The sequence below is a fragment of the Capsicum annuum genome, chromosome 12 (assembly GCF_002878395.1).
Source record: "Capsicum annuum cultivar UCD-10X-F1 chromosome 12, UCD10Xv1.1, whole genome shotgun sequence".
NCBI classification, from domain to species: Eukaryota; Viridiplantae; Streptophyta; class Magnoliopsida; order Solanales; family Solanaceae; genus Capsicum; species Capsicum annuum.
The window spans coordinates 216,859,146-216,931,234 of record NC_061122.1 but is presented as its reverse complement, the minus strand read 5'-3'; the positions used below and the strand labels follow the sequence as shown (position 1 = coordinate 216,931,234).

The 72,089-nt window shown below is 38.1% G+C and overlaps 3 protein-coding genes and 2 pseudogenes across 5 annotated transcripts; 3 read left to right on the top strand and 2 right to left on the bottom strand.

Moving 5' to 3' along the window:
• Positions 1 to 11,577: 11,577 nt before the first annotated feature.
• Positions 11,578 to 17,419, bottom strand: LOC124889746 (annotated as a pseudogene).
• Positions 17,420 to 46,442: 29,023 nt separating this feature from the next.
• On the top strand, positions 46,443 to 48,141 carry LOC107849820 (nuatigenin 3-beta-glucosyltransferase). Its single transcript, XM_016694373.2, has one exon. The coding sequence runs from the start codon at positions 46,454 to 46,456 to the stop codon at positions 48,041 to 48,043; it is 1,590 nt and encodes a 529-aa protein (XP_016549859.2). The 5' UTR covers positions 46,443 to 46,453; the 3' UTR covers positions 48,044 to 48,141.
• Positions 48,142 to 49,454: 1,313 nt separating this feature from the next.
• On the top strand, positions 49,455 to 51,873 carry LOC107850975 (nuatigenin 3-beta-glucosyltransferase). The gene has a single exon (XM_016695840.2). It carries the CDS (start codon positions 50,327 to 50,329, stop codon positions 51,782 to 51,784), a length of 1,458 nt encoding a protein of 485 aa, XP_016551326.2. The 5' UTR covers positions 49,455 to 50,326; the 3' UTR covers positions 51,785 to 51,873.
• Positions 51,874 to 52,276: 403 nt separating this feature from the next.
• Positions 52,277 to 66,586, bottom strand: LOC107850977 (SUMO-conjugating enzyme SCE1). 3 transcript variants are annotated; one of them, XM_016695841.2, is made up of 6 exons: positions 66,403 to 66,586; positions 64,503 to 64,583; positions 55,177 to 55,329; positions 54,959 to 55,072; positions 52,811 to 54,576; positions 52,277 to 52,710 (listed from the first exon to the last, which is right to left on the bottom strand). In XM_016695841.2, exons 1-5 carry the CDS (start codon positions 66,469 to 66,471, stop codon positions 54,514 to 54,516), a joined length of 480 nt encoding a protein of 159 aa, XP_016551327.2. In that variant the 5' UTR covers positions 66,472 to 66,586; the 3' UTR covers positions 52,277 to 52,710; positions 52,811 to 54,513. The 3 variants fall into 3 exon arrangements, with proteins under 3 accessions (XP_016551327.2, XP_016551328.2, XP_016551329.2); XM_016695842.2 differs by having other exon boundaries at positions 52,277 to 52,908; positions 54,230 to 54,576; XM_016695843.2 differs by lacking the exons at positions 52,277 to 52,710; positions 66,403 to 66,586 and adding an exon at positions 66,077 to 66,118 and having other exon boundaries at positions 54,385 to 54,576.
• Positions 52,487 to 53,927, top strand: LOC107850976 (annotated as a pseudogene).
• Positions 66,587 to 72,089: the final 5,503 nt, after the last annotated feature.

Genomic DNA, 72,089 nt, shown 5'->3' with positions numbered 1-72,089 from the left:
ATAATCTGAAAAACTCCCGAAAGCAGTCCCGACGACTTAGGTCACGACTCATGAGATCTGCCACGAGTTGTGACTTGAGTCGTGGTTAGGAACCCAAATTTGGCCTATACTGCCCAGATCACAACTCCCTCCTAACGACCCGTATGTCTGATCATGAGTCGTTATCAGGGTTGTGGTCACTGGCAGCTTTGACGGTGCTTCAGTAATTTAATCATAACTTTTTATCTCGATATTGGATTAAGGCAAAATTAATGACGTTAAAAAAATAATTTAATCATCTATTTGATGGTATGTCTCACTAAAAAAAAAGGTCAATTTGCGGGAGTTAATTTTATAGTGCGGGGGTTTAAAACCCCCATAAATTTCAATTTCGACGGTTCTCAAAACCCCCCACAAGACGAGCCGTCACAATCAATTTACGACAGTTCTTTTCTGACCGCCATAATTAATTTGCGGCGATTATTTTGTGGCGGTCGACCCCTGTTACTCTAAATTTAATTCTTTTTCTAATAAATTTTTATTTAAAAATTACGTGGGTTTAAAATCTCCGCAACTTTTTTTTCTTTTTTAAATTTTATGGGGCTCATCAATTTTCTATAACTAATTATAGATTCTAATTTTAGCTCAAATTTAATTGTTCCTTTAGGCATAACCTATAATCCAATATTTGTTCAATTCATATATCATTAACACAATTTGACTAATTAAACATTGTAATTGACAAGCATATCAAAAATACATTAAACTTCAAAATTAAATTTTCAACATTAACATCTTCAAACTCCAAATTTTCAACATTAACTAGCATCTTCAAACTCCAAAATCAAATTTAAACACAAAACTTTCAATATTGTAAGATTCACTCCAACCACACAATTACATCATCATAATTAAATATTCAAGATAATTTGCAACAAAATCAACGACTGTCATTAGGATCACTATAGGATAAATAGTTACTTGGTCACACTTTTTGCGAGAAAGAAAATTGAACTAGACTTGGAGTAGAATGCCTATTTTGGGTATCACCAAGAGAACTCAGAAGGTGAACTCAGTTGTTATCTTCGGGCTTTGTTGGTCAAATGTAAATATACCGCTACAGAAACAACACTGCAAAGAAGCATAAAATTCATATTCAGTTATTGTAACGCCCCGAATCTGGTACCCAAAATGCTACACGATGCTCATAACCCCGAAGGACCACAAGCTAACCCATGACTAATATCTGTACCTGAACACTGCATAATATACTGTATAAATGCAAAAGTAAAGGCTGTAAGGCCATAAGGTTCAAAACTGATAAAATAATCTCTGAATGATATGGTATCCCAATACCAAAACAAAACCTAAAATAAACTGTCTGAATATACTGTAGTCTAAAAAGCCTTTAACTGACTGAACTGTCTGAATAAGGAGTTGATGGGACATGTCCCCAACTAACTCCAACTAATGAATTAATTAATAAGATAATAAAGTAATGGTCATGTCCTCAAAGGATGAGGACTCACTGCTAACTTTGACTACTGAGATTGGAATGCTATTGATGCTCTGGAGCTCGTGCTTCTGAACCTATGGTATAAAACACCATAGTGCAAATGCGTTAGTACGTTTGAATGTACTGGTATGCATGCGAGGTAGGCTGAATGCAAAAAAGGTTCACATGCATGAACTATACTAACTAACTGCATGACATGAACGTGAGAATACATACGTGAATACATAATAACTGTAACTGAGTTCGTGATAACATGATTACTGAGTCTGAGTACTGATAACATGAGATATTGATTTCTGTATAACTGAAATAATTGATACTGAGCGACTGTATCTGACAGTCTAGGTTCTGATGGAACTAGCTGTATAACAGGTTAAGCCACCTCATCTGCCCTCATATAACAGGCTATGATATCTCAACCTACGCTGGCTACGCAGTTATGGAATGCAAGGATTGCTTCTAAGAATCATACCCTCATATAACAGGTGAGTTCCCATTCTTGGGTTCGCTCGGTGCTAATTTCTACTCCCCTCTTGATAGACACTGAACATGATTAACTGAACTGGCTGGACTGAGTTAACTGAGTTCCGTTGACTAATGGAATATTACTGAGATTACTGAATTTCTGATGTTTCTGAGATTACTGAGTTTACTGAGTTTTCCTGTGTCATATGACTGACTAAATTTCTATGCACATGGCTCGACTAAGAGTATCTTGAAAACATGACATTGTCTCTAGGTACACAGCTAATTGTCGGGTACAAGTAACCCCATGACTCGATAGCATGAAACTGACTAAGCATGACTTTCTTGAATACATGACCAACATCGACAATCCATAATATAATAAGATGGGGATTTCATGAAGTACAAGTCCTAAAGCACCACAATGGCTACACGTATATCCATAATTCATTGACTAAGACATTTCATCAAACACTTAACATGCATGAACTTGTACATGAATGGGGATTTCTTATTATCATACTAGAATGACACTTTTCCTTCACATAGGCTTTTAATCGAACACATGGGGAGCATGCTTTGGTTATACAATCATCAACACATCTAATAATCATGGATACATCAATCAACGTGTAAATTTAAGGGTTTATCATGATTATTATGCAAATCACCACATCCTAGGGTCAATCATCGGGATATGTAATTTCAAACATGAATCAAAACCCCACAACATCATGAAAATGAATTTCAATTCAATTTAAATTATGAACATTCATACACATACAAATCTTGGATTTTGAAAAGAAATTCTTAAGCTTCATGGGTAAAAGGGACCCATGAATCAACACATGACATACATGGGTGGATGATTTCTTGAAGATTGATGGAGAAAAACTTGAATCCTTGACTTGAAATTAAATACCTAGGGTTTTTTGTTCTTGGGGATTGATCTTTGAGAGGAAACCCTAATTTGATTTTGTGAATGAATAATGAACTTATGAGCCTTGGTTTGATATAATTAGGGGTTAGAACAGGTGGAAAAAAACCCAAATACCCTTTAAAAATAACTTAAAATTCACTGAACGGGACCTACAACTACTCGTGTGACGGTCCGTCGCTGGCTCGATGGTCCATCATTTCGACCATCGTACGTAGACCAAAAAAAAGACTCACTGCCTTATAGCGATGGCTTGGGCGATGGTCCATCGCAAGTTTGACGATCCGTCAACTTGTCCATCGCACCTTATCCAGAAGGTTGACTCACTGTCTTGACTGCAACGGTCTAGGCGGTGGTCCGTCGCTAGATTGACGGTTCGTCAACCTGGTCGTCGCATTGGGTGATTCTGACAGTTCTGAAGAAAATGTCTATAACTTTTTACTCTAATATAAGATTTGGACGAAATTGGTATCGTTGAAAAGATAATTCATTTTCCCACATGATAAAAAGTAAAAATATTATAAATTCCATATGTACAAAAATGGATTCATATTTCAAAGTAAGTTTCTAACATTTTTGGGATGATTTTAATCTAGGTAAAAGTACGGGGTATTATAATATCTCCCCCTTAAGAACATTTGTCCTCAAATGAGACTAAGTTAGAGGGGATACTATAAACTGACGTACATACTGAACATGAACAATTGGAACATAATCTCATGATTGACATGACTGATAACTGAATATATCATACTGATCATGCATATCTGATGCATGTATAACTGATTTATGACTGCATGACTGAGTGTTCTAATGAACTAAGGTTCTCACAATGAGAATGCATATCTGATGCATGATTATATGACTGATCTAGTGCGTGAATGCATGACTGAATATGCAATGGTATTTAATACCAAGTTTATAATGGAATTCTGAACATGAAATATATACCAAGCTTGTCACTGAAATTTGAACATAAAACTAAAAAACTTAAGGAGAACTGTTACCTTGAGCTTGACCTGAGTTGGTGGGAAAGAGGTGAGGATACTTGGTATGCATATCTGCTTCTGCTTCCCAAGTAGCTCCCTTAACTGACTGATTTTGCCAAAGAACTTTGACTAGAGAGACTTCTTTATTCCTCAGTCTACGAGTCTGGTAGTCAAGAATTTCGATTGGAATCTCTTTATAAGAGAGGTTGTTCTGAACATCTATGCTCTGAATAGGGACTACAACTGTTGGGTCACCTATTCACTTCTTGAGCAAAGAGACATGGAAGACTGGATAAATTGAGGATAGATCTAAAGGCAATTCAAGCTCATAAGCTACCTTGCCAAAGCGATTGAGAATCTTTAAGGGACCGATATATCGGGGACTGAGCTTTCCCTTCTTGATGAATCTCCTTACCCCCTTCATAGGAGAGATCTTTAGATAGATATAGTCACCCATCTCAAATACGAGATCTTTTCTGCATACATCTACATAAGACTTTTGTCGTCTCTGAGCAGCCTAGAGTCTTTTTCTGATCAACTAGACTTTTTCTAAGGCATCAAATACTAAGTCAGGCCCTATAACTGAGGGCTCACTAACTTCGAACCAACCAATTGGAGATCTGTATCTCCTACAATAGAGAGCTTTGAATGGAGCCATTCGAATACTGGAATGATAGCTATTGTTGTATGCAAACTCAATCAAAGGTAAGTGGTCATCCCAACTACCCTTGAAATCAATTGCACACGCCCTTAGCATATCTTCTAAAGTTTGAATGGTACTTTCTGCTTAACTATTTGTCTGAGGATAAAAGGCTGTACTGAGATGAACTTGGGTACCAAGACCCTTTTGAAATCCTTTCCAGAAATGAGAGGAGAACATAGTACCTCTGTCTGAAATAATAGATAACGGAATATCGTGCAATCTGACCAACTCTCTGATGTATAGTTTGGCTTAATCTTAGGCTGAATAAGAGGTATGGACTGGAAAGAAATGAGCTGATTTGGTCATTTTGTCTACAATGACCCAAACTGAATCAAGCTGGTAATGAGTACGAGGCAAACCTGTCATGAAGTCCATGTTCACTTCTTCCCACTTCCAAGTAGGAATACTAAACTCCTGCATGAATCCACTAGGCTTCTGATGCTCTATCTTAACTTGCTGATATGTAGAGTACTTAGCCACAAACTCTGCAACATCTTTCTTCATCCCACTTCACTAATATATTTCCCACAAGTCGTGGTATATCTTTGTGGCCCCTGGATGAATAGAGTAGCGCATGCCATGCACTTCTACAAGAATTCGGTGCCTTAAGTCATCTATACCTGGAACACACAGATGACCCTGACGATGCAGAACACCATATCCCCCTTGGGAGAAAACCTCTACTTTCTGATTCTTGATTGACTCTTTCAACTTGACTAGACTGGGATCTCTATCTTGCTTTTCTTTCACCTAAAAAACTAGAGATGATTCTGAACTACTCTAAACCCATATGTCACCCTCCTCTGAATCGACTAAGCAAATGCCTAGTCTGGCAAGATGATGGATTTCCTGAGCTAACTTCTTATTACTGTCCTCAACATGAGCTATACTACCCATAGACAGTCTACTAAGAGCTTCGGCCACGTTGTTGACCTTGCCCGAATGATAAAGGACACTCATGTCATAATTTTTCAAGAGCTCTAACCACCTTCTCTGATGAAGATTGGGATCTTTCTGAGAATAACATACTGAAGTCTCTTGTGATCTGTGAACACATCCATATGAACTCTGTATAGATAATGCCTCCAAATCTTTAAGGCAAATACTACGGCAGCTAACTTAAGATCATGAGTAGGATAATTCTCTCATGGGGTTTAAGCTGTCTGGAGGCATAGGCTATGACCTTACCATGCTGCATAAGGACACAACCCAAACCTACTCTGGATGCATCACAATACACTATGAACCCATTTGGACTATCTGGAAGAGCTAAAACTGGAGCAGAGTCGAGTCTTCAACTCCTAAAAACTCTTCTCGTAAGGATCTGACCATAAAAACTTGACTTTTTTCTGAGTCAATATGGACATAGGGGATGCAATAAAAGAAAATCCTTCAACAAACCATCTATAATAGCCAGCCAAACCCAAAAAACTCCTGCTATCTGATGGAGAGACAGGTCTGGCCCAGTTCCTTACTGCTTTGGTCTTTTGAGGATCAACCCTAATACCATCACCGAAAATGATATGACCAAGGAATGCTACTGACCTTAGCCAAAATTCACACTTACTAAATTTGATGAACATCTGATGATCTCTGAGAGTCTGAAGTATGATTCTGAGTTGGTCTGTATGATCACGCTCACTTCGGGAATAAACCAGAATGTCATTTATGAAGACTATGATGAATATGTCCAAGTACTGCTTGAACACCCGGTTCATTAAGTCCATGAAAGCCTCTAGGGAATTGGTAAGACCAAAGGACATAACTACGAATTTGAAGTGACCATACCGAGTATGAAAGGCTATTTTTGGAATATCATATTCTCTGACTCTGAGCTGATGATAGCCTGATCTGAGGTCTATCTTAAAAAAATAGCTGACACCCTGAAGTTGGTCAAACAAGTCATCGATTCTGGGAAGAGAATACTTATTTTTGACCGTGATTTATTGAGCTGATGGTAATCAATGCATATTCTGAGAGAACTATCTTTCTTGTGCACTAATAAGACTGTGCACCCCACGGGGACACGCTGGGCCTGATGAACCCCTTATCTAAGAGATCCTTCAACTGCTCTTTCAATTCTATGAGTTTTGCTGGTGCTATTTGGCATGGTGGAATAAAGATAGGCTGAGTATCTGGAAGAAGATCAATGCCAAAGTTTATTTTCTTTTTGGGAGAAATTCCTGGAAGATCTTTGGGAAAGACATCTGGATATTCATTCACGACTGAGACTAATTTGAGGTTGGGAGTTTCAGAAGTAATGTCCTTAACTTGAACAAGATGATAGACACATTCTTTAGATATTATTTTCCTTGCCTGAAGGTAGGAAACAAGCTAACCTCTGAAAGCTGAAGTACTACCCCTCTACTCTAGGATAGGTTCATTCAAAAACTGGAACTAGACTATTCTGTTTTTGCAGTCGACTGTGGCATAGCACGAATGAAGCCAATCTGTGCTAAGAATGTTATCAAAATCAGCCATCTCTAATTTAACTAAGTCTGCTGAAGTGACCTTCTGGAATATCATAATCGGGCAGTTCCTGTATACCCGCCGAGTTAGATAGTTTTACCCACTGGGGTAGAGACTGAGAAGGGCTCTGCTAGAATTTTAGGACTGACTCCTAAATCAACTGCCATATAGGGAGTAACAAAATACACAGAAGCTCCTGGATCTAGCAAAGCGTAAGCATGCACATGAAAGATCTGTAACGTACCAGTAACCATATCAGGAAAATTTTCCTGATCTTGCCGAAACTGGAGAGCATAAAGTCAATTTGGGCATTGCCCACTAGTAGCATTGGAGGTGGCACCCTGCTGGTTTGGGCGACCAGACTGAACTGAGAAACGGTTCTGCTGACTCTGAGGACCTGGCTGAGGACAGTCTCTAACTCTGTGGCCTATCTTGCCACATCCAAAATAAATACCACTGCCAGCTTTACAAATACCCTGATGGTTCTTGCCATAAGTCTGACAAAGAAGATAGGTACGGGCACTACTGACACTGCCCTGAGACTTAGAGCCTGGTGCCCTATCTCTATTACCATCCCTGAACTTAGGAGCTGGATTACTAGCTGAAGAAGGAGCTGGAACTGATGACTTAGGACGAAACTGAGAATGGTTTTCTCCTTCTGATTTGGGCTGAGCAAAGTTGAAACTACCTGTCCTTGCTCTCTTATTTTGCTTCTCCCTCATCTTAATCTTTTACCTTTCTATCTGCTGATCATGGGTCATAAGCCTGGATATGTTCATGTCACTATTCAATATCGCGGACCTGCACTCATTTACCGTACTATCATTCACTCCAGAGACAAACTTACTTATCTTAACCCTGCTATCTACAACCACATGAGGAGCATATCTGGCTAATTGAGTAAACTTAAGAGAATACTCTTTCACCGTTATGTTGCTTTGCCTGAGGTTGATAAATTTTAACACTTTAGCTTCTCTCAACTCTAGGAGAAAGAATCTATCTAAGAAGGCAATAGCAAACTCTTCCCACTTAATAGGCCCTGCATCTATATTCCTCTTTGACTTTCACTATTTGTACCAAGTGTGAGCAACATCCTGCAACTGATATACAGCTAGCGCAACACTCTTACTAGAAGTAACCCTCATGATGTCCGTAACCTTTTAAACTTGATCAAGAAATTCCTGAGGGTCCTCATTTGACTTAGACCCAAAAAAAAATGAGGATTCATTCGGGTGAAGTCCTAAATTCTGGTAGCAGCTGAATTGGCCACTGGGTTGGCCGAAATGACAACTGGTTGTTCATTCTGAGCAGCGACTGACTGAGCAAGAGTTGCGAATGCAGCTCTGAACTCTACATCAGAGACATGTTCGCCCAAAGGATCTTTGGGCTGAGGGGCTGGCTGATTCCCATTTCTTCTTTTAAGAGGCATGTTCTGTAGGAAAAAGGGAGAAACGAATTAAACCAGACTGAGAGATTTATTAGAGATTTTGCACACTGGCACGACATGAATACTAAAAGATGGGAAATTGTTCCTAAAACATCTTATAGCCTCCTATACATAAATGTGGCATGCAATACACCTATGTACAAGACTCTACTAGATGCGGCTTTCAGACTTCCTAGGACACTATTAAACCTTAGGATCTGATACTAAGTTTGTAACACCCTGAATCTGGTACCCAAAATGCTACATGGTGCTCATGTCCCCAAAGGACCACAAGCTAACCCATGACTGATATATGTACCTGAACACTGCATAATATACTATATAAATGAAAAAATAAAGGTTGTAAGGCCATAAGGTTCAAAACTGATAAAATAATCTTTGAATGATATGGTATCATAATACCAAAACAAAACCTAAAATAAACTGTCTGAACATACTGTAGTCTGAAAAGCCTCTAACTGACTGAACTGTCTGAATAAGAAGTTGATGGGATATGTCCCCAACTAACTCTAACTAATAAATTAATTAATGAGATAATAAAGTAATGGCCATGTCCTTAAAGGATGAGGACTCACTGCTAACTCTGACTGCTGATATTGGAATGCTATTAATGCTTTGGAGCTCATGCTTCTGAACCTATGGTATAAAACACTATAGTGCAAATGCGTCAGTACGTTTGAATGTACTGGTATACATGCGAGGTAGGCTGAATGCAAAAAGGGTTCACATGCATGAACTATACTAACTGACTGTATGACATAAACGTGACAATACATATATGAATACATAATAACTATAACTGAGTTCATGATAACATGATTACTTAGTCTGAGTACTGATAACATGAGATACTGATTTCTGTATAACTGAAATAACTGATACTGAGTGACTGTATCTGACAGTCTAGGTTTTAATGGAACTAGTTGAGTTTCTTACTGTTCTGAGTTGACTGTATTTGACAGTCCTGAATTTTATAAAACTATCTGAGTTCTATTATTGAAACTGAATGACTGTATCTGACAGTCCTGATCTGTAACTGAAACTATGAGAAGTAGTCATCTAACTGACATGCCCCTAATACGCCATTATGGCTGAGTTGGGATCCAATCTATAACCCTAAGTGGAAGGGTGTCAATACCGTGCCATTAGTAAGGATAATCTATGAGTAACCCTTATATAACAGGTACCTCTAGTGAGAACGGTGGAAACCCTCATATAACAGGTTAAGCCACCTCATCAGCCCTCATATAATAGGCTATGATGTCTCAACCTGCGCTGGCTACGCAGTTCTGGAACGTAAGGATTGCTTCTAAGAATCACACCCTCATATAATAGGTGGGTTCCCATCCTTGGGTTTGTTCGGTGCTAATTTCTACTCCCCTCTGGATAGATACTGAATATGATTAACTGAACTGAGTTAACTGAGTTCTGTTGACTGACAGAATACTATTGAGATTACTGAATTTCTGAGGTTTCTGAGATTACTGAGTTTACTGAGTTTTCCTGAGTCACATGACTAATTAAATTTCTATGAACATGGCTCGACTCAAAGTATCTTGAAAACATGACACTGTCTCTAGGCACACAGCTAATTTTCGGGTACAAGAACCCCCAGGACTCGATAGCATGAAACTGACAAAGTATGACTTTCTTGAAGATTGATGGAGGAAAACTTGAATCCTTGACTTGAAATTAAACACCTAGGGTTTCTTGTTCTTGGGGATTGATCTTTGAGAGAAAATCCTAATTTGATGTTGTAAATGAATAATGAACTTATAAGCCTTGGTTTGATATAATTAGGGGTTAAAACGGGTGAAAAAAGACCCAAATACCCTTTAAAAATGACTTAAAATTCGTTGAATGGGACCTGTGATGGCTCGTGCAACGGTCTGTCGCTGGCTCGACGGTCTGTCGTTTTGACCGTCGTACGTGGACCAAAAAAAAGACTCACTGCCTTATAGCGACGGCTTGGGCAACGATCCGTCACAAGTTTGACAACTCATCAACCTATCCGTCGCACCTTATCCAGAAGGTTGACTCAGTGCCTTGGCTGCAACGGTCTAGGCGACGATCCGTTACTAGATCGACGATTCGTCAACCTGGCCATCGCACCTGGGCGATTCTGATAGCTCTGAGTAAAACTTCCATAACTTTATTCTCCGATACCGGATTTGGATGAAATTGGTATCGTTGTTAAGTTAATTTTAAAAAAAGTTTCTAACATTCTTGGGACGATTTTAAGGTAGAAGTATGGGGTATTACAGTTATGTATTGTCAAATTTGTGAAAGTTTCCCCAATGCCTAAACGTAGCCGGAAAATAAATCTTCACACTTACATGGAATCAATGAAGAAGGCAAAGGATAGGTGAAACCCAAATAGAAATACAGAAACAACGGCAGGTAGTAGCATTGCAACTGAAGTTGAATATTTGGTTTTATATACAACATGCATTAAAACAATTAGTAGTCCAACTGATTGGATATAGTATCGTTCCTTAATACTAAATGCCTTCATGTTGCAAGACTAGGAAAATAGGAAATGAATATATTCCTAACTATGTATTGCAACTAAGGTACTTGCTATTAGACCCTTAGTTCTTAGCTATCATAAGCTTGTCAAAGCAGCATGAATTTAATATATGTATTAATTCAGTTCTAGTTTGTTAAATTTTACTGTATCTAAAAAGATATATATATATATATATATATGTATTAATTTAGTTTCAGTTTACTAAATTTTACTCTATCTGGAAAGATGCCATATTTAAAGAATTCTCTTGCATAAAGAAAGAGCTGCAACTACATTGTTCCGCACTTATGAAGAGAGACTTAACAAACAAAAGACTAAGCCATTGGTTACCTTCTAGTTTGAGAACTCGAAAAAAGTGGTCAAATTTAGCAAAAAATATATAACTATACACAGATCAAGAATTGTCTTACCGCATAGAGGATGAACTTCACAAGAGAAGCACAACCAGAATCAGAAATATTCATAGCATCAAATTGAGTCTTTAATTTCTTATCATCACCAAAGCTACAACATGAGGTTCCATATATTGTAAGGACAGAATGTCAATGAAGTCTTTTCAGGCAGAGGAGCCCCTGCAATACATTAAGAAAATTGAAGCTAAAACAACATATAACTGCAAATATGTAATATTTAACAACACGAAAACTTACTTAAATCAATACATAAAAGAAGTGAATAACAAGGACAATAGTTCAACAAAAACCTCAAAAAAGGATGATTAAGAAATGACTTGTTCCCATGACTACTTGCAGGCTGCAACTACTATATATATCATGTTCTTTTTAAGACAAAGACACAGCTACTAGTTCTTAACTGGAACCAGATTGATTATATAAAGATAGATACATATACAGTACTATTATTTAATAGACTATATATTTTTCTTTGCTTTAAATTTCAACACATGGTTCCTGTCGCCAACTCCCTCAGTTACTGGTCAAACTTTCTGATCAAAAATATTTTTTTCCTCAATTTGGTTTCAGCCTGTCCTTTTCTCTTTTGCTGTGGGATTTTGACATTTTCTTTTGTCTATTGAGAATAGAGGCCCCAATTAGACAATCTAATCTGTTGACTTTTAAGATGGTGAAATCTTGGCATAAATACATATAGTAGTAGAACATATCTGGGGGTTAAGAAGAAAAAAAGAAGTAAATTTCAACAGTAATTTATTTGTGGCTTCCATTCGCTATGTAAATTTCAACAGTATTCCATATCCAGTTATTTCATTCTAAAGTTTAAGGTTAAGCAACTTTTCCAGAAGAAGTCGGCAAAAGGAGTACCTTGACTGTGATATTTTTATACATTGAGAGAACTGCTTCCTCATTTTGATGGTGAGTTTGCAAACACAATTTTTCCTGGAAAGTTAATTATAAGAATAATTAGAGAAAAATCATTCTTATTATAATCTACACATTTGATTTTAAAGAAACATAAATTGAAATTGAAATACAGAGAGAACATAACAAAATGGTTTAGTTAAAAAGAAAAAATGCAAAAATAGCAATAATATTTTCAGGTCCAGATGGTCCTTTCAGGTCAAACACTGTTAGGGAGGAGGGGGAGTTTAGGGGTGGGAGCAGGGTTGTGTCGAAGAAAGACGAAGCTGAGAAGAGAGATAAATTTATTTAAAAGGTAAACTAATGTTTTAAAAAGGGAGGAAACTGTCAATTCAAAGTCAGATGAGTTCACATTAAGGAATTTGATTCAAAAGCTTCATATCAATCTACTGCAAATAAGTAGTAGGAAAGTTGAACAAAGAATGGTAATCTTTTCTTGATAAATAACCAAGAATGGTAATGTTGATTAATTCATGGACTATACATGCCTTTTCTTCTGTGTCATCAAAGCACTGAGTGAGCCTAGACACAATTTCTTCCGTCTCTGGGGGAGAATACTTCAAATTAAAAATTTTCCCTGTTATTGGATCTAGCTTACGACCAACCACTCTCTCAACAAGAATCTCTTCAGGTACCTACATACATAATAAAACTTATGACAGAGTGAAAGTTATCTTATAGCGAAACATACTGGGGTTAAAGCCGATTGCAAGAGAAACAAAGAAAAGGTCAAGGAATCTGAAATATTTAAAAGTATCTTTCTAAGAGTCTAAGTTATGTAATAGCATAATTTTATGTGCGGTCTAACTAAACAAAAGGAACTTCACTAAAAAGGAATGAAAGAACATGAGGCACGTAGTAACAACAGAATATCACTTCCATAAGAATAAAGAGGTCTGGTTGGAAGCCAAATTCTTTGAGTTTTATGGCTTGATAAGAGCTCCGAGGTTATCCATCTAAAAGCCAACCCTTCTTTTGAGAATCTGGACCATTTAACCGCTCTTTGACCATCTACACTAGAAGAAGATACATATTATCAATCTATAAGATATTGGGAACTACTACAGTTTTAACCAATATAGAATACTAATTGAAGCAGGCAATGCATGAATAAACCTACCGTCACAATAATTTCATCTGGTACCAGTTTCCCTTTATCCATGAATTTCTTTGCGTGCTTCCCATTTTTAGATGCCGCGGTAATTTCTGCCCTCAGTAAATCTCCAGCAGCAATATGCACCAAACCATACTGCTCATACGACCAAAAGTGGATGGACACAATATCTCATCAGAGATGAATACATACTGAGGAACACAGGGGGTATTATGATGCAACTAAAGTCAAATGCAAGCCACCATTGTACAATTACACCCTAATTGAGGAAATCAACAACCAACACATTTATCAAACAAAAGCTAAATTAGTCAAGACCTTTTTTTATAAGGTAAATAATTTATACAACATTTGGGGGGAACCTTGTAAATATATGCCAAAAGAAGAGAACCTACACCAAAATATGGTTCTAAAAGGTCCAATGATCTATACAAATTAGGACCTCGCAAGTACACCAAAAGTAAACTAGTTACCAAACACTACACTTTAAATATACGAAATTAAGTTCCACCCCTTCAAAAGCCCTTATATTTCTCTCTTTCCAAATGACCTACGTGATTGCTAAGGGGATAATGCTTTATGCTCTCAGGATTTCCTCCCTCCTGTTATGAGTTTGACTCTGTAAAGCCTCATTCACTGTACCCAGCAAGATCCATTGCATCCTAAACAAATTTAAGGCCTTCCTCCATAACCGACTAGCCACCTTACAATGCAGAAGAAGACGATCTACACTTTCCAACTGGCCAAAGGACACATAACTATTGATGATATATTCTGACTAATTGAAAATGAGTCCCAAACTAGCTATCAATAAATAAGACTTCCAAAATATTCAAAAAACAAATTAATGATTTCTTCATCTATGTAGTAACACCCAAATTACATATAAATGCTTTTAGAACAATATTTTCTTGCTTACTTATCTGTAAGACCCCGAGAGTACACCTTGGGTGGGACATAGTGCTTACAGTCCCAAGGAACCACAAGCAAACTCATGAGGTGGTACCTGCTGTGAGCACTGAGTAAAATTGATAATAACATAACATATGCAGAATTTAACTGAGGAATGCCATAAGGTTTTAAGTCATAAATCTGACAAAATTTGTAAGGCATAACTGATATTATTGATAAAACATCTGCCAATGACAACTGAAATCTGAGAAACTGACTAACTTTCTAAAATAATCTGAAAAGCCTCTACTGACTGGCTGAGGAGCTGATGGGACAAACCCCCTAACTAACTCCGACTGAATAAAAATGACTGAAATTGATAAATTAATTTGAACTAAATAAATCATGTCCTCGAAATATGAAACTCACCACTGCTACGACTGATAGTCTGGAAAATCTATGCGCGATCTGGGAACTGAGCGTCCTAACCTATGATATGATACTTTGTAGACACGTAATTTTGTCCCGTCAATAATATTTCTTATTCCGATATCACACAATTTAACCCCATTTTTTATAATTTTTCCCAAGAAAATAAATAACCACCTCATCTTTTACTTATTATTTATTTATTTTTGTTTTGTTTTATCCAAATAACAAGTCATAACAAACTTTGTCTCATCCTAATATTCTAACAACCGACCCAATCAAAAATAGACACCTAACCTCTACCTCTCCAATTAAAAGACAATACCTTACCACCCAATACCCTCCTAACTCACCCCCACTCACGTGACTCCCCCCATCACATTTCTTGCCCACAAAGGAAAAAATGGATATACATACACCTAGAAAACAAAAAAAAAAGAAAAACGGAATAGATAGAAAAGGTAACTTCCAGGAAATTTCCATAGAAGATACCCGCACCCTTTACACCTATCCGGGGGTCCCCTTGTTTTTTTTCTTTGATTTTGGGAAAATATATAGAGAAGAGTACACGAAAAGAGAGGATTTTTTTGGCCATTTTTGGGCTTCTAGAAAGGGGAGGCCATTTTTTAGGATTCCTTTTGCTTCTTCTTCATTCATCATCACTCCCGCTTACCATCTTTCTTATGCACACACGGTTATTAGCGTTCACAACCACCGAAACTACACATACACGCACGACAACCAAAGAGAGAGGGGCCGAGGAGGCTGTAATAGTGAAGAAAATGAAAAAAATAGACTGAAAGCATCGAGTTTTGATTGGAACAGTGAAACTGGTGAAGGATTCGATCACTGTCGAGCCTCCTTCGGTGGAAAAGTCGTCGAAATTAGTTCCCGTGTACCAAGTCGATAGATTCAGTTCCAAAATATCCAAAAATTCCTTCGTTTCTATGGTTTTCTTAGATTAATCTACTCGAAAAACACTAAGGTCTCTGGAATTAGCTTCGCTTCAACCATTTTCTTCTCGATTATTTCCATTATTACCTCACCGGAGCTTGAATAGTATGGGTTCCTTAGTTTCTTTGGTAATTCCCTGATTCTCAATCTATTTTTGCCTATTTTTCAAAGATTTCGAACACGGTTTTCTAGGTTTTTGGCATTGTCAGTCTTTGACTTGAGTGATACTTTTTTTTTTTGTCGGGATTCAAGTCAGTTCGTGTTATTATTTCTCATTATTGAGTTGGTGTGGCTCGTTATTGAGGTTTGATTTGAGGTTCTTCGGTGCCATTTTTATCTTCAATATATTGAAAGCTCAAAGTTGAGGTCCAATTCTAATCTTCTCTTCTTTTACTTTATTATTTATTATGTTTGGTGTATTGGATTGAACATTTGTGTGATTGAGTGATCTTTGTTGTTGGTGAACGATTGCTCGTGTTATTTCTTCAGTTATGAATCATGTGATGAAGTGAACCTTCTTGAGAATTAAAATTGTTAATCTGGGGCGGAATTGAGGAATTGCTAAAAAGGTGAATTTGGATTGATTAAAAACTTTTGGTTTAATTTGGTTTAAGTATAAATATTGTCGAAATGTGATAGAATCATGATAGGTCGAGTCGGGTAGGCAAATAGTAGGTTCGGGTAGGCAAAGTTTAGAATTTATGGTTTTGTTGAGTGTTTGAAATTTTGTTGAACGTTTGAAATTTGGTTGAATGGTTTGATTTTCTTGCGTTGAAAAATTATACTCATTTGGTCGGGGAATGCCCCGAGGAATTTGTATTGATTTATTCGGAGAATGCCCTGAAGTACCATGTACTTGAAGACGATGCACGATCAAGGCCCGAAACGTCGGGTGGAGAAAGCAATGGAGTGTAGTATAGAATTAGCATAGAATAGAGTAGGTTTATATTTTCACATTTTTCTATTTTGGGATTGTAATAATCAGACTGGACATGATAATTTTGGATTTGTTTGTTTGTTTGTTTGATTGATTATTTTGTGTGATTTTGTGTGGTTTATATATGCATAATGTCAAATGAGCCGATACACTCCACTAAGAGACCGCGATCAAACCACAGGACCGAGGGGTGCTTAACACCTTTCCCTCGGTCAACAAAATTCCTCAGTCGAAATCTCTGTTCGCGAATTAATTTTACAGAGTCAAAAATCATTTTGAAAATGGTTTTCCAAAGGTGACTTGGCACACTGGATTATGCCAAGTAGCGACTCTGAGTTTAGAATAAAAATGAATCCTTTTCAAAACAAATCATTTTCTTTTGTCACTTAATAATAAAACCCTTTCAAAACTTAAAATGATTTTTTTTTGGAGTTAAAAGGGGCGTGACAGCTCTGGCGACTCTGCTGGGGACTTTTCAGAGTTCGAGCTTATTTTTGGAGTTGCATCGGCTTAGTTTGACATTATGAGTGTATAAACGTTGTTTGTGTTTATTTTATCATTATTGAGTGCTTACGTGTTACGTGTTTTCTCTTGTGTTACCGCTTTATATATCTGGCATCATATGCGTAACCCAAGTCAATTTTACCTGCAACATGTCTTGGAGTGCACGTCATGCACAGAAACTCTAGTTGAGTCGCCCTTATTTTAGGAGGAGGAGCCATCGGACGTATGGAGTGGATGAAAAGCAAAGCAGCCACTATCGATCATATGCTCCCCCGAACAACCTTGTTAGTAAACTTCTACGTAGGTCAGCTTTTAGGTCATGTTTATCTGCATCATATTGAGAACTAGCGGGACCCACTTTGTCCTTTGTATGAGACTCACCTCTAAAACATCCCTAAGTGCTAAATGTTGTATCTTTGAGGGTAACATGGTCATTTGACGGATCGATTTAGAAAAATCCTGTGTTACAAGTAAAGTGTGTAGACAAGAAAGTGTTAAAAAAGAGAAAAGGAATAGTGAGTCGAAAAGAAGAAAAAAGAGAGTTTCATAAGTTTTTAGAGTTCTTTATGGCTTTTGATTTTTTCCTTTCACAATTCAAAAATTCAAAAAGATTTTTTACCTTTCGCACTTATTTTCTCAAAAAAACATCAAATTTTTTTTCCTTTTGTTCCTTTATCATGCATTCATAATTCAAAAATTTCAAAAAGATTTTTTTCTAGATAGGAGATTTTTATAAGTGGAAAATTCAAAATAAAGATGATAGAAGTTTTGTATATTTCATATCAAAAATATAAAAAAGATTTTTCTTTTATGGTTGTTGGTGTCGTTTTTGTATGAAGTGTCAAATTAAAAATCCATTTTTTTTTATTTTCATCGAGTACTCGTGTCTCTCAAGCTAAGGTTTTATTTGTTCTATAATCCTTAATTGACCAATCTGGACGAACTGCGCATACCTGATTCCTGCCCCTTGAGGCGGGATACGTAGGCAACCCTCGGTGGGTCCGGTAATCTTTATTTTTGGCCTTTGTCTTAGTCTTAGCCTAGGTTTTTCTCCCCGTAATCTAGTGTTGTTAGTTTTCTTAGCCAAGTAGGCTGATTTTATTCAGTGGTACTGTTCGGCGATTTGGAGTCATAAAGTGGCATGTCCCTTCGATATGTCCGCGTCAAAGTTTCAAGGGTTGGGAATTTTTGCTCTTATCAAATTTTTTAAGGTAACGTCTTATGTGTTGTTACAGGATGGATCTGTCCACAAAGTCTAGAGTCCTTATGGTTGTCAAGGTACCCAGAAAGTTGATCAAGTGGTGGGGCACATTCAATTACTCTGAAAAATATGAAGTGAGGAAAGTCTTAGGCAATCTGGTAGCACTTCTTGATCTCATGTCCCGTCCAGATCTAATAGAGGCTGTATTGACTTTTTCGGATCCAAACAATTTGGTGTTTAGGTTCGGAAGTTGTGAATTGACTCCTACTCTGGCCGAAATATCTCGTTTGTTTAGATTGCCTTATATGGGTCAACGGATGATTTTAGCCCGAAATCATAGGGGCAAGACATTTTTTTGACTTTGTGGGTTGAAAGATAACAAGAATTTAGGGTGTCTCAAACAATCAAGGGTTTCCTTCGATTATTTGTTTGCTAGATTTGGGTCCTCGGAAAGTTTTGAACTGCTTTTGGGATGAATTTTGTACTACCAAAGAGAAGTGGGAACAACGTCATCTCGAAGTTTTCTGTTTGGATCTACTAGGTATCTTAGTGTTCCCGTTAGATGAGAGGCGTATCAATACCCGTTTACAATCAGTGGTGATGGCTTTAGTCAACAAAAAGGAGCAAGTTACCATTTTACTAATGATCTTAACTGAAATATATAAGGTTTTGACTGAGGTGAAAAGAGGGATTTGATTTTTGGAGGGGAGTAACTTAATATTACAGTTGTGGATGATGGAGCATTTGCATGCGCCTTCTTTAGTTAGAGCAGATGTGGTTGAACGTTTTCTGGATGATCGAGTGTACGCCGTGAAGGAGAGAATGTGTTTTGATAAATTTTATTTACCTGTGGGAGTCAATGCTTGGGTCAAATTTCTCGAAGCAAGAACACATGATAATATCCTTTGGACCTATCGATGGCTTAATCCTAAGGTAATTTTTTCTGGATGTCGCATGCAAACTCTTCTAGTTCTGATAGGGCTTAAATGCACTAGGCCTTACAGTCCGAGTAGGGTAATACATCAGTTGGGTAGGGAGCAAGATATCCCACCAATATTGGACCTTCAAAAGAATATAGAGTACTTTAAGGATATAGCCAAAGGGGAAATACGGTACGAGCAATTTTGGCTTTATGCAACAAAAATGGGTGTAGATTCTTTCAAAATAGGTCTGGACAATCTGGGGTACACTCAAAGATATGGAGTCTGGGTTCAATCCATACCTCGGGGTTTCAGTAGGCCATTGCCAATGCAGCTTAGAGGGAGAGTGCAGGAAGAATGCATAGTTAATGACCATCAGAATGAAGATGCGGGGGCCAAAGTGGAAGAATTGAGAGTCCAATTATCAAGTTTACTCGCAACTGTGGAAGGTTATTAGAATAGTCTTTATAGCTGTACTCCCCAGGAGGCAGGTACATAGGCTAGAGGCTTTCTCCCTAATATCAAAGTATCATTGCAAAGTATGTTGCACGATTTGAGCGAGAAAGAGGGAACTTCACAGGCAGGTCCATCTCAGCCAGGTTCATCCCACAGAACACCAATTTGAAGGAGCAACCCTCATATTTTATTTAGTTTGAGTCCTTTATTTTTCTGTCATTGTGTGGTTGTGTCTTTGTTCAGTCGGTGTCATGTTTGTTTTAAACGTTAAGGGTCTTTACTAGGAGTATTACGCATGTTATCTTATGGGTCTAGAATGATGTTTAGTCTTTGTTGATCAGTTTTAAGTTGTCTTAAATTCGAAGTTTGTTTTAGTTTTCTCTTTTATGAAATGCCAATATTGCAAAATTGTTTCCTTTTGTGTGTTCTTCGTAAAAAAAAATCAAAAAACCAAATCAAAATCAAGAATAAAAAATCTTCAACTTTGTGGTATTTATGCATGCATTCCCCGAACTACGCAAGATCTAATTCATGTACATCATGATACGTCGGCAACCTATTTTTGGGTTCGATCTAATCATTTTGTTGCATTGTTTTTCATTATTGTTCCTTTTTTAAAGAAAATCAAAAGCCATAAAGAATTATAAAATGAAGGTAGATAGCGAGGAAAGAAAAGAAACAAAGGATGATGAGACAAGAAAGGGAAAGAACAGAGACTGATACAAAAAAGAGAGAAATTAGGATGAAAAAAAAGAGGTGTGGTTAGAGGAAAGAAGCGAATGAGCGTAGATAAAAATCGGGATGATGTTAAAATGACCTCGCTACCCTCAAAGGCTGGTAGAAATGAGCATGAATCTAGGACAATTTTACCAATGTGATTCCCTTGCTTGTTGTGTGACCTAATCCTAACGGGTGTTGTCTTTGATTAGCATGTTCTTTCAGATGACAATGGTTGGTTTACAGCACTCTGGCTAGTCACCCGTACTTCACTAGATCAAAAGCAAAGCTCGCCATGGCTAGTAGGGAGATTGAAAATTCGCTCATTGACCCAGATTAGGATCCCCAGGAGAAAAGTTCAGAACACAATGATGAGGTTCTAAGACTCAGGCAACAATTAATAGATCTGCACCAAGCAAGGGCTAGTGGCATGCCTTCTCCTCCGCTCCCTGAAGATCTTGGGAATATCTCTAACTGCCCACTATTTTTTCAGGCTCAATTCTCTGCTCCCATGAAGTCATCGAAACACGCGCCAGGATTTACTCCGCAATAATATTATCCTGGTACTTCTAGTGTTGCCTTGGAAATTCCCCAACCAAGGCCCGCTGCTCAGCCGGCGCCACCGGCATCACCTGTTTTCGTGGCTCCGCTACCACCTGAAGCTCCCACCTGTGTTGTGCGTCCAACAATGGTGCTTCCTCGGTCTGCTAGTGATCCAATATTGAAGGTTTCAGATAATCAGTATTACGCCCCGGAGCCTACTTTGAGGATTAATGAACCATATGGGTACACTCAGTCACCTGCATTTCCATTTGATACGGAGAATCCCGTCGCAAAAGAAGAACAGGAAGTCGTAGAGGGAAATTGAAAAGTTTGGAATAGGCCACAAGGAATTTGCAGGGAATCGGAGGTTGTAAGAGTGTTTCGTATAAATATCTTTGCATGTTCATAGACGTTAACCTTCCCCTCAGCTTTAAATTGACCAAATTTGAGAAGTATGCTGGGCATGGTGATCTTGTGGCGCACTTGAGACGTTATTGTAACCAGTTGAGGGCTGCAGGGGGAAGGGAAGAGTTGCTCATGGTTTTGTTTGGCGAGAGTCTTTCCGATCTGGCTTTAGAATGGTTTGTCGATCAAGATATCGACAAGTGGAACAGCTGGGATGACTTAGATTCTGAGTTTGTGCAATATTTTTAGTATAACGTCGACCTAATTCCTGACAAAAAATCTTTGGTCAACATGAAGAAGAAAAGCACAAAAGGCTTTAGGGAATACGTGATAAGCTGGCGTGAACAGGCCGCCAGGGTAAGGCCTCCAATGAAGGAGAGTAAATTGGTAGAGGTCTTCATTCAGGCACATGATGAGTCCTATTTTCAACATTTACTTCCAGTAATGGGAAAGGCTTTTATTTAAGTCCTCAAAATGGGAGAGATGATAGAGGAATAAATTAATACCGGCCGAATAGTGAGTTTTGCCGCGTTGAAAACCACCACATAAGTGATTCAAGGTGGATCTGGCGCGTTCGGAGGTAAAAAAAAGAGGACATGGCGACCATTGTTGCTGGACCCCATTCCTATCCCAAAAGACCGCCTTGCCCCTATCCTCAATCCTAAGCCCAAGCCTATGTCCAAGCTCCATATGTTCCTCCCCACCATTACTACCCTCTGCAAACCCACTATATGCCATTCCACCCCTTCCTTACCCAGTATATAGCGCACAACCATATGCCCAAACCCCTTCTTACCCGCAATGGCGTGCGTAAGCTCCACTAAATCATCCATCAGCTCCACCAAATTACCAATACCCCTCCAGACCCAATTTCCAACCCAGGCCTGAGTACAAGAAAGATAAGGTGGTCAAAAATTATTTCACGCATCTCGGGGAGACATATGCTAGCTTGTTTGATAGGTTGAGAAAGATGAAAGTCTTAAGCCCGATTCAAGGAAGGCTTTCAAATCCACCTTCCAGGAATCTCGATTAATATTTAAGATGTGCATATTGTTCTGACATACCAGGCCACGATATCGAGAAATACTGGTATTTAAAGAGAGTCATCCAAGATTTAATTGATGCAAATCAGATTTTGGTCCAGGCCCCAGAGGTTCTAAACATTAACCAGAATCCGTTGCCAACCCCTGTTGAAACTAATATGTTTGAACTAATATATAATGAGAAAGAGTCATCAAGGTGTTATAAGCCTCTTATCAGAATACAGACCAATGAGGATAAATCAGTGAATGTGGCAGACTCATTAAAAGCAATATCATTGAGCCAGGAAGAAATGGGAGAAGATAAAGTCCAAGAGAGCGAAAAGAAACCCGTGATCACAGTATAAGGCACCAGAAAAAATATCGGTTTAAGTCAGGACAAACCTAAGTTGACGGTGGTAGAAGCTCTGAATAAGTCTATCTTGACAGTGAAAGGGGCATTTGCAGTGCTTATTATCATCAAACCAGTGATCCAACATCCGATAGTTAATATAAAAAAGGTTCCCTGGAACTATAAGAGGACTGTGATGACTTATCAGGGAAATAAAGTAGTGGAAGATGTAGATGAGGTAGGGGGTTTGACTCGGTCAAGACGATGCTTCGTACCAGAAGGTTTAAGGAAGCCCAAGCCAATTGTGATTGGGCCTTAATCTATCAAAAAACCTGTCACCGAAGAAGAAGTCGAAGAATTTTTGAAAAAGATGAAGTTGCCAGAGTATTCAATAATAGATCAGTTGAAGAAAACCCTTGCTCAAATTTTCCTCTTATCTTTGTTGTGCATTCCAAGGAACATTGTGATATTATATTGAAGGTATTAAATGAATCATATGTTCATAGGGAGATTACAGTAAATCAGCTTGAGAAAATAGTTGGAAAAATCTTTGATGTCAATCGGATCAGCTTCTCTGACGATGAATTGCCTATTGAAGGTACGGGGCATAACCGGGGTCTTTACATTACAGTGAAGTATGAAGATTTCTACGTCACTCATGTCATGATTGACGGAGGTTCAGGTGCAAATATTTGCCTTATTTCCATTTTGTAAAAGTTGAATATCAGTGTTGGGAGGATTAGGCCCAACAATGTATGTGTCAGGGCTTTTGATGGAGCAAAATCTAACTCCATTGGTGAAATATAACTAATATTGATTATAGGGATGGTTGAATTAACCATAGAGTTTCAAGTACTGAATATCGACTCCTCTTACAATCTGTTGTTGGGAAGATCATGGATCCACAAGGCCAAGATAGTTGCATCTACACTGCACCAGATGATTAAGTTTGAGCATGACAGGCAAGAAGTGGTTATTCATGGTGAAGGGGATTTGTTTCCCTACGAAGATTCTCCCTTGTCTCTCGTTGAAGCAAATAATGTAGAGGAGACATTTATCTATCAGACTTTGATATAGTGTCGGTGTATCGTATCTTTGAAGGTCAGGTTATTCCAGGGCCACAATTATCTGCCGGTTCTGTCATGATGATAAATAAAATATTAAAATATGGATTCGAGCCAGGAAGGGGTTTGGGAGTATCTCTGCACGGTATATTTCGCCCCGTATGTCCGAATGAGAACATAGGAACTTTTGGTCTGGGATTTGAACCTACGACTGAAGATCTGAAGAAGGCCAAGGAAAAGAAATAGGAAACATGGCCACTCCCTCGCCCAATGCCACTACTCAGTGAATCATTTGTCCAGTGCGGTGTTACAAAGCCTGTACAGTTTGAAGTTGAATTGGTTGATGACTTCCAAAACCTGTTGATTAAAGTTGACATGGTTGAAGTAGGAGAAGGTACCAGTAAGGCAGATATGTAGTTCATAGGCCCAGCTGTCCGTCTCAACAATTGGGAAGTCACTCCTCTTCCCGTCAGGAGGGAGTTTTGGTAGTTCGTTTTGTTTTCCTTTCTATTTTTTGAGTTATTTCAGGGTTGTAACTCAAAATTTAGCTTGTTTATATTCTGTTGTTCTTTGTGTTTAAACCCTCCTATCTTTCTCTTTTAATGCAATGTCTTCCTTTCTTTTGTGTCTAATACATTTTGTTTTTGTCTTTTTCTTTATACAGTTCTCTTTATGCTGATTCTAATGACATGACATATATGCAGAATTTTTAGCCTGATCTTAAAATCCAAAATAATCAAGATATAATGAATCAAGAGGGGAAATATGATGAAGAAGATGCACTAGAAGAAATAAGCAAAGAGTTGGAACAGTTTGAAGACAAACCGAATCCTAATTTGAATAAAACTTAGCCAATTAATCTAGGGAATTAAGAAGATGTTCGGGAAACTAAAATCAGTGTACATGCTTTGCCACAACTAAAAGATGAAATAATTCAAGCATTAATTGATTATAAGGATGTTTTTTCATGGTCTTATGATGATATGGCTGGTTTAAGCACTAAATTAGTGGCTCATAAATTGCCAACTGATCCTGCCTTCCCCCATGTGAAATAGAAGTTGAGGAAGTTTAAAACTGACGTAAACATCAAAATCAAAGAGGAAGTCATGAAACAACTTGAAGCCAAAGTCATTCGAGTGGCTTGTTATCCTACGTGGTTATCCAATGTTGTTCCTGTCCCAAAGAAAGATGGCAAAATTTGAGTATGTGTTGATTACTGTGATTTGAACAGAGCAAGTCCGAAAGATAATTTTTCATTTCCTAACATCCATATTTTTCTGGATAATTATGCTAAACATGAGCTTGCCTATTTGTTGATTGTGATGCCGGATACCACCAGATTATTATAGATGATAAAGATCTGGAAAAGATGTCTTTTATCACACCATGGGGGACTTATTACTATCGAGTGATGCCGTTTGGTTCGAAGAATGATGGGCAACATACATGAGAGCCATGACCGCTATGTTTCATGATATGATGCATAAGGAGATTGAAGTCTATGTAGATAATATGATTATTAAGTCAAGGAGTTAGGCGGACCATGTTAAAGATTTAAGAAAGTTCTTTGAAAGGCTTCGCAGGTATAATCTCAAGCTTAACCTGGCAAAATATGTATTTGGAGTTCCATCTGGAAAGCTGTTGGGGTTTGTAGTTAGCCGTCGGGGAATTGAATTGAATTGCTTAAAAATCAAAGCCATTCAGGATTTGTCCCCGCCCAAGAATAGGACGGAGGTGATGAGTTTGCTGGGTAAACTGAACTACATCAGCATATTTATTGCTCAACTCACAACCACGTGTGAGCCCATATTCAAATTGCTGAAAAAAGTTCTGCGGTTGAGTGAACTGAAGAATGCCAGGAAGTGTTTGATAAAATCAAAAGATATCTTTCAAATCCACCGGTGTTGGTGCCACCCGAGCCTCGCAGGCCTTTGATTTTGTACTTATCGGTTATGAAGAATTCATTCAAGTGTGTATTGGGGCAACATGATGTAACAGGCAAAAAGGAGCAGGCTATTTATTATCTTAGCAAGAAGTTCACTGCATATGAGGCCAGGTACACTCTTCTTAAAAGGACGTATTGCGCCCTAACTTGGGTAGCACAGAAGTTGAATCATTATCTTTCGTCCTACACTACTTATCTCATCTCTCGCATGGATTCTTTAAAGTATATCTTTCAGAAGACTGTGCCGATATGTAGATTGGCAAAGTGGCAAATATTGCTTACCGAGTTTGACATTGTATATGTGATTCAAACAGCCATGAAAGCCCAAGCCTTGGCAGATCATCTTGCTGAGAATCCCATTGATGAAGATTATGTGCCACTAAAGACATATTTTCCTGATGAAGAGGTATTCTGTGTTGAGAAAGTCATTATAGAGGCTGATCCAGGTTCGAAGCTGTTCTTTGATGGAGCTGTTAATCTGAAAAAAGTCAGAATAGGTGCAGTTCTTATCTCTAAATTGGGGCAACATTTCCCGATAATAGCACAACTTTGATTTTATTGTACCAATAACATGGTGGAATATGAAACGTGCATTCTTAGTTTGAGGTTAGCAGTTGATATGGGAGTCCAGGAGTTATTAGTGTTGGGGGATTCAGATTTCCTCGTCCATCAGATTCAAGGTGATTGGGAGACGCAATACTTGAAGCTCATACCATATTGACAATGCTTGCAAGAGCTATGTCAATGGATTGTGTCAGTAAAATTTAGGCATATTCCAAGAATTCACAATGAGATTGCTGATGCTTTAGCCACCCTGTCTTCAATGCTCCAACATCTTAATAAAGCCTACATCGATCCAGTGTATATACATAGTCGTGATCAATATGCTTACTGTAATGCAGTTGAAGAAGAGCTCGATGGTGAACCTTGGTTGTTTGATATTAAGCAATACATTCAATCAGAAGAATACCCAACACATGCCACCATCGATCAAAAAAGAACTATTAGGCGTTTGACTAGCGGATTTTTCTTAAGTGGGGGAATCTTATACAAGAGAACCCCAGATTTGGGACTTTGAGGTATGTAGATACAAAAGAAGCCTCGACAATCATGGTTGAAATACATGATGGAGTATGCGGGCCTTATATGAATGGTTATGTCTTGTCAAAAAAGATTCTTCGAGCAGGTTATTATTGGCTTATTATGGAGAGAAATTCTATTTGATTTGTTCAAAAATTTCATCAATGTCAGGTACACAGTGATCTGATACATTCTCCTCCTGCTGAATTGCACGTGATGTCTGCTTTATGGCCTTTCGTAGCCTGGGGAATGGACGTGATTGGACCGATTGAGCTAAAAGCATCAAATGGGCATAGATTCATTCTGGTGACCATTGATTACTTCACAAAGTGGGTAGAAACAGTAACTTTCAAGTCGGTAACAAAGAAAGTGGTGGTAGATTTTGTTCATGCCAACATCATTTGTAAGTTTGGAATTCCAAAGATGATCATTACAGACAATGCTGCTAATCTTAATAGTCATTTGATGCAAGAAGTGTGTCAACAGTTTAAGATTGTACATTGAAATTCCACTCCATATCGTCCGAAGGCAAATGGCGCTGTGGAAGCCGCCAATAAGAATATCAAGAAGATACTGCAGAAAATGGTACAAGGGTCTAGACAATGGCATGAGAAGTTGCCGTTCTCATTGCTAGGTTATCGTATTACTGTTCGCACTTCAACAGGGGAAACTCCATATTTATTGATGTATGGGACAGAAGTAGTCATTCCTACAGAAGTTGAAATTCCCTCTCTTCGAGTCATTATGGAAGTAGATATTGATGATGACGAGTGGGTCAAAACTCGATTAGAACAATTGAGTTTGATTGAGGAAAAAAGGTTAACGTCGGTATGTCATTACCAATTGTATCAGAAGAGAATGGCTCGAGCGTATAATAAAAAGGTACGACCCAGGCATTTTGAAGTTGGTCAGTTGGTATTAAAGTGTATCCTTCCTCACCAGGTTGAAGCGAAAGGTAAGTTCTCCCTAAATTGGCAAGGTCCCTTTATTGTGAAGAAAGTGTTGCCCAATGGATCCTTATATTTGACAGATATTAAAGGCAAAATGGCAGAAATGGCTATCAATGTTGGTGTGGTTAAAAGATATTATGTATGATATTTTATCCTTTGTTGGTTCTGTTGTATGTTTAGTACTTGCATTTTTAAGATTGACATAATGAAGGCATTTCATTCTGCTATCCAAACATTGTGTCATCCTTTGTTTACCCCATTTGAGCTTAGTTCTATTTTCTTTCATATCCCTCTTTTGGAATCAAAATGGAGTAAAAGATAAAATGTTGAGAAAAAAGACTAAAAGAAAAAGCATGAAAAAATAAAAGAAAAAATAAAGAGAAAATTAGACCAAAACAAACGACAAGCTGATGGAACTACGTACGACCTGGTTCTCCTTTCTCGGGAGTGAGATACGTAGGCTACCCTACTTAGAGCTCGGTCCAACCAAATAAAGATTTTAGAGTCACCCAGTTAACAAAACTGGGGCATGAGTTAATTCTTGTAGTTTGAGTTAATTCCAAAAGTTATAAGTCCTACCCCACACCAAGTGTCGTTTGGCCTCATGCCATCCTTTCTTTCTAACCCTATCCAAAAGCCAAGTGACAACCAAAGAAAGACCTTCAGATCAATCTTTAAGAATGTTAAGGCTAAGCATGCAATGGATGTGATGACACATTTTGGGGAACTACTTGTCTTCGTCAGTATAAGGAATCAGGAAAGAAATAAAATGAGAGAGTCTTATTGATGAAAACCCTCGCGGGCACCATAATGTGATGGTGAGTCGAGAGAAATAAAAATGAGAGTCTTACTAGTGAAAATCCTCACGGGCACCATAAGGCGATGAAGAGTTGAGAGAAATAAAAATACGAGAGTCTTATTGGTGAAAACCTTATGGGCACCATGAGGCAATGACGAGTTCGAGAGAAAAGTGAAAAGGAAAGAAAGTTGTTGGCGAAAGTCTTTTAAGATGTCGTCAATTGAATGAGATATATGAGTCCAATAGATTTGAAGAATCGGCTCAGCGGCAAAGGCACGAACTCAACAACAAATGGGAAGTTAGGATAGGAAATCAGGCAGCTTAATCCAAAATGCATGTCATAGTCATTGGAGTTAGTTGTCGTTATTCAGATAAGTTTTCTATTTTTTTAATAAGGGACATTGCCCTTTTATTTCGTTTACATGTTCATATTTTTGTCTTTTTATGTCATTTATCAAAACAAAAGTTACCGTCATTTGTATACACTTTCAGTCAAGCCTGTGTTAAAACAAGTGAGAAAGAATTGCAAAACTTGCTACCAGTCTTTCTAATTGTATGAGGAAAAGACAAGGACCAACACATGAAAGAAATATGATCGTAATTCAACACAAAGCAAAGGAAGTCTATCAATCGACATGCTACTGGATTCATGAGAGTATTCAGATTTGAAAAGGGTGCATCTCAGAGGCATGGTAAAATGGAAATTCATTGTTTGAGTCAGAACTCATTTTCCTCAATCTGGATCTGGGTCAATGACACGACAAGACATGAGCAAATGTCAACAATCTGAAACAAAGATGAAAGAAACAAGTGTTGCAGCAGATGTATGGAAAGCCAAAGTGCTGCAAACCACCACTAAGTTTTTAACTGACAAAATTATCTTTGATGAAACAGGGGAAAATTTCTTTTCAGCAAGTTTAGCTACCGTTGTGAAGGCATATCTGGGATTTTTACATTCTATTCAGGATCCTCCTGAATAATAGGACTTTACTTTATGTTCAGGACCCTCTGAAAAATGGGATTTTACTTTCTGTTCAAGACCCTTCTACAAAATGGGATTTTACTTTTTGTTCAGGACCCTCCTGGAAAATGGGATTTTACTTTCCGTTCAGGATCCTCCTTAAAAATGGGATTTTACTTTCAGTTCAGGACCCTCCTAGAAAATGGGATTTTACTTTCCGTTCAGGACCCTCCTGGAAAATGGGATTTTACTTTCTGTTCAGGACCCTCCTGAAAAATGGGATTTTACTTTCTGTTCAGGACCCTCGGGATCTTACTTTCTGTTCAGGACCCTCTTGAAAATTGGGACTTTACTTTCTGTTCAAGTCCCTCCTGTAAAATGGGAATTTACTTTATGTTCAGGACCGTCCTGCAAAATAAGACCACACTGTCAAAAATGAAATCCTTCTTTATCATGATCTTTGTTTGGGATAATTTTTGTTCTAGTTTTTTGATTTAGTTTCAGGAGCCCGCCTGAAGAACAGGGTGTTGAAATTGAAAGTCAGGAGCCTGCCTGAAGAATAAGGTGAAGAAGTTGAAAGTCAAACAAAAAGTTGAAGAAGTTGAAAGTCAAACAACAAGTTGAAGAAGTTGAAAGACAAGCAACAAGGCGAAGAAGATGAGAGTCAAGCAATAAGTTGAAGAAATTGCAAATCGGGAGCCCACCAGAAGATTAGGGTGATGAAACTTAAGTCAAGAGTCCAAAAGAAGTTGCATAGATAGGATTTTGTAATTTTATTTATTTTTAACTTGTAATTTTCACTTCTAACGCAATAACAGAGCCGCAGACCGGAATCTCGACGGGACCTCACTTGAATCTCCAACTCGGTATAGTCCATCTTCTCCCAGTCTTTTGAGATATCTATCACTTGATTCCCTCATAAATTGGGTAGATAGGATGTCCGTCAAGACTCGTTTGTCTTTCTTTCTTTTGTTTCTTTCTTCGAATAATGATCGGAACAAAATTCTGTCTCGTTGTCTACTTCTTTGTATGAAAACACTGGGTGTTTACATTCAAAGGGGGCATGATGTAGACACATAATTTTGTCCCTTCAATAATATTTCTTATTTCGATATCACACAATTTAACCCCATTTTTTATAATTTTTCCCAAGAAAATAAATAACCACCTCATCTTTTACTTATTTATGTATTTATTTTTGTTTTGTTTTATCCAAATAACAAGTCATAACAAACTTTGTCTCATCCTAATATTCCAACAACCCATCCAATCAAAAATAAACACCTAACCTCTACCCCTCCAATTAAAAGACAATACCTCACCACCCAATACCCTCCTAACTCACCCCTACTCACGTGACTCCCCCCCTCATCACATTTCTTGCCCATAAAGGAAAAAATAGATATACATACACCTAGAAAACAAAAAAAAAAGAAAAAAAGGAATAGATAGAAAAGGAAACTTCCAGGAAATTTCCATAGAAGATACCCACACCCTTTACACCTACCCGGGGGTCCCCTTGTTTTTTTTTTTTCGATTTTGGGAAAATATATAGAGAAGAGTACACAAAAAGAGGAGGATTTTTTTGGCCATTTTTGGGCTGCTGGAAAGGGGAGGCCATTTTTTAGGATTCCTTTTTGCTTCTTCTTCATTCATCATCACTCCCACTTACCATCTTCCTCATGCACACACGATTATCGGCGTTCACAACTATCGGAACTACACACACACATGACATCCAAAGAGCTGTGATAGTGATGAAAATGAAAAAAATGGACTGAAACCATCGAGTTTTGATTGGAACAGTGAAACCGGTGAGGAATCCGGCCACTGTCGAGCCTCCTCCGGTGGAAAAGTCATCGAAATCAGTTCCCGTGTACCAAGTTGATAGATTCAGTTCAAAAATCTCCAAAAATCCCTTTGTTTCTTTGGTTTTCTTTGATTAATATACCCGAAAAACACTAAGGTCTCCGGAATCAGCTTCACTTCAACCATTTTCTTCTCGGTTATTTCCATTATTACCTCACCGGAGCTCGAATAGTATGGGTTCCTTAGTTTCTTTGGTGATTCCCTGATTCCCGATCTGTTTTTGCCTATTTTTCAAAGATCTCGAACATGGTTTTCTGAGTTTTTAGCATTGTCAGTCTTCGACTTGAGTGATACTTCTTTTTTCTCGGGATTCAAGTCAGTTTGTGTTATTATTTCTCATTATTGAGTTGGTGTGGCTCATTATTGAGGTTCGATTCGAGGTTCTTCGGTGCCGTTTTTTTATCTTCAATATATTGAAAGCTCAAAGTTGAGGTCCAATTCTAATCTTCTCTTCTTTTGCTTCATTATTTAATGTGTTTGGTGCATCGGATTGAACATTTGTGTGATTGAGCGATCTTTGTTGTTGGTGAACGATTGCTCGTGTTATTCCTTCAGTTATGAATCATGTGATGAAGTGAACCTTCTTGAGAATTAAAATTGTTGATCTGGGGCGGAATTGAGGAATTGCTAAAAGGGTGAATTTAGATTGATTTAAAACTTTTGGTTTAATTTGGTTTAAGTATAAATATGGTCCAAATGTGATAGGATCATGATAGGTCTAGTTGGGTAGGCAAATAGTAGGTTCGGGTGGGCAAAGTTTAGAATTTATGATTTTGTTGAGTGTTTGAAATTTGGTTGAATGGTTTGATTTTCTCGCGTTGGAAAATTGTACTCATTTGATCGGGGAATGCGCCGAGGGATTTATATTGATTTATCAGAGGAATGCCCCGAAGTACCATGTTCTTGAAGACGATGCACGATCAAGGCCCGGAACATCGGGTGGAGAAAGCAATGGAGTGTAGTATAGAATTAGCATAGAATAAAGTAGGTTTATATTTTTGCATTTTTCAATTTCGGGATTGTAATAATCGAACTGGACATTATAATTTTGGATTTGTTTTGTTTGTTTGTTTGATTGATTGTTTTGTGTGATTTTGTGTGGTTTATATATTCATAATGTCAAATTAGCCGATACGCTCCACCAAGCGACCGTGGTCAAACCACGGGACCGAGAGGTGCTTAACTCCTTCCCCTCGGTCAATAGAATTCCTTAGTCGGAATCTCTGTTCGCGGATTAGTTTTACAGAGTCAAAAATTATTTTGAAAAGTGTTTTCCAAAGGTGACTTGGCACACCGGATTATGCCAAGTGGCAGCTCTGAGTTTAGAATAAAAAGTAATCCTTTTCGAAACAAATCAATTTCTTTTGTCACTTAATAATAAAACTCTTTCAAAACTTAAAACGATTTTTTTTGGAGTTAAAAAGGGTGTGACATACATCATAGCGCATGAAAAAGGTATTCGATTAGTACATTAAATGTACCGGTATTCTCAATGAGGTAGGCTGATATGCATGATTTTATGAACATGAATAATAATTGTCTGAATATATATATAACATAAAGTACTGAATAAAGCGCATGAAATCTGTAGATACTGAGGACACATGCAATCTGTAAGTACTGAGGATGCATGACTAAGCATATAACATATTTTGAATAAAATTTGTAAATACTGAAATACTGAAATTTGATAACTGAATCACTCATATCTGTATGCTATGGTCAAGCATCTGAAACTGAATTATTGAACTGATTACTGGACTAAGACTGTGGCAGGTATCATCTAACCTACATGCCCCAATCTAAACTAATAGGGGTCGAACTTGTAACCCCAATTGGAAGGGTATTAGTACTGTGCCATGGGTACTAATGCTGGCTGTGTGGATCCACTTTACTGATGTACTGTCCTGAAGGGCTAAGGGTGTCAAGCTTAAACTGACGGGTGACCCCTTCGAGGTAGTTAAGCCTAATCTGAAGGGAGATTCCTCATATCCTACGCTGACTACGTAGTTCTTGAATACAGAGACTGCTACTAACGACTCTGCCTATATGATGGGGAAATCACCATCCCTATACTTGCTAGGTGCTAAATCCTACTCCCAACTGAACTGACTCGGAATGCTGAACTGTTCTAAGTTTAACTGATTCTGATGACTGACTGAACTGATAATACTCATAACATATCCTGAAACTATTCTGATAACATTGAGACTAGGTAAATAGCTAAGTTTTTGGGTATTCATAACCCCAGGACTCAATAGTAATAATAGTGAAATATACTTAAGCTTGGAGGACATAACATGAAAGCTTTTATCAAATATTCATTCTTGTAGGCATTTCTTCAAACACTTGATATTCATAGTTTAAACTAATCATGGGAATAGTATGAAACTTGGAGTAATGGCATGATTTCGACGTCAATAACACATAATCATGATTTAAATCAGTGAATAACGACATTAGAATATGTGGGGTCTGATAAACAACAACAATTTCATGTAAACATGATATAGAATTTCAATTCATGGGAGTTCATGGTTAAAATCACAATTTAAAATCATAATAACTTGTAAAGATCACAACTTTAGATTTAAAAGAGGATACTTGGACTCCATGGGTAGAAGGAATCTATGGATGGACACTTAACATACCTGGGTTGATGAATTCGTGAGAGTTGATGGTGAATTTATTAAGATTTAATCTTGAATTTTGAAGGCTAGGGTTTATTATTTCGAGAGAGAGTGATTTCAATTTTGGAAAAATTGTTAAAAGTGATGTAAAAGTGGTATTTAGGGACTTAAATCCCGTGTTTGGACTAAATAAGATGAAGGAAAAAGACTTAAAAGCCCTTGGAAAATTTAAAACTCGAAACTGGAATCCCAATTTTTACACCCAGCGCGACGCGGTACAATTGCATCGGGCCACTGGAAAAAGGACAATCCCCATTTTGTCAAACGACGTGATGCGGTGCTATCGCGTTACACAACTGGAAAGGACAATTCTGAACTGGCATTTTGGCGTGACACGGTTCTTATCATGATGGCACACTGGAAAAGGATGAACGCCATTTTTGGGGTCACCGCTACGCGATACTGCTCGTATTGAGCCACTGCTTTCACTAAAAGTGTCATAACTTCTTACTCGAGTATCAAATTTGGGCGAAATTGGTATCATTGAAAAGCTAATTCAATTTTCCACAACTTGGTTAGTATTGAGATGAAAATTTCTAAGTATAACAGAAGATATGCTCATTTGAAGTTGACAAGGCAACATTCTTATCAAAATTTTAATTGATAAGGGTTATTTCGATTCGTCTAATAGCTGGGAGTTATTTGAGACCCTAATATACATCAAACTAACTCATAAAATTACCAAGAGACTATAAGATACTTTACATGAGCTTGGAACACGAATCTATCATTGGTTTGAATTTTTAAGGTATTACAATATCTCCCCCTTGGGAACATTCGTCGTCGAATGAGACTGGTTAAGCTGATAATATTGAGGAACTAAGATTACATACTGAATATACATGATGAAAACATGAGTTCGTGACTAAGTCTGAAATATGATTCATGACTGAACTGGTTCTGTGAATGCATGACTGACATGAGAATGATATGCAGCTAAAACTGAGCATGGAAAAGAGAAATTCTATGAAGGTTGTTACCTTAAGCTGAGTATGAGTTTGCGGAGAAAAGATGAGGGTACTTGGTTCGCATATCTGCTTCTGCTTCCCAAGTGGTTCCCCCAACGGACTAATTCCGCCAAAGAACTTTGACTAGCGGAACTTCTTTGTTCCTTAGTCTACGAATTTTTCGATCAAGAATTTTGACTGGAATTTCCTCGTAGGAAAGACTGTTCTGAACATCTACGCTTTCTACGGGAACAACTATAGCTTGGTCACCAATACATTTCTTCAACAAGGAGATATAGAATATTGGGTGCACTGATGCCAAATCTGCAGGCAACTCAACCTCATAAGCCATCTTTCTGAAGCGGCTCAAAATTCTGAAAGGGCCAACATACCAGGGACTAAGATTCCCCTTCTTACCAAACCTCTTCACTCCCTTCAAGGGCGATATCTTCAGATATACGAAATCACCAATCTCAAACCCAAGATATTTTCTCCTCACATCTGCATGTGATTTCTGTCGGCTCTGGGCTGCCTTAAGCTTCTCCTTGATCATCTAAACTTTATTCAAAGCATCAAACACCAAGTCAGGCCCTACTAGTGCAGTTTCTCCTATTTCAAACCAACCAATTAGAGACCTACATCTTCTTCCATATAGAGCCTCAAACGGAGCCATTTAAATACTGGAATGATAGTTGTTATTATACGTGAACTCAATCAAAGGCATGTGATCATCCCAACTGCCTTTAAAGTCAATTACATAAACTCTCAATATATCCTCAAGGGTATGAATGGTCTTTTCTGCTTGACCATCTGTCTATGGGTGGAAGGCTGTATTGAGGTGAACTTGGGTACCAAGACCCTTTAAAAGGCTTTCCAAAAGTGAGAGGTAAACTGAGTACCTCTATCTGAGATGATAGATAACAGAACATCGTGCAACCTAACCAACTCTCTAAGATAGAGCTTGGAATATTCCTCATCAGAATAAGAAGTATGGACTGGCAATAAATAAGCTGATTTGGTCATTCTATCCACAATGACCCAAATTGAATCATGATGCTGCGAGTACGAGGCAAACCTGTCACAAAGACTATGTTCACCTCTTCCCACTTCCAAGTGGGAATGCTGAACTCCTGCATAGTGCCACTAGGTTTTTGATGTTTGATCTTAACCTGCTGACATGTAGAGCACTTAGCTACAAATTCTTCGATATTTCTCTTCATCCCACTCTACCAATAGATTTCCTGCAGATCATGGTACATCTTCATGGCCCCTGGATGGATCGAATAAGCGCACCATGCATTTCTGCAAGAATTTATTGTCTCAACTCATCATCACACGACACACACAGTCTACCCTGGCAACGTAACACACATCTTTTCCTTGGGAGAAAACCTTTACTTTTTGATCTCTGACTGACTCCTTCAGCTTCACTAGACTGGGATTCCTATCTTATTTTTCTTTCACTTCAGCAACCAAAGAAGAATCCAAACTATTCTGAACCCACACTACCCTCAACTGAATTAACCAAACGAACACCTAATCTGGCAAGCTGATGAACTTTCTGCACTAACTTCTTCTTATCGCCCTCGACATGAGGAACACTACCTATAAATAATCTACTTAGGGCATCTGTCGCAACATTGGCCTTGCTCGGGTGGTACAAAACACTCATGTCATAATCTTTCAACAATTCTAGCCATCTCCTCTGACGCAGATTCAAATCCTTTTGCAAAAACACATACTGCAAGCTTTTGTGATTTATGAACACATCAACATGCACTTTATACAGATAGTGTCTCCAAATCTTTAAGACAAACACAACAGCTGCTAACTTAAGATCGTGGGTAGGGTAATTCTTTTCATGGAGCTTAAGCTGTCTAGAGGCACAAGCCACAACTTTACCCCTATGCATCAAAGCACATCCCAACCCAAATATAGAAGCATCACAGTGCACAACAAACTCATCTAAACTATCTGGCAATGTCAAAACTGGGGTTGTAGTGAGTCGAGTCTTCAACTCCTGAAAATTCTTCTCATAAAAATTTGACCACCAAAACTTAACTTTCTTCTGATTCAATCTGGATATGGGGAACCAATAGATGAAAATCTCTCAACAAACCATCGATAATAATCATCCAAACCCAAGAAACTCCTGATATCTGACGGAGAGATTGGTCTGGGCCAGTTTCTCATTGTCTTGGTCTTTTGAGAATTAACTCTAATGCCATCACTGGAAATAATATGGCCAAGGAAAGCTACTGATCTTAGACAAAATACTCACTTACTGAATTTAGCGAACAACTAATGGGCTCTAAGAGTCTGCAATACTATTCTAAGGTGATCTGTATGATCATTTTCATTATGCGAATAGACAAGAATGTCATCAATAAAGACTATGACGAACATGTTCAAGTACTGCTTGAACACTCAATTTATCAAGTCCATAAAGGCTGTTGGGGCATTCGTGAGACCGAAGGACATGACTAGAAACTCGAAGTGACCATACCGAGTTTTGAAAGCTGTTTTCAAAATGTTACATTCCCTGACTCTGAGCTGATGATAGCCGAATTTGAGGTCTATCTTTATAAAATAACTGGCACCCTGAAGTTGGTCGAACAAGTCATCAATTCTGGGAAGTGGATATTTATTTTCTATTGTGACTTTGTTCAACTGATGGTAGTCGATACACATTCTAAGAGAACCGTCTTTTTTACACACGAATAAGATTGGTGTGCCTTATGGGGAAATGCTGGGCTGGATGAATCCCTTATCTAAGAGATCTTCTAACTGTTCTTTTAATTCTTTGAGTTTGACTGGAGCCATTCTGTATGAAAGAATAGAGATAGGCTGAGTATCTAGAAGAAGGTCTATTCCGAAGTCAATTTCCCTCTCGGGAGGATATCTGAAAAGATCTTCAGGGAACACGTCTGGAAATTCCCTCACTATTGAAACTGGCTCAAGATTAAAAGTCTTAGATTAGAGTCTTTGACTCAGACAAGATAATAAAAACACCCCTTGGATATCATCTTTCTCGCTCTAAGGTACGAAATAAGCTGACCCCTAAGAACTGTAGTACTACCCCTCCATTCAAGGACTGGTTCAAATTGGAAACTAAATATAAACTATTCTATTTCTATAATCAACTGAAGTATAGCATGAATGGAGCCAATCCATGTCGAGAATGACGTCAAAATCCGTCATCTCTAACTCTACAAGATATTCTAAATCAATTGGCTGTGATAATATTATCGGACAGTTCCTGTATACCTACCTGGATACAATAGAGACACCTACTAGGGTATACACTGAAAAAGGCTCTGCTAGGATTTCAGGATCGATTTCGAAGTTGACGGTTATAGAAGGGGTTACAAAAAAAAGAGAAGCTTCAGAGTCTAATAAATCATAAACATGTAAATGAAAGACCTGTAACGTACCAGTAAATACGTTAAGAGAATTTTCCTGATCCTGTCGGGACTGAAGGGGATGCAATTTATTTGGACGCTGACCACTGATAGCACTGGAAGCAATACCCTACTGAGTCGGGTGGCCGACTGGAATTGATGACTGATGGGACTGGCCCTGTTGGCGTAAATCCCTACTTTTTTAGCAACTGACCGACACTTCCGAATCTGATGGCCTGACTTGCCACACCCAAAGCATACATCACTGCTAGCTCTACACTCATCTTAATGGTTTCTACCATATTTTTGGCAAAGAGGATTTGAACGAGCATTGTTAACACTATCCTACGATTTAGAGCCTGACACCCAATCCTCATTGTTATTTTTGAACTTGGGTACTGGGAAACTAGCTGAAGATGGAGCTGGGACTGAAGATTTTTGATGAAATTGAGGATGGTTACCACCTTCTGACCTTGGCTGATTGAAACTAAAGCTACCTATTCCATCCCTCTTATTCTCTCTCTCTCCTTAGTCTTCTGCTCCTCAATCTGTTGAGCATGGACCATCAACATAGACAAGCCTATCTTCTTAATTAGCATTGCGGTCCTACACTCCTTGACCATACCGTTAGATACACCAGACACATACTTGCTCATCTTAGACCTGCTATCAACTACTACATGGGGAGCATACCTAGCTAACTGAGTAAAATTGAGGGAATACTACTTCACACTCATGCTGCCCTACCTCCAGTTAATAAACTCTAGCACCTTGGCTTTCCTCAGCTCTAACAAGAAGAATTTATCTAAGAAAGCTGTAGCAAACTCTTCCCATTCTATAGGCCCTGCATCTGCGCGTCTATCTACCTTTCACTACTTAAATCATGTATGAGCCACATCTTGCAACTGATAGGTAGCTAACTCAGCACTCTCACTAGCAGTTACCCCCATAATATCTGTTACCTTCTTCACCATGTCTAAGAACTCCAGCGGATCCTCTTTAGATTTAGATCCCAAAAATAAAGGAGGATTCATTCGGGTGAAGTCCCGAATCTTAGCTGTGGCAATATTGGCCACTGGGTTGGCTGGAATAATGGTTGACTGAGAATTCTGAGCCACTATAGAATGGGCTAAACTAGTGAATGCAACTCTGAACTCTGCGTTAGAAACATACTCATTCATGGGATCTTCTTAAACGGGCGGAGGTGCTGGTTGGTTTACGTGTTTTCTTCTATTTGTCTTTTTGGGAGACATGTTTGGTAAATTGAAGGAAGAATAGATTAGATAGAGAGTTCAACTTGAGCTCATGCTCAGTCGCACGACATGAACATTGAAAGAAGGAAAGCTTTTCCTAAACGCCTTGTAGCCTCTTGCCCATAAGTGTGGCATGCTTCACACCCATGCACAAGACTCTACTTAATGCGACTTTCATACTTCCTAGGACACTTTAAAACCTTAGGCTCTGATACCAAGTTTTTAACACCCTGAGAGTACACCCTGGGTGCCGCATGGTACTTACAGTCCCAAGGAATCATAAGATAACCCATGAGCTGGTACCTGCTGTGAGCACTGAATAAAACTGATAATGACATAACATATGTGGAATTTAACTGAGGAATGCCATAAGGTTTTAAGTCATAAATATGATAAAATCTATAAGGCATAACTGATAATACTAATAAAATATCTAACAATGACAACTAAAATCTGAGAAACTGACTAACTGTCTGAAAAGCCTCTACTGACTGACTAAGGAGCTGATGGGACAAACTCCCAACTAACTTTGACTGAATGGAAATGACTGAAACTTATAAAGTAATCTGAACTAAATAAATCATATCTTCGAAATATAAGGACTCATCACTGCCACGGTTGATAGTCTGGAAAATCTATGCGTGATTCGAGAACTGAGCGTCCGAATCTATGATATGATATATCATAGCACAAGAAAAGAGTATGCGATCAGTACTTTGAATGTACTGGTATGCTAAATGAGGTAGGCTGATATACATAGTTTCATGAACATGAATAATAATTGTCTGAATATATATATATATAACATGAAGTACTAAATAAAGTGCATAAAATCTGTAGATACCGAAGATACATGCAATCTCTAAGTACTAATGATGCATGACCAAGCATATAACACATTCTGAATAAAATCTGTAAATACTGAAATCTGATAACTGAATTACTAATATTTGTATGCTATGGTCAAGCATCTAAAACTGAATTACTGAACTGAGACTATGGGAGGTATCATCTAACCAACATGCCCCAATTTAAGCTAATCGGGGTCCAACCTGTAACCCCAGTTGAAAGGCTGTTAGTACCGTGCCACGGGTAGTAACGCTGGCTGTATGGATCCACTATACTAATGTACTATCCCAAAGGGCTAAGGGTGTCAAGCCTAAACTGACGGGTGGCCCCTGCGAGGTAGTTAAGCCTAATCTGATGGGAGACTCCTCATATCCTACACTGGCTACGTAGTTCTAGAGTACAGAGATTGCTACTAACGACTCTGCCTATCTGACAGGGAAACCTCCATCCCTTCACTCGCTCGATGCTAAATCCTACTCCCAGCTGAACTGACTCAGAATGCTGAACAGTTCTAAGTTTAACTAATTCTGATGATTGACTGAACTGATAATGCTCATAACATATGCTGAAACTATTCTGAAGACACTGAGACTAGGTAAACAACTAAGTTTTCGGGTATTTATAACCCTCATGACTCAACAACAATAATAATAAAATAGTACTTAAGCTTGTAGGACATAACATGAAAGCTTTTATCAAATATTTATTCTTGTAGACATTTCATCAAACGCTTGATATTCATAGTTTAAACTAATCATGTGAATAGTATGAAACTTGGAGTAATGACATTATTTCGACATCAATAACACTTAATCATGATTTAAATCAGTGAATAACAATATTAGAACATGTGGGGTCTGATAAATAACAACAATTTCATGTAAACATGGTATAGAACTTCAATTCATGGGAGTTCATGGTTAAAATCACAATTTAAAATCATAATAACTTGTAAAGATCACAACTTTAGATTTAAAAGAGGATACATGGACTCTATAGATGAAATGAATCTATGGATGGACACTTAACATACTTGGGTTGATGAATTCGTCAGAGTTGATGGTGAATTTCTTGAGATTTGATCTTGAATTTTGAAGGCTAGGGTTTATTCTTTTGAGAGAAAGCGATTTCAATTTTGGAAAAATTATTAAAAGTGATGTAAAAATGGTATTTAGGGACTTAAATTCCGTGTTTAGAATAAATAAGGTGAAGGAAAAAGACTTAAAATCCCTTGGGAAAAATTAAAACTCGGAGCTGGAAACTAAAAATCCTAATTTTGACACCCAGCGCGATGCGGTACAATCGTGTCGGGTCACTGGAAAAAGCATAATCCCCATGTTGTCCAACGGCGCGACGCGGTGCTATCACGTTGTGCCACTAGAAATGACAATGTTTAACTGACATTTTGATGCGACGCAGTGTTTATCATGATGGCACACTAGAAAAGGACGAACATCATTTTTGGGGTAACCGCGATGCGGTGTTGCTTGTATTGAGCTACTGCTTTCACTAAAAGTGTCATAACTTCTCACCGAGTATCGAATTTGGGTGAAATTGATATCGTTGAAAAGCTAATTCAATTCCCCATAACTTGGTGGGTCTTGATATGGAAAATTCTGAGTAGAGCAAAAGATATGTTGAAGTTGACTAAGACAACATTCTTATCAAAATTTCAATCGCTAAGGGTTATTTCTATTCGTCTAATAGTTGGGAGTTATTTGAGACCCTAATATACATTAAACTAACTCATAAAACTACCAAAGGACTATAAGATACTTTGAATGAGCTTGGAACATGACTCTAACATTGGTTTGGATTTTCAGGGTATTACATTATCGAACGCTAGAAAATAAGCAAGAAACTCACTTGGTTTCTAAGAACACATTTTCCTTTGTACCAAACATACACCCAATCTTAATCGAAATCTGGGTCATAGAAATCGAAAAAGGAGGAAAGAAATATTTTTGAGATCCTATTAAGGACATTAACACAAAATCTCCAACTCTAGTGCTTTTAACATATCCAATATACTAGAGAAAACAGAGGTACTGAGGATCGAGCAGTCAAAAAATCCCAAACACCAAAAATACAACGGATTAACAACAACAACATAGACAGTGCAATCCCATAAAACAGTGCGACTTAGCTAACCGACCAGAGTAGTAATGGCCAACAGGAGTAGCAATGGCTGACCGGAGTAGCAATGATCGGAGAAGAAAATGATGTCAATCGCAGGTAGGGCTGTTCATGGGTCAGTTTGAATCGGTTATTGGTCAAAATCATAACCAAACCAACTTAGTCGGTTTTTAAATTTCTAAAACCAAATCAAACCAAACAAAAAAATAATCGTCGGTTTGGTTCTTGTCGGTTTAGTTCGGTTTGGTTCGGTTTATAACTTTAGCTAATGATAAAAGTTAAAGATTTTAAAAAACAAATTCAATCTAATATATGAGATGTTAACCGAGTATTGTATCTCAACCTTGAAACTAAGATGTCAACTAAGTGTTATACTTCGGCAAAGTTATGAACAACACCATATGAACGCTTCTAAAAAATATTTTAAAACTATATTTAATAGAATGATATGATAAACTCCCCAAAAGGTGAACACTTAAACTTCTTGCTCAACAAGGTTAAAAAAGAAAGTTAAAATTAGTGATTTTAGTGATTGTCTATAATCAAATGAATCTCAACTATAAATTTCAATATACAACAGGATATTATTTTTACAATTAGTATCATTTGTCATTCAAAGTGCGAAATTCATTTAGAATCTCATAAGGTATTATCAACTAAATGAAGACATGACTTAATGTGTTACAACTAAAGTTAAATCATGATTAAAATATAAAATGTAACAAATATTTATGTTGTATTTATGAATAATACATTAATAATTATAATATATATATGTATGTATATATATGTGTGTGTGTGTGTGTATATATATATATAGCAGTTTGATTTGGTTATTTTATCGGTTATTTTAGAGTAAAACCAAACAAACCAAACCAAATTATTATCGATTTTTAAAATTCAAAACCAAACCAAACCAAACCTAATCAAATATCGGTTTTTTTAATCGGTTTGATTTGGATCGCAGTTCGGTTTAGTTAAAAACCAAACCACGAACACCCCTAATCGCAGGTCATCACACTAAAATCAAAATAAAATTTTGGTCAATCGATTTGCGGATTTAGTACACGCAACAGATGCACCCGAAACCCCTTTTCCTACTACACCCGAAACCCCTTTCCTACTTGGATTTGATTTTGGTCAGCAAAGAAAAAATACCCATTAAAATTTCACATTTTTTTCCTTTCTCAACAATTTCTCTAACATTTTCAAGATCTCAAAAATCAAGAAATAATACTAAAAATTCCTTAGAAAAGAAAATCAATAAAAGGAATTTCCAAGTGGAAAAAAAAGAGAGAAGAAAACGAGTATGGAAACTTACTGAGAAGTGAGAATGAGAGGAATGAGAGTACTGAGCAGCTGTTTAGGAATTAAAAAAAAATGAGAGAGAGGGTCGTTTTGGGGAAAAATTAAAACGAGGGAAAATATTTTTTTTTTGGTACTATCCGCTACTTTTTTTTGGGATGGATAGCGGGGGTTAAAAACCCCACAAATTTATAAATTTTTGTGACAAGTTTTTAACCCCCGCTTTCATATAATTTTATAGGGGTTAAAATAACCCCCGTAATTAGACCAATTTTTTGTAGTGTCTTAAGCTCAAAATTTCTTAGTAACCCAAAAATTATGCTCGTTTGAAGCTGACTAAAGTTATATTCTTCACAAGAATTTAATCGCTAAAGGATGTTTTGACTTGTCTATAAGCTAGGAGTTATTTGAGGCCTTAATATATGTCTAAATCACTAATAAAACTACCAAAACATGAGGTTTGATTTTGCATGAACTTAAAGCATGGTTCAAATATTGACTTGAATTTTCGGAGTATTACAGTTATATATGCTTGGTAAACGTGCCACATTCAGAAGATGAATGCAGCGAAAATGAGGATGCTTGGATGAATGTGTGAGCTTAATTACTATGAGGAGATGTGATTAGAAATAAAGTTATACAGGGCAAGGTGATCAAGCGGCCTTCATGGCGATAAGATAAGAAAAATGAGGTTGAGGACATACGAAGAAGAGATGCGGGAATGTGTAAGAAAGGATGTGTAAGATATTGACTGTAGCAGAAGTTATGAGTAGTAGATGTAGGCCAAAAAAGAGAAGTAGAGCACAACTTCAACTTACTGTAGACACGACCATAGATAGAAAGATATGAAGGCCGATGATTAGAGTAATAAAGAATAGTAGATAGCCAATTGTCGTTACACTTCATGTGGGTGAGGAAACAGGCTAGCCTTTTCTCTCTTTCTCCTTATTAATAATATTATTTAAGAATCATATAGTTTCTTTGTCATTCAATGTTTATTACATATATTTTGTTTTATTTACGTTGTAGTTTGTTTTTTGTTGTCTTATTTTCGTATAGTCGTGTTTCAAATTCTTCTTTTATTTTGAGTTGATGGTTTATTGAAAACAGTCTCTCAATCCCACAAAGGTAGAAGTAAGGTATGCGTATATTCTATCTTTTCTAGACACCACTTATGAGTCTCCATCAAACAAGTTATTCTTGCCAAAATTTAAATGGTGGCACATAAAAATCCAATTTCTGCAAATCACCCATGTTTGAAAGCCCAAGCTCTTTACTGCCGAAAGTGTGTTTTGAGCCCAAGCCCATATTGTTCTGTTTGTCACAATCTGGGCCTGTTGGTATTTGAAGGGCCTCTTTGCTCAAATATTTGTATCAAGGCTCTTGAGGTTTTTGTAATATGTTTCTGCATATAGTTTCTCTCTTCATATTTTAATTTGGCACTTTCTTTTTCCATCTTGCATTAATTTTGTCAATAGTAAGGAAAATAGAAACTATATCTTGGTTGTGAAAGCATAGTTCTTTCAATTTTCTCAGAACCTCATTTTATTATGTATTCTAAGAAATTTAACATATCACCCAATGGGTGTAGTGCGATGGATATGATCCTTTCAATCTGAATTAGAGGTCTAGAGTTTAAATATTGAAAATGAAAAACCTTCCATTAGAAAGAACTTTTCCTTTTATGAAGTATTATACGATGCAAATCTAGATTAGACTAATCAATGAATACCGAATACCAAATGATCATTAAAAAGATCTTTAACATTTACATAATATATACCTTTTAACTCTATTGTTGACATCACTAACTGTAAAAGTAACACAATAGGTTTATGTATTAAAGAATGTATTTATGTATTATGCCTTTAATAAAAGCAACGCAAAAGGTTAAAATACTTTGTAGCTTATTACTCAAGATGTTACAACTAGCTTAGTTTCAATCATAGTAACACAATCGATTTCGAAGCTAGGACTACGACCGTTAATTATAAATACAGGCTTTGAAATCTAGCATGACTTGCAACATTAGTGTTACTGCCGATGAAACAAGGCTGTTGCTTCAAAAATGTCGCTGCACCCCCGTTGGCACCTCTAAAAGTACACAACTTTTAGAGAATCCTACAAACTTTGGTAGCATTTTTTGAGGTTCCGAGCAACATGCATGCAAAGACACATCGGGTTCGCTATATCCCTGCTATTGCCGCTGCTGCTACCGATTGTTATAACTTACACACAGTTTTGTTACCGAGTGAAATAGGTCAATAAGAGTTTTAACATTGTTTTTTTAAGCATATAGCATTTTATTTGGAGTCTATCTTCATAGTTAAAGCAGGCCAAATCTTCTTGTTGCAACATATCTAACCAAATGAACAATGACAAACTCTGTGATGACTCCAATGACAGTAAAACTATGTTTTCTCAACCTTAAAAGCTATATACATGAACGTAGACCAATCTTTCATTGTCATAGTCCTCTAATCAGTAATTACAAATCAACCATGGGACAAGAAAATGGTGAACAATTCCACGTAGTTTTCGTTCCATACTTGACACCAAGTCATATGATCCCCTTAGTTGATACAGCTAGACTTTTTGCTAGTCATGGTGTAAAAGTTAGTATTATCACTACCCCCTACAATGCCCTCCTTTTCGAGTCATCCATCGATCATGCCACTGATTTAGGCCACAAAATATTCGTCCACAAACTCAAATTTCCATCAGCTGAAGTAGGCATACCTGAAGGGATCGAAAATTTCAGTGCGGCCACTAGCGCAGAAATGGCTGCAGGTGTATTCATGGGAATCTTTCTACTTCAAAAACCTATGGAAAGTCTTATTTTCGAGCTCCGACCTCATTGCATTGTTTCAGACATTTTTTTCCCATGGACTGTGGATGTAGCTGAGCAATTGAAGATACCTAGACTTATGTTTTATGCAAACAATGTTATGTTCCAGTGTGTTGAACATTGTTTGAAGATGTATACACCTCACGAGAAGGTAAGTTCGGATTCAGAAAGTTTCTTGATTCAGGGATTACCAGATAAGATTGAAATGAAAAGATCACAACTACCAGATGATTTGAAAACCAACCCCGAAGGACCGTACTGGGAGTTATTGAAGCAAATTAAAGAATCAGAACCACGGAGCTATGCTATGATTCACGACACTATCTATGATCTAGAGCCGAGTTATGTTGATCTTTACGAGAAAATCAAAGGTAAAAAATCATGGCTCATAGGTCCTTTGTTTCATTTTTCAAAGAGGGAAGAGGCAAACAACTCAAGAAATACTCCGGTTCAAGAACGACACAGCTGCTTAAGTTGGCTTGATTCTCAAGAAGCAAACTCTGTTGTGTATATTTGTTTTGGAAGTATGGGGAGGTTTTCTGATGTTCAGCTTACTGAAATTGCCTTGGCTCTTGAGGCCTCGAATTCATCGTTTCTTTGGGTGGTAAGAAAGAGTGACAATGAGCAAGAAAGCTGGATGCCTCCCGGCTTTGAGAAAAAAATGCTTGCAGACAACAAAGGCCTAATAGTCAGAGGATGGGTGCCACAGCTGAGGATCTTGAACCATCCATCAACCGGAGCTTTCATGACTCACTGTGGCTGGAACTCGACTCTGGAGTCTCTAACAGCCGGAGTGCCAATGCTGACGTGGCCATTGTTCGCGGAGCAGTTCTACAATGAGAAACTGGTGGAGGTTCTTGGATGTGGTGTAGCTGTTGGGGCAGAGGTGTGGCATAGTACATTTGACATCACGGATACAATTGTCAAGAAGGAGAAGATAGAGGCAAGTGTGAAAATGCTGATGAGCAACTCCATGGAAAGCGAAAAGATCAGAAGTAGAGCAAAAGACATCGAAGCAATGGTTAAGAGGGCTGTCGAAACAGCTGGCTCATCTTATAATCATCTAACTGAGTTAATACAGGAGATCAAGTGTCATGCTTTTGGCATATCAGAAGTGAAATCGGAAATCTAACGAATACTTTATCATGTGTTTTAAGTCCTTTATTGGAACAAGTCGTAGTTTTAGTGTTTGAAAATGAAATTTACCAACAAGTTTTAAGAGATTTTCGATGTATTAAGCCAAAAACTTTAGTTACTACCACTTTATTCATCATGTTTTTTGTTTCCAAGGCAAAGAGGGGAGAAAAAGCAGAGTTCCTTTTTATTTTATAGTTTAATGCAACAAAGATTGCTTTGCCATTGTCTCTTTTTTATTTACAAATTAAACATCAGGAATATGGTCTAGTGTACACACTACCCTCTTCAGATCCCGCTTGTGAGATTACACCGAATATATTATTGTTTTTGTATTAAACATTAGGAACAATAATGAGGAATTACTCATATTGTATTATGTTAGTGTCAAGTATTCATTTAGACAATGGCTAAACAAGCAGAAAGTAGAATCACATTATCACAAGCTTCAAATTTAATGTCTTGTAAAATTTTTCACTGACACAACTAGGTCGACTTAAATCAAAGACTTCAGCCGTGACATAAAGTCCAACTAATTAGAAAAAAAAATAAAATTCAATTAAGGGTGTGCTCGGTATGGAGGAAAACATTATGTTCTCTAATTTTTGACGTTCGGTTGGTCAAACCTTTTGGGAAAATATTTTACCTAGGAAAACAAGTTTAAAATGAAGAAAATTACTTCCCTAGTGGAAGTACGAAAACCAAGTTACACAAATGGCATTCTATATTGATCGTCTCCTACCCACCCAACATATCTCATCTTCTCCCCCATGCCCATAGTCCCCAACCCCACCTGCCACTACCCATAGCCCCAACCCCCACCTCTCATAGTATTTGTCTATTATACACACAAATGTTTTTAGGATAATTTTTATTGTTTACGCACTGAATACAAAACTTAGAGTATTGTTTTTATTAGTGTTGAGCCATTTTTTTCTTCTTAAAAGACAGTTGTGAGAAGTTACGTCCACTTGATTCAGATTTGCTTGAATTGCTTAAATGTAGGATTTTTTTTTCTAGTTGTATTCTGATGAGTTGAGCATAATATCTCTACCTTATAACTTTTAACTAGTAATCTGTATTTGTTGAAATTCATGATTTAGTTACTGTGTATTGTAACATTTGAGTTATTTTTTTCTTTGCTCCTTATTTGTGATGTGATACTATTGCAGAGCTTTAAAATGAAAACTTGGAGATTGTGTGAGTTCAATGTTGACACAGTGATGGGGACCATGTGAGTTCTGAGGTAGATACAATGATAGGACTGTGTGGATCCAATTTGATATAGAGATGTGGTGACTATCGAGTCCGGACATTAAATTAAAAGCTAGGTGGTCTGAAAGATCATTGGCCGAGGGGCTCTTTTTTCTTTTATAAGGAAAGAGATTGTAGCTGGATACAAATAGGCCTGTGAAAAACAAGTAGGCAAGCATGCAGGTTGTACCGGTTGAGTGGACTTTCATCATGTATCTGGGTACAAATAAGTAAGTTAAAGATTAGTAGGCAGGCGTTAGGCTAGCGCCAGTGAGGTACATAAATAAGGACATATCACATGATTTTATACTGATCAGTTTTGAGTTGTCGAGTGACAATTGCTGGTCTGAAAGATCCTTGCCGTAGTCTATATGCGGATATGATCAACTGAGTTGATTTTCTTGATTAATTTTTTATATTGTACAAGTCTATGTTTTCGTGCTTAAGCCGTGACAACTACTTTAGTGACGTTAGCTATTAATTAAATGCCTATTTTTCCTGTTGCTTGCTCTTTTCTCCTTCGTCTTTTTAATTATACTGTCAAAAATGAAAGGTAATGTAGTCTTCTCAATAATGCTTATCACTACTAAGTTGAGAACGGTCTATGATACTTACTGAGTAGATGTCGATTTTTATACTCATACTACAGTCTGCATCTTTGGTGAGCCACTTGCTTCTATCGCAAGTGGCCACGACGTCTTAATTTGCTCATGACAAGCAACACCATTTCAACTGCTCACCTTATACACCACATAGTATTTTGGCCCACATCTCCCTTTCAACTGCTATGCAGAGAGCTCACTCAGGGAGAGCCATTCAATGTATTGATTTGACAGTAACGAATAATGCAAAAAGAAGCTTCCCTTCCTTTTAAATGTTTCACACATGATCTAACAAAAAAAGCATCTCTTTTAGGCTATTTGACATAAGTCTGAATGTAATAGTATAAGGTTAGTAGCATTTTCAGTTGTTTCTCACCCTACTTCTATCATTCTTAGGTGACTTTCCATCTCTCCCAAGTGCAGTCATGGCACAAAAAAATGGTGAACTCCATGTAGTTTTCGTTCCGTACTTTACACCAAGTCATATGATCCCCTTAGTTGATATAGCTAGACTTTTTGCTAGCTGTGGTGTCAAAGTTAGCATTATCACCACCCACTATAATGCCCTCCTTTTCGAGTCCTCCATCAATGATTCTGGCCAACTTATCTTTGTCCACAAACTCAAGTTCCCATCTGATGAAGTAGGCTTACCAGAAGGTATCGAAAACTTCAGCGCTATCACTGGCCCAGAAATGGTTATCGGTGTATTTATGGGAATTGATTTGCTACAAAAACCAATCAAAGATCTTATTGTTGAGCTTCGTCCTCATTGCATAGTTTCAGATGTGTGCCATACATGGACAGTGGATGTAGCCGAGCAGCTGAAGATACCTAGACTTGCATTTTATTCACATAGTCTAATGTACCATTGTGTTGAACATTGTTTGAATGTGTACACACCTCACGAGAAGGTAAGTTCGGATTCAGAAAGTTTCATGATTCCAGGTTTACCAGATAAGATAGAAATGAAAAGATCTCAATTGCCAGAAAATATTGTTAAAACCAACCTTGAAGGACCATACTGGGAGATGATGAAGAGAATTAAAGAAGCAGAACCTCGGAGATATGGCGTGATTCATGATGCTGTCTATGACCTGGAGTCTACTTACGCGGAGCTTTACCAGAAAATCAAAGGCAAAAAACCATGGTTGATTGGTCCATTGTTTCACTTTTCAAAGAGAGAAGAAGCAAATACTGCAGTTAAAGAGCGACACAGCTGCCTAAGTTGGCTTGATTATCAAGAACCAAGTTCTGTTGTGTACATTTGCTTCGGAAGTATGGTAAGGTTTTCTGATGCTCAGCTCACTGAAATTGCCTTGGCTCTTGAGGCCTCAGATTCATCGTTTCTTTGGGTGGTAAGGAAGGGAGACAAACTCCAAGAAAATGAGCAAGAAAGCTGGATGCCTACCGGCTTTAAGGAAAAAATGCTTACCAACAACAAAGGCCTGATTGTCACAGGATGGGTGCCACAGCTGAAGATCTTGAACCATCCAGCAACCAGAGCATTCGTGACTCATTGTGGCTGGAACTCCATCCTGGAATCTCTTACAGCCGGAGTGCCATTGCTGACATGGCCCTTATTCGCGGAGCAGTTCTACAATGAGAAGCTGGTGGAGGTTCTTGGATGTGGGGTAGGTGTTGGGGCAGAGGTGTGTCACAGTACTTTTGACATCACGGATACAATTGTCAAGAAGGAGAAGATAGAGGCAAGTGTGAAAATGCTGATGAGCAACTCCATGGAAAGCGAAAAGATCAGAAGTAGAGCAAAAGACATCGAAGCAATGGTTAAGAGGGCTGTCGAAACAGGTGGCTCATCTTATAATCATCTAACTGAGTTAATACAGGAGCTCAAGTGCCATGTATTTAGCACCTTGGAAGAATAATTGAAAATGTAATATCCCGGATGCTGAAATCGCGTGTATTGCATAACAGAATAAAAGGGAAAACAAAATAACATGTTATGTTTCAAGCATCTTTTACTGTCAACAAATAAAATTAGGTGGATCTGTAATCAATACTTTTCCCTTTCTCTCGAATATGATCTAGTTGCAACATTTTTGAGACAACAAAATATCCAATAATCCATGAACAAAACACACTTACCGGAGGAGAAGTTTACCATGTTTTGGTTTCATACAAACAGACACTGACAGATTGTAGAGCTTTAATCTAATGAGTCGCAAGTAAAAACGAACTAATTGACAGACCATACTGGAAAAAGTAATAGCGAATATGCATATCGCGCACACAGACTATATTCATTGTCAAATCATAAGAAGCACACACCAAATTAGCCACACCGCCACGGGCAACTGTCAAAAAGGACTATGCAGACTGCAGTGACAAAATTATTTAGTTCGAAAGGCACCAAGAGCTGGGTACTGCAAGGTCAGCTGCCTCAATATAAAAAATAATAAACATACCTTGAATTAATAACACAAAGTCATGTGATCTACCAATAAAATATTACTTGGTTAGGCCATTGTGACATGTCTGAATCTAATATAAGGTTAGTAACATTTTCAGTTGTTTCTCACCCTGCTTCTGCCATTGTTAGGTGAACTTCCATCACTTCAAGTGCAGTAATGGCATAAAAAGATGGTGAACTCCATGTAGTTTTCATTCCATACTTTACACCAAGTCATATGATCCCCTTGGTCAATACAACAAGACTTTTTGCAAGCCAAGGTGTCAAAGGTAGCATTATCACCACTCACTATAATGCCCTCCTTTTCGAGTCCAACATTGATGATTCACCACCGTATCTTGATCCACAAACTCAAGTTCCCATCTGATGCAGTAGGCTTACCTGAAGGGATTGAAAACTTCAGTGCAATCACTGCCCCAGAAATGTCCATGGGGGTGTGGAAGGGAAATGCTATGCTCCAAAAACCAATCGAAGATCTTACTGTTGAACTTCATCCTCACTGCATTGTTTCAGATGTGTGCCTTCCGTGGACTGTGGATGTAGCTGAGCGACTGAAGATACCGAGACTTATGTTTCATCCTGCAAATGTTATGCTACATTGTGTTGAACATTATTTGAAGCTTTATACACCTCATGAGAAGGTAGGTTCAGATTCAGAAAGTTTCTTGATTCCAGGTTTACCAGATAATATTGAAATGAAAAGATCTCAACGTCCCGAATAATTATAACCAATCCCGAAGGACCATACTGGGAGATGATGAAGAGAATTAAAGAATCAGAACCTCGGAGCTATGCCATGATTCATGACACTATCTATGATCTAGAGCCAAGTTATGCTGAGCTTTACCAGAAAATCAGAGGTAAAAAACCATGGTTGATTGGTCCTTTGTTTCACTTCTCAAAGAGAGAAGAAGCAAACACTGCAGTTCAAGAGCAACACAGCTGCCTAAGTTGGCTCGATTCTCAAGAACCAAACTCTGTTGTGTACAATTGATTTTGAAGTATGGGGAGGTTTTCTGATGCTCAGCTTACTGAAATTGCCTTGGCACTTGAAGCCTCAGATTCGTCTTTTCTTTGGGTGGTCAGGAAAGGTGACAACGAGCAAGAAAGCTGGATGCCTACAGGTTTTGAGGAAAAAATGCTTACCAACAACAAAGGTTTGATAGTCAGAGATTGGGTGCCACAGCTGACGATCTTGAACTATTCAGCAAACGGAGTGTTCATGACTCATTGTGGCTGGAACTCCACTTTGGAATCTTTCACAGCTGGAGTACCAACGCTCACATGGCCATTGTTCGCAGAGCAGTTCTACAATGAGAAGCTGGTGGAGATTCTTGGATGTGGGGGTTAGCGATGGGGCAGAGGTATGGCACATTTCATTTGACGTCAAGGATACAATTGTCAAGAAGGAGAAGATAGAGGCGAGTTTGAAGATGTTGATGAACACCTCCACGGAAAGTGAAGAGATCAGAAGTAGAGCAAAAGATGTCAAAGCAATGATTGATAGGGCAGTGGAAAAAGGAGGCTCTTCTTATAATCATCTAACAGCATTAGTTGAGGAGCTCAAGTGCCATGTCTTTGGCAACTTGGAAGAGTAATTGGATATTTAATGTACTGAGCTCTCCTTATTTTTCCTACAATAAGCATCAAGAATGTTGACCTTGCTTGTATGATGTATCACAAAAAGGAATAAAAGAGAGACGAAATACCATGTTTGTTTCAAGCAATATTTTATAGATGACAATATCTAGAGAGTTAAGCAATACTTCCCCATATCTCGGATATAGCTATTTAGAAAAGTGAATTATATATAAATAGGGGATATTGTTGCAGTCCACTCCAACCTTTCGAGATTACTTCTTGTTCCAGTTTTGAGAAGCCATGAAGAAAACTCAGTTACCTGAGGTAGAAGTATATCATCTTTTGACCGTAGGTCCTATAGACATTGCGACCAGTAGATTGCTGTATGATTTCCCACAATCAGCGACCGCTGGATTGTTAGCATAGCAAAGCAAAGCCTTTATCGAAGTAAAAAAAGATTCAATAGACCAACAATATTCTCAAAATAACAGATAGCATGTTATTGCACACTGACTATATTCATTGTTCAATCATAAAGAAGATAGTTCATAACAATAAGGACTAGCAATGTCACGCCATTATATAGTTCATAACAAACTAATGTCAGCCAAGAGCTGTGTATTGCCTGGCCTGCTGTCTCACTCGTCTCTTGTACTCAACGATATCCTACAAAAGCATGGCACATATTATAACGACAAGCCAAAAATACGGAGAATAATATGGGTTACTACCTCCAATAATTGCATTTCAAATGTACCAACAGTTAATTTTCTCATTAACAATCAAAAATTCGGAAGCAATTAATTGTCATTTGAATTCCTCCTACAAATCAACAGAATCTTTAAAACCATTTTTAATGGATTTGAAGCACCATTAAATTTAATTGTTACCTAGGCATCCGCTATTGAAATCATCATAGGATTTTTAATATAAAAGCTATTATTGTAAACAATTCCAATAGGAAAAAACAAAATGCCAACTTAAGTTTTTTTAATTAAAAGTCAAAGAAAAAGCTCAATGAAGCATATATCAAGTTTGAATAGCTTACCTGCATATAAAACTGATAACCTTCTGTTTGTGCTGGATCATTAGGGTTCGGCTGGTCAAGCAAATCTTGGATACCCACTAAAATTTGTTTGACTGTAATGGCAGGTCTCCACCCCTAAACAAGGTTATAACAATGCAAGAATCATAAGAGTCAGCTGGAAGCCATCATACTAATCGATAGACTAACAAAATAACAAAACAGCAATTACAAGAACTTACACTGTCCTCGTTGAGGATAGACAGGCATACTGTTCCTGATGGATAAACATTAGGGTGAAAGAAACCTTGAGGAAACTTGCACGTGGGTGGTTTGCTAGGATAGTCTTCGCTGAAGTGCATTGTTATTGGATAGAAGCCACCTTCCCAGTCAGTCTGTACCAGTTAAAGTTTCATATCACTATGGCTGACAAATATTAGAAGAAAGAATAGGGGGAAGAGAAAAGCAGGTTTTCAACACCGTAAAGACTTGCAAAGGCCAGAATGTGTTTCACAGTAACCCTAAAGGACCTAACTGTAACCAAAATTCAGCTTACAGAACTTGAAAGTCCAAGCAAATTAGAGCATCGCTCAGAAACTCAAAAGTAGTCACACACACATACACACACAGAGAGGGGGGGGGGGGGGGGGGGGGGAGGTAGAGAGAGAGAGCGCATTTCTTTTAATAACTGTGGTGTCCAGGCCAGCTTTCGAGCACCTCGCCTAATTCCACAGAGTACCTGGCACCTCCCACCAGCAACATATACCAGGTAGCTCTAACCACCAAGTCTAGGATAGGATAGATTGCCCCATGATTGTTTACAATAAGTTACTCATGAAACTAAGAGCATTCCAACAAAACATCCTTTCATTTATATGCAATTAATACATAACAAAGCTACTAAAGTTCAAACCTTATGATACCATAGGAAAATGGACTTTTGCATCCTCGCGAAGATCATATTCTTCTTACTTCCTAAATTAAATCCAAGGACACATGCATATACTTACCTTACAAGCAGGTCCAGGCTATAACTTCCTTTGTTTAGAAAATTGTAAAAATAGTCCAAGGACTTGAGGACTCTCAAAATGCAACAAAAATTGATTTCAGGTCCATGGCTGACAGTACACAATCACCCATCAAATCACTGACTACAAGGCTCTGTGAATAATTCAATAAGATGAATTTTATGGACGCCTTCAATGGTCCTTCCTATAGATTTTTGTATAGAAGAAAGACTCAGATACCAGCTTGTTGCCTAATTTTAAATGCACCCATTAGACTCCATATTATTTTCTTCATTTCAAACAACCGGTACTGAGCCTCGTTGTCTATCAGAAACTGTATCTCTACCTCACACAAGGTATTGATAAGGTCTCCGTACACACTAGGTATATTGTTGTTGCTATTTCAAACATCATGTACTGTAATTTCTCGTTCATTCATAAACTCCCCATAGTCCATTGAGGTTCATAATTTATGCATAAGACTTTATAACTCAAGCCCCTCCACAACATTCTTTCCTTTCCGATACAATATTTATTCCCCTTTTTCTCCATAAAGCATCTTCAACCATAGGATAAAAGAAAAAAGGATTTCCTGGATTGTGGATTAGGAATCAATAACACTATTGGAAGTTGCTCCAAGTGGTTGCAATGATCAAGCTGAAACCTTTTGTTTTTCATTTTTTCTTTTATTGGAAAATTTGCAGATTGAGATAACAAATGTAAGGGCAACTATAAATCGCTATATGCTTCTAACTAGAAACCAGAGCACTATAAATCAGTATATAAACTTATATATCAAGCTGAAACCCTTTTCTTTTGATATGGTAATGTATCTGATATTGATTGTCAAGCTGAGACTGCTTATGATGTAGAATGGAGTTTCATATTTTCTGTCCAGAGAGGATATTTTACACATAGGGACGACACTAAGATTAACACAGAATCATGAAAGGAATCTGCATACTACAACTATTCTCATAATCAGACATAGCTGAGATCTCGTTAAATCTTCCTACTCCTGTTCTATGTTGTTCGGACTCTTCAAAAATGTCAACGGTTGCGTGTCAGATTCTCCAAAGGTAGGTATTTTTGGAGAATCCGACACAGCAGCAGCATCGAAGAAAGTGAAGAGTCCGCACAACTTAGCAGTACTGTTACCAAATTCTATATACTTTTAACTAAGTCTTAGCTTTAATGATCTATTCAGTGAAGTAAATCAAAAGATAAAATTAAAGGAGTATGAAAACCCTAGAAACAATAAGAGAACTCCGCAAATCACAACCAATATAACAGAATACTTTCTATAACTGAAATATCCAAACTGATGAGTCTAAGCAATAATAAAACTGCCCAATCTTTTCCTCACAGTTCCCATAAAAAAGAATCAATAAACAACCCCATGAATCTACAAACTAAGGGTAATCACAGTACAAAACCACTGATCTTCAACACCAAAGAAGGAACAGTGACCAACATTAAGCTGCTAAAGGAAGTAGACAAATTCTAGCCCAAAAATTTCAATCACAGACAAGGAATTTGCACCAAACCACTGAATATATACATGCTTCTACACTCTTTTATCAATTATGGGAATTCAATTTCATCGTGAATTGGCAAGCTTCACTAGCTACCAGCCTACCTCAACCCTCCTCCTTTGAGTGGACTAGGAAGAGACAATGCGAGGGAGCTCACGCAGGCAGACACTCTTTTATCAGTTGTCATGATTAATTAGTATGTATCACAATTTCAGTTTATCACTTAAACACGACGAACTTATGTGGCTTTCTACAAACAGCTGGCGAGACCAAGTTTTCAACCCCTCCTCCAACCCCACAATGGACAGGCAACACTTCCGTATAAGCTTTTCATAGACAAGTAACAGGCATTTCCCAAGACAAAATCATTTTTTTATAAACGTGGTGTCCGGACTAGCTTGTGCGGACAAATAATTCCACGAGATATTTGTCACCTACCGGTAGCGGAATCGGGAAATAAAGAACAAGAGAAAGAACACAAGATTTAATGTGGTTCGGATCCGAATGATCCTACATCCACCAGAGAACAACTACCATTATATATTAACAAAGAAAAGGGAGAGACCCAAATAGATCCCAAATAGACCTAAACGAATTGCTCTCAACTCTCTACTCTTACAATGTATTTACTATGAATATTAGGATGGTTTTAACAATGAAGAATGGCCATTCTTTTATAGATGGCCAAACTTGGGCTCCAAGAAACCAAAAAAGAACAACCCGGTGCATTAAAGCTACCGCTATGCGTGGTGTCTGAGGAAGGGCCCCACCACAAGGGTGTATCGTACGCAGCCTTACCTTGCATTTCTACCAGAGTCTGTTTCCAAGGCTTGAACCCATGACCTCCTGGTCACATGGCATCAACTATACTAGTTAGAGAAAAGGAAAACTAAATACAAAATTTGTCCTCCACAAATTTTTGCTTGCTCTCCAAGTTCATTGCCTAGCCAAGTAAATTGGCACATGGAGTTTTCTTCCACATGGATTAGATTCCACAAAAAACCAAACTAGCTCTTTCAATCTCCACCTTGGTTTGCGTCCTAAGCATGCGTATGAACAACTCTGGCCAAAACTTCTAAGCTTACTGGGCAACTCCGTTGTAAGAAATAAGAAAAATCAAACCTTTGTTGAACATACAAGCTCCACCTAGCAGTTGTTCTCTCGGAGTTGCATCAGTTGATTCATACCCCTGCCAAATCCTTGCAATGTGTAAACTTGGTGAGCGGGACTATCTTTGTCAACATGTCTGCAGCGTTATTGTCTATGATAACCTTTACGACCTTCATATTTCCCTCTTCAACGACATCTCAAATAAAATGAAATCTGACATCAATGTGTTTGGTGCGCTCATGAAATCTTTCATTTTTAATCAAATGACCTATCACATCTTAAGAGTTTATTCCAGCTGGACCAAACTCAATTCTGCCATCAAACCTTTCAACCAGGTAGCTTCTTTCACTTCCTTCGTTGCTGCCATATATTCTGCCTTTGATGTAGACACGGCGACAATCAACTGTATAGTTGATTTCCAACTAACGACACTGTCAATGAGAGTAAAGATGTATCCAGTTGTGGACCTCCTTCTATCAAGATCCCCTGCATAGTCGAAATTAATCGAGAATTGAAATACCTTCACTTTTGGAAGGTTAGGCCAATATCAGAAGCGTCTTTGAGATATCTCAATATCTAGTTGACAGCTTCCCAATGCCTCTTTCCTGGGTTGGCCATGTACCTGCTTACCACACTTACAGACAACAACAACAACAACAAACCCAATATATTTCCACATAGTGGGGTCTGGGGAGGGTAGAATGCACGCAGTCCATACCACTACCTTCGAAGAAGTAGAGAGGCTGTTTCCGAAAGACCCCCAGCTCAAGACAAAGGACCGTATTCAAACGACACAAGCATACAACATGATGAAAATAACAGCGATACAACAACCACCAAAAATAAAGTACATTAACCAACAAAGGGAACCCCACTCCCCCAACCCTAGCACTACAGCCCAAGCTACACCAAACTCTCCTAACTACAACCTATGGCTTGCCCACCCCTCTTAGCCCTCTACCCTAATACTCTTCCTCCAAAGCTCCAAAGCTTACCATACTTACAGATTGAGCAATATTTGGACATGTGCATACCATAACATATATAATGCTACCAACTGCACTAGCATAAGGAACCTTTGACCTATGCTTTACCTCATCCTCAGACTTAGGCATTTGTAACTCTGAAAATTTAAAATAAGGAGCTAACGGTGTACTTACAGGCTTGCTCATATGTATATTAAATCTCTCAAGAACCTTTTCGATGTACCTCTTATGAGAAAGACGTACAACACCGCCTTCTCTTGAAATCTCCATTCCAAGGATTTTCCTTGCAGCTCCCAAATCCTTCATGTCAAATTCCTTGCTCAACAATTTTTTCAAAGCATTTATCTCTGTGATGTTGTTAGCAGCAATAAGCATATCACCAACATACAACGGTAAATAAATCATAGAGTTACCGGACATCTTGTGATACACACAACTATCAAATACACTCCTTGAGAAGCCATGTGTAGTCATGAATGCATCAAACCTTTTGTACCACTATCTATGGGATTGCTTCAAGCATACAAAGACTTACTCAGTTGGCATACATGATCTTCTTTTCCCTCAGCTAGGAAACCTTCAGGTCGATCCATATAGATTGTCCCTTGTAGATCAGTATGCAAGAAAGCAGTTTTGACATCAAGTTGTTGAAGCTCCAAGTCAAATTAAGCAACCACTGCTGATAGCACACGAATTGAGCTACGCTTCAAGACTGGGGAGAAAAACTCAATGTAGTCAATTCCCTCCTTCTGACTTGTTAGAGAATGTGTAGGAGAAGGAATAACATACAGAATCCTACTTGAAAAGGAATTGTAATATAGTGTCCTACTTGGAAAAGAATTGTAATGTAGTGTCCTACTTGAAAATGATTGGAATGCAGTGTCTATAAATAAGGTCTTAGTGTAATAATGTAGTTACAACAATTCAAATAATATCCTACTCATATATTTCTCACATGACTGAAACTCTCTGCAACTAATCTCGCCTTGAACCTAGCGGATACAAGCCAAATTGGCTCCACTTTTTTGGGATCTATGCTTCAAGGATCCAATGTAAGGATCCAAGACTTGGTCGTTCTAGGGGAGCATATATGTGATTGAAGGATAGCTTGGGAAGGAGCTACATTTGATGATATCATCCAAGAGAGTATTGAACACCGTTGCATTTGGATGATAGCATGGGACACGGGAGAGCATATGTTCTAACATATGGCCATTTGACATTAAAGGTCACTTTTGGGCCCACTTGATATTTAAGGTCACTTTTGGGCCCATCTTGTAATAAGTAGCCATGGCTATAATAGCTAGATTTCCCTTCATATTGAGGAAGATGATTTTGATTGAAAGTATACACTTGAGAGTGTTTCAGTGAAGCTTGTTGGGAGATTTATGGATTTGTGAGAAACGTGGGTTGCTTGTGCTTGTGGTAATTAATAAGAAGGTCTTAGGGTTTAATATACCCTTTGGTTGTCCTGTCCTCTCTTTATCTCTTTGTGTCAATCTATCTATCCTTTACTTGCCTTATTTTGTTTTCCATTGTTTTCCTTTTTTTCGTGTTGTTTTTGTTTTCGTATTTTCATCTTGTATCACTGGCATCTTCCACTTCTGGAATTCCTTTTTTTTTTCTCTAGACCCATTTGCATCCAACTGTCCTCTGCTCCTTTGGCCTTTCAACTAAGACTCATGTCTAATTCTGGTGATAAGACTCCAGCTCTTCTGTCATGGCTAATTGACATTGAGCAGCATCCTTACAAGAAGTTGCTTCAACATACGAGCAGGGATCAAGATCCTTAATCTCTTTTTCTGCAGCTACGAATGCATATGCAATCAAATTTGCTTGCTCTATAAGGCGTTCCAGTTTCTGTATCTGCCTTTTGTCCTTTCCCTTCGCAATTGTGTATGGTTTATTGACCGCATGTTCTTCAAGATCAACATCTTTTGACTTATCAACTAGAGTTTCTTGATCCTTCTCATCGGTAGCTCTACCTACTCATTGTTCTCGTTTTCTGATAACTCCACAAAAACATTACGAGGATCAAGTACAAGGATTCATCAAAGGTAACATCTCTACTAACTACAAATTTGAGTAAAGACAAACACCAAAGTTTGTACCCTTTTACTCAATCCACATATCCTACGAATATGGTTTCCTAGCCCTTGCTTCAAGCTTTCCTTCATTAACATGATAATAAGATGGACGCCTAAATATTCACAAGTGAGAACAGTCAGAGGGTTCACCTGACCATACTTCATTCGGAGTCTTAAAGTCAATGGTTGATGCTAGAGATCAATTGACAATATGAGAAACAATGTGAACTGCTTCAGCCTAAAACACCCTGGACATTTTGGCTTGTAGGAGCATACAATGAGCCTTTTCAAGAGGAGTTCTGTTCATCCTCTCGGCAACTCCATTCTGTTGTGGGGTGTGTCTGACCGTCTTACTTGAGATCCCATGAACCTTGCAGAAATCATTGAACTCTTCACTGCAAAACCCCAAGGCATTGTCAGTGCGAAGATACTTGATTTTTCGCTCCATTTGATTCTCAACCAATATCTTCCACTTCTTAAAGGCTTCAAAAGCATCACTTTTTGCCTTCAAGAAATGCACCTAAACCTTTCATGAAAAATCATTAATGATTGTGAGAAGATACCTCTTTCCACCCTTTGATAGAACTTTAGAGGAGCCCCATAAATATGAATGGATGTAGTCTAGCACCCCACCCATCTTGTGCTTGCCAGTGCTGAACCTGACCTTTTTCTGCTTCCCTAAGTTGCAATGCTCACAAAATTCAAGTGTGCTTATCTTCTCATTATTCAAAAGGTTTTGGTGCTCAACATCTCCAATCCTCGTGCGCTCATATGACCCAGTCTCATGTGTCATAATTTTGCCTCGTCATCATTTGATAACTACGCTGTAATGCATTACTAAGCCAACAATGGTGCTTCCTAACAATGTGTAAAGGCCATCCTCCAGCTTGGCCCTCAGCATGACTAAAGAACCTTTAGACACCTTCATAGTTCCTCCTTCGCTCATGTACTTGTAGCCTTGTTTATACAGAGTATCCACGGAGATCAAATTCTTCTTCAAATCAGGAACACGACAAACTTCAGTAATAGTCCTCAAAATTCCATCACGGCAGTAAACTAGAACTGAGCCAATGCCAACTATTTTACAAGTTGCATTATTGCCCATTACTATGGTTCCTCTACTTTTCTCATAGTTGTTGAACCAATATTTTGGCAATGTTATATGCAGAGTACAACCGGAATCTAGCACTCATTTGTTGCCATAGACTCCGCTATTGCATGATATTATAAGTACATATTCATTATCAGAATCATGCACTTGTTCAACAATGGATGCACTCGCCTTTTCTTTGGACTTTGACGTTGGGCAATCTCGTTCAAAGTGACCCTTCTTGTGACAGCCCCAACACTTCACATTCTTCTTTTTCACATGAGACTTTGATTTGCTCTTTTCCTATTGGCTAGTACGACCTCTCACAAAGAGCCCACTAGCTTCATCATCTTTGTCTCTTTCAAAATGCCTCCGCACATCACAAGAGTTAAGTGCTTGCCGCACTTGCTCAAGAATGATAGGCTCGTTATATCATTGAATTTTCAATATCATGATATTTTGAAGTCAATGAAAATAGCAAAGCACATGCAAGCGTCTCCTCATCCTTTTTAACTCCGACAGTCTGTATGTCCATGACAAGTTTATTGAACGCATCCAGATGGTTGTGCAACAAAGAACTTAATTCCATCTTAAATGAGTGAAGACGCCGTCGTAACAACATCCTTGTTGTCACCGACCGGTCCTAGTAAAGCCCTTGCAGCTTGCACCACAATTGTTTGGTCGTCTCATCGGTACCTGTACTCATTTCACAAAGCACGTTAGGTGCAAGGGACAGCTGGATGACACTCAATGTATCGTCTTCAATCTTCTCCTTGTCGGAATTCGATGTACCATCGGGATACTTTTCGTCAATAACATGGATTGAACCTTCCATCTGCAGTAACGCCATCATCTAGATCTTCAGATATTGAAGTTGTTGAGTGCACTAAATCTATCAATTTCAAACTACATAGAACTTATCCATACTTGTTCTTTCTCTTCTATAAAAAATAGTATTTGGAAATACAAAAAATCAAAGTAATTCTTTTCAGACTGTTTTGCAACCACAGAGCATACTCAAATAGTTACTAGGCTTTGGTGCCAATTATTAGCGAAAATATGAAATAAAGAACAAGAGAAAGAACACAAGATTTAACGTGGTTCGGATCTGAATGATCCTCCATCCACCAGAGAACAACTGCCTTTATATATTAACAAAGAAAAAGGAGAGATCTCAAATACACCTAAGAGAATTGCTCTCAACTCTCTACTATTAAAATGTATTTAACTATGAACTTTAGGATGGTTTTATCAATGAAGAATGACCATCCTTTAATAGATGGTCAAACTTGGACTCCAAGCATAAAATAAGAGAAGGAAAATTAAATACACAATTTGTCCTCCATAAATTTTTGCTTGCTCTCCAAGTTCATTTCCTAGCCAAGTAAATTGCCACGTGGAGTTTTCTTTCACATAAATTAGACTCCACAAGAAACCAAACCAACTCTTTCACCTACCAACAGCCAAAGGAGATACCTACCACCTCCCATCAGCAACAAGTATCAGGTAACTATATCCATCAACGCTATAACAGATGGAAAGAAATCACCTAGTGTTTGTGTCTCCACTAGGATTTGAACATGAAACCTCACGATTCTGAACCACTTCATTGACCACTACGTCCCACACCCTTAGGTAGCATTTCCCAAGAAACAACTTTCACAAAGAGTATCATCAAAATTTTAACTTACCCATTTTTCACAACTGGAAAACTCAAAACAGGAAGTGAAAAATAACAAGAAACTTTACTCACCGCGGGTCCAGGGATAGAACAATGCCACACCATCAAATTAACAGACCCATCTGGACCAGTTTCTGGCCTAGCCACAAAACCCTACAGAAAAAAATACAACACACACCCATAATTTAACTCACATTGCGTCAGTAGAGCAAAAGAAAATATACAAAAATAGTACTGAGCAACAAACAAAAAATCAAGTGGGAGGATATGACAAAGCTATGTTGCTCGAACTATTCAAGAATATCAACAAGTACATGTCACATTCTTCGAAAATAGTGCAATTTTTGAAAAATCCGACACATGTGCGACACTGAGTGAAGAGTACAAGGCTATGTTGCTCGGACTCTTTCAAAAATATCAACCGGTGGGTGTTCGATTTTACAAAAGTAGGATATTTTTGGAAAATCCAACATAGGTGCGATATCGAAAGTGAAGAGTACAAAGCTATGTTGCTCGGACTCTTAAAAATGTCGACGAGTGTGTGTCACATTCTCCACAAATAGTGCAATTTTGGGAAAATCTGACACAGGTGCGACATCGAGTGAAGAGTACAAAGCTATGTTGTTCGGAATATTTCAAAACCATCAACTAGTTGGTGTCCGATTTACCAAAAGTAGTTTTTTTGTGAAAAATCTAATGCAGGTGTGACATTGGAAGTGAAAAGTACAAAGCTATGTTGTTCAAACTATTCAAAAATGTCAATGTATGCCTGTCGAATTCCCCAAAAGTATTTTTGGAAAATTTGACACAGAAGCCACATCAAAAGTGAAGAGTCCGTGCAATTTAGGTACAAAGCTATGTTGTTTGGACTCTTCAAAATTGTCAAATGCATGTGTGTCAAATTCTTCAAAAAAAAAAAAAGTATTTTGACACAAGTGCGACATTAAAAGTGAAGAGTACAAAGCTATGCTGCACGGACTCTTTCCAAAATACCAACAGGTGGGTGTCGGATTTTTCAGAAGTAATATATTTTTAGAAGATCTAACATACGTGCAACACTAAAATGAAGAGCACAAAGCTATGATGGTCGGACTCTTAAAAATGTCAATGGGTGCATGTGGGATTCTTAAAAAAGTAGCATACTTTTAATAAATTCAATACGGATGCGTCATCAAAAGTGAAAAGTCCGTACAAAGTATATTGCACATACTCTTCAAAAATGTGTAGCAGGTATATGTTAGATCCTCCAAAAACTATGTTGCTCGGACTCTTCAAAAATGTGAAATGTCTAACGGGTACTGTCGGATTCTCCAAAAGTAGCTTATTTTTGAAAAATTCAACACGAGTACAACATCGAAAGTGAAGAGTCCGATCAACTTAGATACAAAACTATGTTGCATGAATTCTTCAAAAATGTCTAGTACGTGTCGGATTCCAAATATACTTACTCTTGAAAAATCTACACGGTGCCACCAAAATTAAAGAGTCCACACAACTTAGATACAAACCTATGTTGCTCACACAGTTCAAAAATGTCTAACGGATACCTATCGAATTGCCAAAAAAAAATAAATTATTTTTTTGAGAACTCAATTCGGATGCGTCATCAAAAGTAAAGAGTCCGCACAAGTTCAAAGTTTTGCCACCTCTTCAAAAATGTCTAAAGTATACATCATCCTTCAAAAGTAATGCAATTTTAGAAAATCAAACATATACGTTGCTTGGACTATTAAAAATGTCAAACAGACATATCCAATTTTCCAAAAAGAAATCTATTTTTTTACAATTCGCCACGGATGCTTCATCAAAAGTAAACAAGTACAAAGTTATGTTGCTCGTATTTTTCAAAAATATCTACAAGGCTAAATGTCAAAATCTCAAAAAAATAAAAAATAGGGTATTTTTGAGAAATTCGATACAAGTGCAACATTTAAAGTGAAGGTAACATGCAAATTAGTTAAAAAGTAGATACATGTGGGTGATTTTTCCGCCATGATTTTCGTTCCTCAGCAAGACGACCACGTGCAATTCCACCAGACATTTTTGCGATGTAACTTTTTTTTTTTTTTTTTATATATTTGTTTAAATTTTGAATGATGAAATCAAGGTGGTGGAAGAGGCAAAAGGAAAACAAAGGGGGTTTTTGAGTAGGATTTAATTTAGTAAGTAACATTAATTCAATATTTATTATATTCAATTAATGTCAAATTAATTTAGTTTATTACTATGATTATGCCATTTAATACAATAAATATGAAATTAATTAATAGATTATCTTAGAAATATTTCTTCAAATTTAGCTTAGTTTACAATGTTAATAGCTTGTTTGGCAAGTTTGATCAAAAATATTTTAAAAAAATTTATTGATCGATAACAAATTACTCCTCATAAAAAAAAATAAAAAAAGTTTACTGTAATATATTTTTAATAATATTTTTTTAAAAATAAATTACGACAACATACCAATATGTCAATTAGTAATTGTTCAACAATCAAAATAGTATTAGCAAATGATGTTGTTTGTTCCCACACCAAAAGAGGAAATGAGAAGTATATGCAAAATGGAAAATGAAAATGATAGGCATGTAAATTAATGCAATAAGATGCTTTGACTTTCGCTCTGCCCTTTTTTTTTTTGGGTTAAACTTATTTTCTTATACATTAATATATTGAAAAAGGGATCAACAGTGATTTGAGAGAGAGAAAGACCCTCTTTGTAACCCCTTTCTTTCACCCTTGGCATCGACCCCGCCATGGATGCAACCTTGAATCCACCCCTCCTACCAAATCCCCCAATAACCAGTTCCCCAAGAGAAATCCTTATGGCGGAAACCTCTTCCTCTTACAAAGATATCGCCGTCGGGAAAATTCAAACCCCAATTATTTCTGTGGGAACCACAGAATTCAGTATGGACAAGGTGTCGAAAAATATCGGGAATCAAATCCTACTTTCGTAGGAAGATAAGCAGCGCCTTTATGCGCTATGGTGCTACTCCGTCATTATCAAACCCACCAAATCCAATTTAAATCACCAATACCTCAAAAAAATTTTGAAAGATTTGTGGAATCTCTCTGAACCACTTTGCCTTATAGATCTAGGGATGGACTTTTTTACCATCAAACTCTCCAAACCGGAGAGCCAATCCTCAATTCTCCATAGAGGACCTTGGTTTATAGCTGGTAGTTTCATTTCAGTAAGAAAATAGGAACCCAACTTCATGCTAAGTGAATCGAAGGTGGATTCAACAGTCATCTGGATCAGACTACCGTACCTGCCTACTGAGCTCTATGACGCCTCTATCCTTCAATGGATTGGCAAGACAATTGGGAAATTGTTGAAGGTTGATGCATGTACATCACCGGCGTTAAGGGGCAGATACGCCAGAACTTGTGTCCAAATTCCTTTAGACACCCCGGTTACAACTTCAATCTCCATTGGCCACCATTCACAGCCCATCCTTTACGAGGGAAAGGGCCCTATTTAAGAATTGTGGACGCCTAGGTCACACAATGACCATTTACTCTTACTCGATCCGGCCAAATAAATCTCAACACCCTGGCGAGGCAACTACATCGAAGGCCAACTACCCTTCATCGGAGGATAAAACAACGACAGAAGTCACTCAAGCGACTGACAAACAGTCTCATTTGCCAAAAGGAAGAAGACGGTGACAAAAAATCTATAAGCAACCACCAAGGGAGCACCCATCGTAAAGGTTAAAACCTATGATGTAGTGGTAGGTGAGTTTGTAAACCCTAACACACTGGCATTTTCACTGGAAAAGTCCACTACGCCCATCCCATCTGGCTTTACAGCTAATGGGCCGGTCCAAGGGAAATCCTCAAAATATCCCGGTGCTAAAGCCCCCAGCAGGGCGGGTAATGGGCCCAAAAAAGATCAGGCCCAGATACATCCTATTGGGATCGAGAGGACAAACCAAAAATACCCCTGCTCAGCAGCCCAGTTCTCATATTGTTTATGGGCCTCAAACAAAGGCCCAAGCGGATCCTAATATATCCGACCCCCTTTCTCCAAATTATCCTACTTCTACAAATATTACCTCTTCTCTCCCAATGGAAATTAAAAGGAAAGAAGACTCCCAATATGGGGCCCCCCTAGGACACCTGGACTTAGGCAATGATGAGCCTAAAGTCCCGACGGCGGGAAACCTTTCTACTTCCCGCAGTGATGTGATAGTGAATGACCAAGGCGTGGATAATGCATTCAATGCTAGTGGTGTTTCCTATGGGAAAACCTCTCAGCTCCCCTCTCTCAACATTCTCCACTCTATATACCCTGAGGAAAACATGAGTGGCTATTCTAAAGAAAGCAATTATGAACTCCTCAAGCTCCAGCCAAACAACTATCACAACAACTCCTCTATCCCCGAATCATCAACCAACTTCTTGGTTCGAAGTATGCCTATCCAACCAAACTGTGCCCCTGCACCTAGAATGGGAAGGGAGACAAGGCACCGTTCTCATTCAGGACCCTCGGTACCTTGCCAACTAGCCATGGTGAGCCTGAACCATGGACTACAGACATTTAGGTCCACGTCTGGATGGCCACCCTATTCCAAGATATCAACTCAGCTTACCAGGAGGAGTTGACAACAGAATCCCTAGCCAGCATCATGAACCATCTCAGCCTGAGCCTCCCTTTTTTCCCACCTCACAACCTAGCCCTGATGCTTTTGGGACCAGCTTTTGCACCTCCTACTAGGGAGTACCAAACCTCTCCAAGCCATACACAACCTCCATCCTTGATAACAACCTCTCTTCACCTCACTCTAAAGAGGGTATAGAGGTTGATTGCTCTGGAAGCCCTGAGAGCAAGCAATAGGGACATGGAAGAATTCCTATCCCAACTTAGAGTCCCAAGAACAGAAATACTCAATCTGAAAGAATCTCTAAATCTAGAATTCACAGAGCTAGTTCAGGAGATAGTGATCATCCTGATTTCCCTAAGGTTAACAGGCCTAGGTTTAAGAGCAAATACAACAAACACTATGAGAGAAGAGCCTCCCAGAGTCAAGCTAACCCCTCCCAATAAGAAAATGAAGACCTCCTCTCTAACAGCCATCTCCAATCCTAAGGGGAAGGGCAAGGTGACTACAACAGAACCCCTTCATCCCCTTCAATCAAAAATAAAAAATTGTATTGTGTGGAATGCTAGGGGGGATAAGAACCCTGAATTAAGAAAACATTGTAAAGACATAGTAAGTATCCACCAACCATGCATTCTTGCTCTACTGGAAACCAAAATGACTGACTACCAAGACCTCTGTGAGGAGCTGGGCTTCCATAACCATATCCAGTCTGAAGCAACTGGCAACTCAGGGGGTCTTGTCATCATGTGGAAGGATAACTCAATCTCCATTACCTCTGTCTTCATCCCTCTTCAATCTATTCATGCCAAAGTCAAGGTTAGTTCCCCCTTCTTCTTGGTTTATTAGTATCATTTATGCCAGTATAGACTTCCACTCTAGAATTGAGCTTTGGGGCCAACTCTCTTCTTACTATGATAATTTTATTTCACCTGAGGGTAAGAGTTGGTTAGTAGGAGGTAATTTCAATAAGGTTCTTAGAGCTGCTGAAAATTTTGGTAGTTCCAGGATAAACCTTAATAGGTCTAACTTGTTTTTGAATTGTATAAATCAATACAAGCTTATTGACTTAGGCTTTAGGTGAAGTAAATACACTTGGTCTAACATGAGATATAAGAATAGGCAGGGCCTGATTTTGGAAAGACTTGATAGATTCGTAGCTAATGATACTTGGATTCACTTATACCGGAGGCTTCTATCACCCATCTTCCTAAAACCCACTCTGGCCACTCCCCTCTCTTCCTTAACCTAGGCTTCACCTCTGTCAACCAGATTAAACCCTTCAGGGTTAAATCCATGTGGCTTGATCATCATGACTTCCCCAATCTGATCAGAGAATCCTTCCTTAACTGTCCTGCATTACTATAGCCACCTCTGAGTTTAAGGAGAAGTCCAAGGATTGGAACATACACATTTTTTGAAACATTTTCAATAAGAAAAAGCACTTTCTTGCAAGGTTGGTTGGCATTCAAAAATTCCAAAATTATCCCACAAGACCCTTCCTGTATGGTCTTGAACACAATCTACTCAAAAAGTTCAACCATATCCTTACCCTGAAAAATGAGTTCTGGAAGCTCAAGTTCAGGATCTCTTAGCTGTTAAAGGGGGATTCAAATACTAAGTTCTTTCATACCTCCACCCTCAATAGAAGGAGAAGGGACATGATCAACTACTTTATTGATGCAAGTGGAAATTAGCATTATCAGCCAAAGGATATTGCCAACACTGTCTCCAACTACTATGCTAACCTATACTCTTCTGAGCACACCTTAGGATACCTCACTACCCAATCCAACCCCTCTACCTTAGGATCTATCATCTCCCTCCATTATGACCTCTTACAGGTTATTTCTTCTTTTGAAGAGGTCAAAAGTGTTGTTTTCTCATTTAAGCCCAACAAAGCTCCTGGGACTGATGGCATGCACCCCTTTATGTACCAGAAGTTTTGAGACATCCTGGGCCCTCCCCTAGTTAAGTTTTGTCAGGAGACCTTCACCTCTTACTCCATGGACTCCAGAGTCAACTCCACCTATCTTTTCCTCATTCCCAAATACAGAAATGTCACATCTCTAAAGAACTTCAGACCCATAGGCCTCTGTAATACTCAGTATAAAATCATCACCAAGATTATAACCACCAGAATGAAACCTTTGCTTGCAAACATCATTGGCCCCACTCAAGCTAGCTTTATGGCTAAAAGAAGGGCCTATAATAATGTCATCATTGTCCAGGAATATGTTAGTCAGTTCTCCAAAATAAAGGGTAAGAAGTCCAACATGCTCCTCAAAATTGACCTTGAAAATTTTTTTGATAGACTTGAGTGGTCCTTTACTAGACAACCCTATCCTTGTTCAACTTCTCCCAGAACCTCATATAACTCATCCTCTCTTGTATCTCTACCTCCTCCATCTCTATTCTTGTTAATGGAAGGAAGACCACCTCTTCAACCCCTCCAGGGGCATTAGACAAGGGGACCCCATGTCACCTTGCCTCTTCATACTCTACATGGAACTTCTTTCCAAGAGGATCAACTTTGAGGTTGACATCTTTTAGTGAACCCCCATATCCATCTCTAAAGGGGGACCATCCATATCTCATCTCTTCTTTGTAGATAACCTCACCCTTTTTGCTAAAGCTGACATTAGAAATTGCCAGACTATCAATAGAATCCTCCAAAGCTTCAGTTCTCATTCTGGGCAAAGAATCAACTTTGCAAAATCCAAAGTTATCTTCTCCAAAAACTATGGACTGGAAGATCAAGGAAATCTCTTCTCTATCTTAGGAATACACCCCTCTAACCACTTTGAAAAATACCTAATATTCCCCATCTTACACAAAAAACCTGAGAGGAGGGACTTCTAATTCATTATGGACAATCTGAACAGTAAGTTAACTGGGTGGAAAACCAAGTTACTTAACATGGCTGGTAGGGTAACCCTAGCTAAGTCCTCCTTAGCCAGTATCCCCAATCATGTAATGCAATATATTTACCTACCTAGTAACTTACATAAGCTGATTGACAGAGCCCAAAGGAATTTCATCTAGGGCACTA

Excerpts from the sequence above, each read along its gene's own strand:
- LOC107850975 (XM_016695840.2), top strand. The coding sequence starts at position 50,327 with ATGGCACAAAAAAATGGTGAACTCCATGTAGTTTTCGTTCCGTACTTT.
- LOC107850977 (XM_016695841.2), bottom strand. The coding sequence starts at position 66,471 with ATGTCTGGTGGAATTGCACGTGGTCGTCTTGCTGAGGAACGAAAATCA. Across the intron at positions 64,584-66,402 it reads GGCGGAAAAATCACCCACAT|GGTTTTGTGGCTAGGCCAGA; the intron begins GTATCTACTTTT and ends TTTTTTCTGTAG. Across the intron at positions 55,330-64,502 it reads GTTCTATCCCTGGACCCGCG|ACTGACTGGGAAGGTGGCTT; the intron begins GTGAGTAAAGTT and ends TAACTGGTACAG.
- LOC107849820 (XM_016694373.2), top strand. The coding sequence starts at position 46,454 with ATGACTCCAATGACAGTAAAACTATGTTTTCTCAACCTTAAAAGCTAT.